General features: G+C 48.2%; 1 protein-coding gene across 1 annotated transcript; it reads left to right on the plus strand.

The window, feature by feature from the left end:
• The first annotated feature begins 3,998 nt into the window (after window positions 1–3,998).
• Window positions 3,999–55,745, plus strand: SMAD6 (SMAD family member 6). Its single transcript, XM_035130982.2, has 4 exons — window positions 3,999–5,854; window positions 16,985–17,041; window positions 20,842–20,919; window positions 54,866–55,745. Exons 1-4 carry the CDS (start codon window positions 5,032–5,034, stop codon window positions 55,405–55,407), a joined length of 1,500 nt encoding a protein of 499 aa, XP_034986873.1. The 5' UTR covers window positions 3,999–5,031; the 3' UTR covers window positions 55,408–55,745.
• The last annotated feature ends 15,447 nt before the right edge of the window (window positions 55,746–71,192 follow it).

The following is a 71,192-nucleotide window of genomic DNA, read 5'->3' on the forward strand; positions in this document are numbered from 1 at the left end:
GCCTTTCTCAAAACGCCTCTTCTTCTGCAGCGTAAACGTGTACGGAGGCTCGGGTCGCACCGCTGCTCGAGTCCCTTACTTGGGAGTAAGCCCCACGCAGGCAAAAGCTGAGCCGCGCAGGGCGGCGCTGCCTCGACTGCCTGCGCAGCCACTTCATTCAAAACAGCGGCCGACAGGGAGAGAAAGGAATGTTGCATAAATATTGCGGCGAGCAGCCAATGAGAGCAACGGAATTTATTTCATTCAGGGACAATCTGTGATCTGGAGGAGGTGGAGACCCCCCCGGCCAGCCGAGCCAATGGACGCGCTGCGGAGGCGGGGTGTCCCTCTGCCAAAGGCCAACCAGGGCTTTCGGAGCCTGAACTTTTGCCACCCTGAACAAGTTAATACATCCCGGAGGCGTGGTCCAGCCTCTCTGACTCCGGCGGAGGAGAGGCGCTTTAACCCTTGGCGCGCCGGAGGAGAGCATCTTTCCAAAGCCTACCCTTTTTAAGCAGGGGGTTGCCAACTTGCCTGCCTTGGCCCTGCTCCTCTGTCTTGAACAGTAGCCGAGCGGGGCGGCGGGATAAATAAAGCAGGCGAAGCGATTCTCAGCACGCTTATAGATAAGCCAGGAGATATCTTCACTTGCTTAGGGTAATTGCTGATGCGTTGCCAAATATGTTTTGCTGGGTCCTGTTCCTGTGCCTTAAAAGAGCAGTTTATCTGAATACTGTGCAAGGCTTCACTGCCTGATTTCTGTAGAGCCAGCTGACAGGAGCAGGTAATTGTGGTCATCATGGTCAGTTGGCTACCCTGGTATTAGAAGCTAGGGAGTAGGAGGGTGGCCGATAAGTCAGCCCACCCAGAGATTTCAAGACCTCATCCTTTCTCTCTCTCCCATACACGTGCAATTGTAGAACAACTTTACAAGATATGATGGAGGAAAGAATGAATAAGATAAAAAGTCCACATACCCAGCTACTAATTGAATATCTGCAAATTTCACAAGCAAGGCAGGATTCTCCTGTAAACCCATCTGGTCCTCACTACTGTACCTCTGAAAGTACAATGCTTGGGTCTCCTGCAAACCCACAATTTCTTTGGCATTTGAGAAATTTATACAATAACAATTTTATTATTTTATATAATAATCTAAGGAGGACACAACAAACAGAAAGAAAGGTATGTGTGTTTATACAGCAAATATCCCCAATGCATTTGATAAGACTATTCTATGCACATCAGATAACCTTGGAAATACCAAGCCCTGTTGCATATTATGAGCACTATCCAGCATTATTTAGCCCCAACAATGTGGCAGACACTTCTGTCCTATGTCCAGAGTCAAGCAGGGTTGGGCTCGGGAGAGTTTACAGTACATCCAAACAAGGTAACAGCCTCAAAAACAAAACACACCAGACAAAGCGAAAGCAACTCCTTTCTGGAGCCATCAAAAACCCCAAATTTGCAAGTTGAGATTGTTTCTGTACTTACACTTTGTGTTATGGGACATTGGTGATAGTGCCCTTTAGATTCTCGTTTTATGCAGTCCAGGGCTTCATTTGTTTATGAAGATGGGCTTCGTATAGCAGACTATTTTCAAAAAAACCAAAATGCAATCTTTGAAATGATACGTTGTGGATGCTGCTATTAAAAAACATACAGCAACCCTGCATTAATGAGATGAAGCACAGGGAGAACTGCAGCCACTGTACACTGCTGCAGGGCAGTTTGGGGTGTGCAGATGTGTCTTTGCAAAACAAGGGGTGTGGTGTTGTGATGTGTGTGTCCCAGGGAGATCTAGGGAGTTGAATTGAAGGTGTGATTATTGGAGGACAGAAATGCCCTTCCATAGTCATTATCAGCTAGCAAACACAGGAAGCGGCCTAATACTGAGTCAGGCCATTGGTCCATCTAGCTCAGTATTGTCTACACTGACTGGCAGCAGCTTGCCTCTTCAGGGTTTCAGGCAGGGGTTTCTCCCAGCCATACCTCAGGATGCTGGGGAATAAAACGGGAGACCTTCTGAATGCAAGGTATATGCTTCATCTCTGAGCTTCAACCCTTCTATTCTTTTAACGCAAATGGTGATTCCAAATGTGGCAGCCATGTTTAGCTTTATTCCCTGCTCTTCTTGGACTTTTGCTAAAGAATTAAAGGTGATCCTGTGGTTGCTTCCACTTCTGCAATGGGGATTCAGTTTCCTTCTGAACTGTTTGCACCCAAAAAATTTGCAAGAAGGCATTTTCTGTCCCAGCACTTTCCTTACGAATGAAACTTGCTTCTCGGCCTTTTTTGCTAAGATCAAGTGTAGTGTAGAAACTTGCCCTAAACTGCAGGTAACCAATGGGTAAAAAGTTGCCCTACTGTAGCCTCAATGTCCCAGCCAGTTTCCCCGTGTGTTAAAATGGGACGAACAGCCCCCTACATCACAAGGTGATGCTGCTTGGGGGCGCCAGTGGAGTTTGCAACCCAAGAGGAATGTGCCAGGGTCCCTGCCTTGCAGTGTGCAGTTGCTGGGATCCCATGCAGGAAAATGTGATTTGGAAGCTATACCCCGCATCCCTTGCAAATCTGCACACTTTCTTCCCGAGGTATATGTTTCCCAGAACCTGCCATGCAGCTTCGATGTTTTGGGCAGCCTTGAAGGCTGTGACCCAAGGATGTAGAACTTGCAGCTTTCCAGATCTTACTGAACTACAACTCCCACTTGTGCCGGAATTAGGGCAGTGTGAGCATTTCCTCCGCAAAAGGAGCTGAACCAAGGGGGCGCAAAATAACAACATTTATATTGGTACCTACTAAACCACAGAGTCTAGGGCTTGCCAATCAGAAGGTCGGCTGTTTGAATCCCCATGACTCCCATTGCTCGGTCCCAGCTCCTGCCCACCTAGCAATTCGAAAGCACGTCAAAGTGCAAGTAGATAAATAGGTACGGCACCGGCGTTTCTGTGCACTGCTCTGGTTCGCCAGAAGCAGCTTAGTCATGCTGGCCACATGACCCGGAAGCTGTCTGAGGACAAACGCTGGCTCACTTGGCCAGTAAAGCGAGATGAGCGCCGCAACCCGAGTTGTCTGCGACTGGACTTAACAGTCAGCGGTCCCTTTACCTTAAGGTTCAGTCAGACGGGATTGAGTTGCCACAACTGACATACTACCACTTGAGAGCATGAGCAGAACAAAAGTCCAGAAGGGACTGATGAGAGCAGGAAGTCCCTCAAAATCTGGAGGCCTACAGGTTCCCCACCCCGGTAGACAACCACTTAGTGCACTTGTAGCCTGATCTCATGCAGGTCTGCCCAGAAGTTAACTCCCACTGGGGTTATTAATTTTGCATGTTTACTTGGGACTAGGTCTCATTCATCACCATGGGATTTATTGAAAAAGGATGCACATTCCACGGAGCTTCAAATGCAGGAGCTCAATGAAGACTTGCTGTAGAATCAGCCAGTTCATTAATATTACTACAGTATTATAAATATTATTACTGAATGAAAGAGGACATTCTAGAATCACTGCCTCTTGGCCCACTAACCTACTTCACAGGGTTGTTGTTGTGGGATTAAATGAGGAGGGGGAGACCCGTGGACACCACCTGGAGCTCCTTGGAGGAGGTGGGATAAAAAATGCCTCCAATAAATAAACAAATAAACACTTTGGCCATTTGCACACAGCCGATAGGAAGCAAAAGGGCACGAGAACGTATTATAATTCGCTCCCATTTCCCAGCCTCTTTTTATTATTGTTGTTGTTGTTGTTCTTATTAGTTCTTTTGCGAATCGTCTTCCTCACAGAAGCTCCTTCCCTTCCCTTAATTATTATTTTAGGGGTGGGGGCCAAGAGGGTGCCCCAAAGCCAGAAGCGCGGAGGAAGAGAGAGGAGGGGGAGCGAGAAGCCAGGAGAGGCGAGCGAGAACCGGGAGGCGTTTTCCTTTAAGAGTTAAGAAACTTGAAACCTTGTTTGCGCAACCATCAGTGCAGCTCCGCGCCGCCAAAGTGTCTAGACTGGCACATGATGGGAGGGAGCCAATGACTCCAGCGCTCTCCTAGGGGGCCCTGCGTGTGTGTTTTAGAAGAACAAAAAAGAGAGAGAGGGAAGAAGTGGGGGGGACAGAGAGAGGGAGGGAGAGGCGACGAGGGTCTCCGCTGCTCGGGAGGCAGATCTCGGCGGCCCCCCAAGCCCGGGGGGCGGAAGAAGGAGGAGGAGTGAAGTCGGGGGGCTCTACCCTAGGTGGACGCCTCTGCCCCCAGGAGCCTCGCCGGCCCTTCTGCAAGCACCGAGGGCTTCGCTTGGTGTGGATTTGCTGAGGCTGCTCCGCCGGACCGCCGAGGAGGATTTGGGGCGCCTTTTCTTCCCGAACGGCGGCGGCGGCGACGGTGCTTCTTCTCATGCGCCTGCTGCAGTGCTGCTGCTGTTGCTGCTGCTCCCGCCGCCGCGTTTCTCTCGGGCTGGGATCTTGAGTACCGAGCCAAGCCATGCGCGGCGCCGCCAGCCTGCTCCTTGCCCCGGGGGCCGGCCAGCCTCTAACTTGGGAAGGCGTCGGGGCAACTTTTTAAAAGGCGCCTGAACCATACGCAAAGCAAGGACCGCGGCGTCGAGGGTTTGCAAGGGCGAAAAAGAAAAAGCTTGGGTTTTTTTTTGTTTTTTTGTTTGCTTGCGCGCTTCTTCGTGGAAGGGCTCCCTCCTCTTTCCTCGCGAGGAAGGTCCGACTTGCTCGCAGGGAGGGGGGCCAGCAAGCCTTCCCCGTCCCCTCCTGGCTCTCGGGGCTCCATGTAGGGCCGAGGGGGCGGGCTGCGGCGGATCCCCCGCTCGCCAGGACGCCGGCCTGCGGGGCTCCACTCTATGCCATTGCTGCCTCCTTCCCCCATGTGGCTGCCCGGCCGGCGCTTCTGGGCGAGTGGCTGGGCCGGGCGGGCGAGGAGCCCCCGCGGTTGCTCCGGGAGCCGGCGCCGCTGCCGTCGTGGCTGGGTCTCCTTCATGCGGCCCTCGTTTGGGAGGATCTGACCCGGAGCCAGGAAAGGCCAGCAGCTCCGCGGCCGGGCGAAGCGTATGTTCAGGTCCAAACGGGCAGGGCTTGTGCGGCGACTTTGGAGAAGCCGGGTCCTCCCCGACAGAGAAGGCGTCGGAGGAGGGGGAGGAGGAGGAGATGGTGGCGGCGGCTCCACCGGCAGTATCACCGGCAGCCTCAGGAAGAGCCATGAGCGAGGGGGCAGCGACGGCAGGAGCCCGGAGAAGCTCCCTGCGAGCGGCAGGCGAGCAGTGACTGGCGGAGGCGCCGTCGAGGAGCCGTGCGCTTTGGAGAGGTCCATGGCGCACGGCGAGGGCGACCCTCCGGCGCCCCCCGAGGTGGAAGAGGAGGCAGCGGCCGTAGCAGCAGCAGCAGCGCGGGAGGACGCCGAGGATGGCGGCCCGGACGGGGACAGCCCGTGGTGGGCGCAGGAGAGCGACGGCATGACCGTCACCTGCTGCCTCTTCAAGGAGAGGGACGCCGACGCTGACGCCGTCTCGCCCCGGCCCCGGGAGCTGCCAGCCCGGGAAGGGCGCTCCAGGCTCTCTCTGCTGGAGCAGGAGCTCAAGGCCGTCACGTACTCACTCCTGAAACGCCTCAAGGAGCGCTCCCTCGACAGCCTCCTCGAAGCCGTCGAGTCCCGCGGCGGGATGCCCAGTGACTGTGTCCTTGTCTCCCGCGCCGAGGTGCGCCTGGGCGGTCAGGCAGCTCCTCCGCACCTCCTGCTGGGGAAGCTCTTCCGCTGGCCGGACCTCCAGCACCCGGCCGAGCTGAAACCCCTGTGCGAGTGCGGCAGCTTCGGCCTCCCCGACGGCCCCACGGTGTGCTGCAACCCCTATCACTTCAGCAGGCTGTGCGGGCCAGGTTAGTAGCACCGTCGATTGCCTCGGGGCCACCTGGGGAGCGGGAGGGCTGGGCAGCTGGGATGTCCTGAGGCAGTTCAGGGAGGGAGACTGGAGTATTGGGGAAGAGCCAGGATGCATCTTCATAAAGGACCCACAGTTACACCCCCTCCCATTTGAAGTATTCAGTGTTGAAAATCAATATGCACAGGCATCTTGGTGAAAATTCTCTCACTTGGATCTCCTGACTGGTCCATCGAAGGCCCTTTGACCATGGTGGCTGAATAGGAGCGCCATAGGTAGAGTCACTGTATTTCTGAATTCAGTTGCTGGGGGCAAATGACATGGGGAGAATCTGATCACCTGTGTGGCTAAAATCAAGGGAATTGCTGGATTTTTTGATCCATAATGCTGTCCTAGATCAGGGATAGGGGACCTGTGGCCCTTAGACGCTGTTGGGTTCCCTGCTCCCATGGATCACAGGACCTGCAGTTGAACAGTGCCTGCAAGGCCAGCAGTTCCCCATCTTTAGGTCATATGAATCTCTGGTCTGAACCAAGAGGGAATGATGTTTTTGCAAGTGTAAAAGTTTGCCTGGAGTGGCACAAGCAACTTCCAGAATAGTTTGCCATAGGTGGCATCTTAAAGGTGAGCAGGTGTAGTTTGGCACGGATAACCAATTTGATGCCCTTCAGATGTACATAGGAAGCTCCCTTCTTCTGAGTTAGACCTGTGTCCATCTGCCTCAGTGTAGCCCATGTGGTCCCCTCCAGATGCTGGTGTACTACAACTCCCATCAGTTCCAGTGGCCGCTTCCTGGAGATGCCAGGGATTGGACCTAGAACCTTCTGCATGCAAAACAGGTGTTCTACCCCTGAGCTACAGCCCTTTTATAGGGCTATGGTTGTTGAACTACAACTCCCAGCCAGCATGGCAAGTGGTCAGGGTCAGGGATGATTGGAATTTGGGTCTGACATTACCGCCGCCGGCTCAAACTGCCAGATGTAACAACTGTCCTGTGGAAGTTGGTGCACAATAATCTTTGTTTTGGAAGGTGCTGCAGAATTCTGGTGCCATTATACAATTTTCTTTCTCACCCTGTTTATTTGAGAGGCGCTCAGCTTGCTTTGAAAACAAGTTTTCAGTGCCAGATCTCAGGCTTGGCACATGTGACATGACGGGAACCTCCTTGGGGCAAGGACCTGAATTTTTCTGTGTGAGAAACTCTGCAAAGTGCCATGTCTAGCGATAATCTTGTATATGTAGCTAATCGTAGCAGCATAGGAAGGAACATCGCAAACTGGTTCATCTAGCTCACTACTGTCTACACTGGCTGGCAGTGGTTCTCCATGATTTCATGCCGGAGTCTTTTCCCCTGCCCTACCTGGGGATTAAACATGGGACTTGCGTGCAAAGCAGATACTTTATCACTGAGCTACAGCCCTTCCCTGCATATCTGAGCATGTGCAGAATGGATTCTGGGATTGTGGTGCATCGTGTTGAAGTCATAGGGTGTGACCTCCAGGACGCCTAGAGCCACACAGTACCTCTCTGTACGGTTAACAACTTCTAGCCATTTCCTTCTTAAGCCAGGAATGTTGATCTGGACTTATTTTGTCCACTGCATGAGCGGTTCAAGTTGCAGGCCACTTTGGGGATGATAGGTTTGGAACGGTGATGGTTCACGCAAATGCATGGAACCAGAGACCTCTCTGCCTTGTCACCCTATGCTGATTCACACGTGCAGGTCCTGCATTTGAAAACTGCAGCACCCAAAGGTGACTTGCACCTGTGAAGGAAGCATCACAGGAGCTTCCTGCTCCCCTCAGACCCAGGGCTTCCCATACTAAGTTGGTGGACACATCCCACTGCCACTCATCAAGACATGGTTCACTTAAAAACAGCAGGCATCAGATAAAACAACCTGCATGTGTGCATGCACCATCACAGTTCCAGAGGCCACCAAGAGAACTGTAAAATGTCGCCAGAGGCTTGCAGAAGTCAGTGGGCATCTTCAGCTTCCAGTATTCCAGCTGAGGGTAATCCAGTGTTGAGGAATCAAATGATGTACATGCTTGTCTGAAGTGGTCCTTATTTATTGCACCGCCTGTGGCAAGTTGCTATTTACTACCAGAGCAGAGCAGCTTGCAGGTTCCGTGTGGCCCAGATCTGTTGATGTTTGGTGCTCGGCCCTTGGAAGTTGAACTGATTTGTTGTCAGTTGTGCAGTTTTGACAGGCGTAGTGTGGAAAGTGCCCTGGTTACAGTATTTTTGGTCCAACATAGTCCATGATGATTGGTCAAAGAATTTAAGCCAGAGACGTCATGCTGTGCCCAGGCCCGTATCCCAGCTCTTGAGAGTGAGAGATAAAAACATAAGTATAGCCCTGTTGGATCAGGCCAGAGGCCCATCTAACATAGCATCCTGCTCTCACAGTGGCCAACCAGATACCCATGGAAAGCCCACAAGCAGGACCTGAAAGCAACAGCACTCTCCCCATCTGGGATTCCAGCAACTGGCATACAGAGGCAAACTGCCTTTGACATTCGCTGATAGCCTCAAACTCCATGAATTTGTCTAATCCTCTTTTAAAGCCGTCCATGTTGGGGGCCAGCGTTATATTGTTGAGTGCTTGAGAATATAGGGGGACAACCCACTTCATTGATGCTAAGGGGGAAAGGCCAGCTGAAGATGTTGGCCAAGGTGACACATCATGTTTAGCTGGAAACCTTGGTTTACAGTGCCAAGAACATTGTGCCCACTCTGATCCTCCTCATTCATGTTGGAAGGAAACAAAAGCATGATTCCTGAAGCCCTTCTGAACTGTAAGAACATATGAAGAGCCTGCTGGATCAGGCCAATGGCCCATCTAGTCCAGCGTCCTCTTCTCACAGGGATCATAGTTTGTTTAGCTCAAGTAAACCATGACTGGTATGGTAAGAACAAACTTTGGTTTATCATTATGGTTTGCTTGGGGTACAACAAACCATGGTCCCTAGTTCTGCCATAACACTAAATAAAGCCAGGGATTGTGGTTGGTTGTGAGTACCAAGGAGGGAAGTGGGTTAGGCTCAATGTGCATGGTAAGCCATGGTTTGAGGCAGCCTTCCAGATGTTTTCAACTACAGCTCCCACCATCCCTGACCATTGGCCATGCTACCTGGGGCCTTTAAATATATATACACGGTATATAAATCCAGAGATGCTTTAAGGTCTACCAGCCAAAAAGCCCCAGAGCAAAGCAAAACTGGCAACAGAGCACCTTTGCTCATATTTCAATTCCTCCCTCTTTTGGAATAGATCGTAGCTTAAATTAGGGAAAGCACTCAGGGTCTATTTATATACACAGGGTTCTCTTATATAGTATTATACACACACGGACACACATTTGGCACATTCTTGTTTTCTTAAATTAAAATACTGCTTTGCTTTGCTTTACGTATGTCTAAAACCAGGTGTGTTGGACAGCAGGTGGTAATGCTGTACTAAAACACAGGTCTTTATTGAATAGCACCCTAGTTTAGTGTTTGTTCTGTGTTCTGCCTGCCTCAAGGGTTTGCTGAAGACTGATGTCAAGCATTGTCCGAGCGAGGGCTGTTTGACACATGCTTGTGCAACCCTTGACTTCTCTGATTCATGCATCTTTGCTGTGCATTTGCTGACTCTGGCAGATTCCATGTGAAGCCTTGTATCTGAGTAGATGAAAAAGTCCCTGGGTCGCTCATTCACATGCGCACACACAGAACACCTGATTCTTGGCCCACTTAGAAAGCTGCATCATCTCCCTGGATCAAAGGCTGCACTGGAAACCTGTTTGCTGAGTTTAAACTTTATATGTTACTTATAGTTATTTCATGTATGAAATGCATATCTTGCCACTCAGTGGCCGTATTCAAAGTGACGAATGAAATCAGCATTGGTTATCGGGTTGCAAGGGAGACTTAGTTCTCACAAGCAGCTGATGAACTTGGTAAGAGTTGTCCCTCCTCAGATTGCAGGGTGGGGCTTGCATGATTGAAAGAAAATTTCCTTGCCCACAAAAAACCCCTAGATTTCAGGGGAAAGAGTTCCCGTCTTGGCTTCTTTTATATCTCCAGGGAGTCTGGTTTTTTTGTTACGGAACAAATAAAATTGCTGCCTTATACTGGGTCAGGCCATTGGTCCATCTAGTTCAGTATTGTCTACACTGGCTGGCAGCAGCTTTTCATGGTTCAGGCTAGCGACATTTCCAGCCCTACCTAGAGAGATTGAACCTAAGACCTTCTGCATGTAAACCAAATGCAAGCATCATTTTGTATGGCAAACTTCCACTCTAACGTGGTGCAATCTAGGTCTACCTTCTCACCTTTTTGCAAAAACTGGGACAAAGTTTATTTCACAAGGGGTAAGAATAGCTCAATAAATGTATGGTGAAAATCGAAGTCTGCCTACTTCTTCATGGTTGTATTAGGGATGAGGACTCTCCTGGACCCTTCCCTGTGTGACAAGAGGTAATGTTGGTCACAGTAAAATGTTGGACGCAGTGATATTTGACCTGGGGGAAGCTGGGCGTTTCCCTCTCCTCTCCAGATCACCGCCACCCCAATCAACGCTCCACTCATTGCTTGGCTCTAAACAAGGAATTGTGACCTGACATAGGGAAGCTATCAGACACATTAGTCCACCAAGCTCTATATTGTCTGCACTGATTGGCAGCAGTGGCTCTCCAGGGTTTAAGAAAGGGTTCTCTGGCAGTCCTAATTGGAGATGCTGTTGGGGATTGAACCTGTGCAACCTTCCGCATGCAAAGCAGATGCTGTGCCAAACAGCTGATGGGAATCCTGTTCAGCCCCCCATCTGGCTACAGACATTTCCCTGGTATGGCCCTCTACAAATTTTCAGGCTGCTGTAACCAATGAGTCCAGTCTCCATTCAGATCCCTCCTGCTATGAATTCCGCACCTGGCCTAAGTTCTTCTCTTGTCAGCCTCAGATCTGTAAAATGCAACCTTCCAGGGTTGTCGTGAGGATTATAACATGGGAGTGGATGGAGCTCCATAGAATATTCGTGCTGAGTAGTTTATGATTATTATTTTCAGAGTGTTCAGGACCAGAAACACGGATGCTGAATTCTGCATCCAGACCCAAATTCCGCGCCTTTTCTGTGCTAGTGTGGAAACCATGAAGCCCCAGGTGTGGGAACCCTGTTGCCACTAATGCAGAATGAGTGCAAGTGGGGTGTTGGAATAGGACCTGGGAGACCAGGGTTCACATTCCCTTTCGCCTGTGAAGCTCACTGGGTGACCTTGGGCCAGGCACTATCTGCCAGTGTAACCTACCTCGCAGGGTTGTTGTGAGGACGACTGCGAGAACCATGTATATCACCGTGAGCTCCTTGGAGGAAGGATGGGATGTAAATGTAATAATAGTCATAGAAAATGTGGACAATCAGCTAGACAAAACATGGTATTCATTTCCTTCGAGGCAGGAGACAGTAACCCATTCTTCTGCTTTGGGGGCTGTGAGGTGTAATGGAATTTTCTGTAGGGGAAAACTTCTTTTGTGTCTGGATGCCCATTTCAGCCTTTCCCAACTGGTGCCCTCCAGATGTTTTGAACTATGGCTCCCATCATCCTCAGCAAGCTGTTCCGGCTCAAGGGGCTGCTGGGATATGTAGTCCCAAGAGATTGGGAGGGCAGCAAGTTGGGGGAGGCTGATTTAAGCTCAAAAGGCAGCATACAGGCAAAGCTTTTTGGCAGCTTTTGACCCCACTGTAATTTATAAGAGGAAATTCAAGGAAAAGGGCTGTCCGTACCTTAGTGGCTGAGCGCTAGCTTAGCAGGCTGGAAGTCCCAGGTTCAGTCCTCGCTATCTCCAGGTAGGACTGGGAAAGGCCCCGGTGATTCCCTGCCAGTCAGAGTAGACAGTATTGAGCTAGACAAATCAGTGGTCCGACTGGTTTGAGGCAGTTTCCTGTGCCTGTATTTTCACCTGCACCCCAGGTGTCCCAGATGAAGCAGGCTGTGGTCACCAGCTCTCCCAGCTTCCTTAGTGGAAGTCTTGAGGCATCAAGAGAGAGTGCAGATTCCCCCACCACTTAACACCAGCAACACCTGTTGATCCCAGCAGAGCACATCAATGGATGGTGTGCTCCAGGCAGCAAGGGGTTAACGCTTTGCGGGGGGGGGGGAGAGGCTGGCTTCCCTTGGCTGGCCCCCTTCACTCCCTGTGGCCATGGGGGTCTATAGGATGCCAGGAGGGTGAAGTAAGAGTAGGCAGCCCTTGTATACTCCCTGTAACTTAATACAGAGTAGTGCAAATGAGATTTCTCCCTTCATCCCTAAACACCATCTTCTGCGCACTCTTACTGTGTGCTTTTGAAAAGGGCCGTGTTAGACAAAGTTTGGCAGGGTGGTGCCTTCTACAACCTAGTGTCCCCCCCAGATGTTTTGAAGTACAGTTCCCATCAGTGTTGTTGTTTTTTAACATCCAGGATCCTTCCCCCCCCTTCTGTTGCCATTGGACCAAATTCACACACAAACACGCCTCCCCCCAAGGTTGAGCATCGCTTCCATTTCTGCTTCCATCAGAGGAATAGTTAGCGTTCACCAAAGCATGTGGGAAGAAGGAGATCCAAGATTCTACCTTATTTCATTCTTCTGCTCTTGACAGAAATCAAGACCAGCAAAAGCAAACAAAACAGCTTGGTGGCATTTTAAAAAAACATAGATTTTGATTTGAGTTTGATTCCCAAAGGGGCTTCCACGAACATGTGTTAAATTAAGTAAAACTCTGTGGGAAGAAAAGGCTGAGCAGGCTTTGGCTTGTTTTCCAAGACAGCCCTAAGTAAATTTGCACAGGAGTAAGAGTAAGGGACCCGGGTGGCGCTGTGGTTAAACCACTGAGCCTAGGGCTTGCTGATCAGAAGGTCGGCGGTTCGAATCCCTGTGACGGGGTGAGCTCCTGTTGCTTGGTCCCAGCTCCTGCCAACCTAGCAGTTCGAAAGCACGTTAAAATGCAAGTAGATAAATAGGAACCGCTACAGCGGGAAGGTAAACGGCGTTTCCATGTGCTGCTCTGGTTTGCCAGAAGCGGCTTTGTCATGCTGGCCACATGACCTGGAAGCTATACGCCGGCTCCCTCGGCCAATAATACGAGATGAGCGCGCAACCCCAGAGTCGGTCACGACTGGACCTAATGGTCAGGGGTCCCTTTACCTTAAGAGCCACCACACAAGGCAGTGTGCTTAACTCTCATCGTAGGCTCCTTTTCTTTAGAAAGGCAAATTTTGCCTTGCCTGTTTTTGCATTTTTTGTTTTCGGTGGTAACCGTACCCACAAAATTGCTGCCCTTTCGGCAATGCCGAAGGAGACTTACCCTTTTTGGAGGGGATGTATAGAAAATCACTGGTTTTCTTCAGGCAAAAGAAAATGAGAGTTAAAGAGAAATGCACAAACACACAAGTCTCTTTTTCTTTTGGCCTGGCATTATCCCCTTTCAACCGAGATCAGTTTCAAGTTGTTCTTAAAAAGCACCCCCTTCCTTCCCCCCCTCCCTTCCTTTCCTTAGCAGGTTCCCCCCTCTTGCTATTTAGGTGAAGAAGTGGTGATAATATGCAGTTTGCATTTTGCTGGCGCCAGCCTGACTGGCAATTTATCTGACTGCCTCTCTTAAAGCTGCAGTGCCCCTTTTCCTAACTTCTGGGTTTTTTTAATTATTATTGCAAGTTGGGTTTTTTCCATTTTTTAAAAAAGTAGCAAAACCTGCCTTCCTGTTGTAACTCCTTAAGAGAAGGAAAAACCAGCTCTACGAACCTGAATTTTCTGTTGTCCTAACTATAGAATTCATTTCACGTAGAAATTAAATTGTCTAAGAAACTTGACTTGGACACAGGATCCTGGATCTTGTTCTTTGGTTGACAGGAGTCTCTCTCTGTGTGTCTGTGCTTTTCTCTCTCTAAATCTGTTCTGTGTTGCTGCAAGGGGAGCGGGGAATCCTTGGGATATTAAAAGTGTTGCTAATGATTTCCCCCCTTTTTTTGGCAAGTCAGCTTTCCTTAATTCTCTTTCTTTTTGCAATCCCCATTCCTCCTCAATTCACTTTGGATCTTTCCTACAGCGAGTGATGGAATTTCTTCTCTCTCTCTCTCTCTCTCTCTCTCTCTCTCTCTCTCTCTCTCTCTCTCTCTCTCTCTCTCGAATATCACTGGAACACGGAATACCGTGTTCTTTGTAACAAATGCGCACTGACTTTGTGTTGAGGGTTTTGGATGGCAGCAGCCTTTGTTAAACACCTCCCAAGAAAGAGAACCCCCCAAAATGCAGCTTAAAAAATGTGACAGTGTTGTTCTGGATTCTTTCCGCAGCAGTGTCAAAACTCTACATGTGACTTTCTTGGCTCCTAGAGAAACCCCATAATTTGTCACCCTTTGGATCTTGGAACAGGGTATTTTCTGGCACCTCTGAAAACTATAGTTCCCAGGTTTCCTTTGGGCTGGTAGGATGAGTTGAAATTGAAATAAACTAGTTGAAAACTTTGAAAATTTGAAGTTTTGATGCCCTTCCATAGTCTGGTTCCCTCAGCTTGCAGTCTTGTTTGGAGCACCAATGTTTAGAGTTAGTTGCCCTGAAATTTCAAGTAAACACTCAGTTCTCATTGTACACTGATGAGGAATTAAAGGTAAAAGGACCCCTGACAGTTAAGTCCAGTCGCGAATGATTCTGGGGTTGCGGCGTTCATCTCGTTTTACTGGCCGAGGGAGCCGGCGTTTGTCCGCAGACAGTTTTCCCGGGTCATGTGACCAGCATGACTAAGCCGCTTCTGGCGAAACCAGAGCAGCGCACGGAAACGCCATTTACCTTCCTGCCGGAGTGGTACCTATTTATCTACTTGCACTTTGATGTGCTTTCGAACTGCTAGGTTGGCAGGAGCTGGGACCAAGCAACGGGCACTCACCCCATCGCAGGGATTCAAACCACCAACCTTCCGATCGGCAAGCCCTAGGCTCAGTGGTTTAGACCACAGTGCCACCCATGTCCCTTTTGATGAAGAATGGGGCTGGGGGGGGAATGGGTTTTCAATATTGTGATATATCACCAGCTAAACATCACAATATATCACGATTCCTGAAATAAGAAGGAACTACGCAGAGGCGAACAGGACAATATCCTGGCAACTGCTACCGGTACTACTGTTTGTGCCGCCGCCACGAGGCCTTGCAGACTACTACAGTGGTACCTCGGTTTATGAACACAATTGGTTCCGGAAGTCTGTTCATAAACTGAAGCGTTCATAAACTGAAGCGAACTTTCCCATTGAAAGTAATGGAAAGTGAATTAATCCGTTCCAGACGGTCCGCGGAGTAAGCGTTCATAAACTGAAGCGAACTTTCCCATTGAAAGTAATGGAAAGTGGATTAATCCGTTCCAGACGGGTCCGCGGAGTACTTAAACTGAAGCGTTCATAAACTGAAGCATGGGTGTAATTGGTTCCGGAAGTCTGTTCATAAACTGAAGCGTTCATAAACTGAAGCAAACTTTCCCATTGAAAGTAATGGAAAATGAATTAATCCGTTCCAGATGGGTCCGTGGAGTTCATAAACCGAAAATTCATAAACCGAGGTGTTCATAAACCGAGGTTCCACTGTACTGTTACTGACACCAGCTCCCGTTGCTGCCACGAGGACCTGCAGGCCACCACTTGTTGTGCCGCCACGGCTTGCAGGTTGTCGCTGCTGCTGCTGACACATACTGTGGTCATGGCAAGCTGTTTCTGCCACTGCCGCTTCTGCCGCCTATTAGGCCTGCTGGCAGCCTGGCAGTCTCAGATTATTTGTATTCACTATGACTCATCGCCATACTTTCGATTGTCCTGCATACCACCATTTGGTAGCCAAGCCCAAAACCAAAAGTCCTGTTGGGATGCATTTTGGCAAGCCTGCTGATGAAACCGAGTGTTTGATTATCGGTAATATTGTCATTTATCCGTTTTAGACCCCTAAGTAGTAGCAGTTGCCAGGACATTGTCCTGTTCGCCTCTGCATAGTTCTATCCTTATTTCAGGCATTGTGGTAGATGGCAACATTTAGCAGGTGATATTGTGAGGCTTAGCTCCTGATAACGTTGCAGTGTTTAGCTGGTGAGTTTTCACAATGTTGAAAACCAGCTATCACCTAGCCCAGGCACCCCCAACCTGCGGCCCTCCAGATGTTTTGGCCTACAACTCCCATGATCCCTAGCTAACAGGACCCAATGGTCAGGGATGATGGGAATTGTAGTCCAAAACATCTGGTGGGCTGAAAGCTGGGGATGCCTGACCTAGCCCTTACACACATTGTGATTCGTGATATATTGCCAGCTCAAATATTATGAAACAATTATCATGATGTGAACTTCAACCCGGGGTTTTGGACAAAATACAGTATCGATATATCGGGCAGCCCTAATGAGGAAGTTCTGGAACTTGAAAAAGCACTGATGCCTATTCTCAAGCAAACAGGCATTTTGTGCCTTTTCAGGAGCAGGAGTTTGCTAGCCACAAAGTGCATCATATTCCCAGTGAACCTGACCAGAGTACCCTCCTTGTCTTTGATGGGACTACAGCAGAGTAAATTGGATTAAGGACTGCAGCCAGGGGCCTCCTTAAGACCCATTTCTAGTTCATTGTGGTCCATGAAAGCACTTCCCCTCCCCATTTTATAGCATACACCCAGTAACTTGAGGGGTAATGTGTTGCTAAATAACTATACTTTGTGGTGTGCTTATGAATGCTTTGTCTTAGGCAAACTTTTTCAGCAGGGGGCCGGTCCACTGTCCCTGGGGGGCTTGGACTATATTTTTTTGGGGGGGAAATGAATGAATTCCTATGCCCCACAAATAACCCAGAGATGCATATTTAACAAAAGGACACATTCTACTCATGTAAAAATACTCTGATTCCCGGACCATCCGTGGGCTGGATTTAGGAGGCGATTGGGCCAGATCCGGCCCCTGGGGCTTAGTTTGCCTACCCATGGTTTTAGGAGTGAGTAATGGTGCCCAGTGTCTCCATTAAAACAAGGAGAACTTATTCCACCATAAGTTCAGCCAAATGGTTCCTTCCTTGGTGTTGGGGGCAAATGCTTCTGTAACCTAAACTTCCAGGGGTTGTTAATCATTGTCTTCCTTCCTTTTCAGAATCTCCACCCCCTCCTTATTCCCGGCTGTCTCCAAATGATGAGCAAAAGCCACTGGGTAAGTATCTCACTTTTTCCCCTGCACATTGCTGGAATCCTGGACTTGTGTGTGTCTTGATGCGATTTCATGTGAAATGTTCAGAAGCTGCTGCAGGCCAAGCCCATCTCATTCATTTCTTTTAAATCCTGCCTTCCACCATTTAGGCCTCACCAAGCGTGGCTCGCAACAACAACAAAAAACAGACGATTGACAAAATCCCAAACAAAAACAAAACTCCCCAAATTTATAATCTCAGAAACAAAAAAAGTGTCAGAATGTTTTGGAGCATCAGGGAAGCGTTTGTGGTGAAAAGGCCTCCTGAAATGAAATTGTTCTAACCAGGCTTGAAACTCAGCAGGGACTGTGCCTGTTTGACTTGTGGTGGGAGGAAGTTCCACAGGGTTGCACCCTGAAGGCACGATGACTTGTTGGTATGAGTTGTGCTTCTGGACCATGGAGGACCACTTATAGTGCTTTCCTAGAAGACCCCAGGAACGCTCTTAGGGATGTACAGGGACAGAGACTCTTTGGGGTTTCAGACAGAGAGCATTCTTAGCCCTGCTTTGAGATTCTGGAGATTGAAATTGGGTGGGACCTTCTGCATGCAAAGCAGATGTTCTGCCACTGAGCTAATGTCCTCTCCCCTGAAAGCTCTCTTTATAATCTTGGGTTACCACATTTTTCACTGATAGGCAGGCAGTGGTAGGCAGAAAGTCCAGCAGTTGCAGGCGGGGTTGCCTTTTGTCTGTCTGCCCCCCGCAGATCAGTGCAGCAGTAGGGGAATCATAGAATTGTAGAGTTGGAAGGGACCCCGAGGGTCATCTAGTCCAACCCCCTGCAATATGCAGGAATCTTTTGCCCAACATAGAGCTCAAACCCACGACTCTGAGATTAATAGAGTCTTGTGCTCTGCTGACTAATGGAAAACTGAATCGGTTAAAAGAATCTGGCCACAGCGAAGGTGACAAACCTCCCTTAAACACAGCAATGTGAGATGTTTTGGATTTAATTTCTCTCCTTGTTCCCCCTTCCCCCAAATCAAGGAAAGGAAAAATGGTCAAAGAAGCTGGGAACTGGGTGGTGGGGTGGTGGTGGAATGACCTACTTTAAAAGCTGGTGAAATCCAAAAGGAGTTGCTTTCCAAAGTATATATTGCCTCTGAAGAATTTAAGCACAGACCTCAGTGCATGGAGTGCCTGATTCTGCCTCTGGCTTTTTGGGGTTGGGAGGCTGGTCAGTTAGGTGGGAATGCAAAGTCAAGAATCATGAATTTGGATCGTGTGCAGCTCACCCCACACCCCTTGCAAATAAGCAGTCACCAAATGCAGTGGTATAGTGGTACAATTTAAAGTTCAGGGCTCTTCATGAGAACCCTCCTAAGAACATAACAAGGAAAATGTATATTCGACCAATATAATAAAGGTAAAGGGACCCCTGACCATTAGGTCCAGTCGTGACCGACTCTGGGGTTGCGCACTCATCTCGCATTATTGGCCGAGGGAGCCGGCGTACAGCTTCCAGGTCATGTAGCCAGCATGACAAAGCCGCTTCTGGCAAACCAGAGCAGCACACGGAAACACCGTTTACCTTCCTGCCGTAGCGGTCCCTATTTATCTACTTGCACTTTGACGTGCTTTCGAACTGCTAGGTTGGCAGGAGCTGGGACCGAGCAACGGGAGCTTACCCCGTTGCAGGGATTCGAACCACCGACCTGCTGATCAGCAAGCCCTAGGCTGTGTGGTTTAACCCACAGTGCCACCTGCGTCCCGTAACAAGGAAAATGTATATTCGACATAACAAGGAAAATGTATATTCGACCAATATAGACTCCTTTTAAAAAAAACACAAACACTGCTTCTTTTAAAGATTTGTTTCATAATTCGTATTATGGAATGCAATAAAAAAGGCAATAGAACTATAATAGTGCACATCAGTTTCTCAAAGGAAGTGCCAGAGCCAGTTGGTGTAGTGGTTAGAGTATTGGGCTAGGATCTGGCAGACCAGAGTTCAAATCCCCACTTGGCCATGAAGCTCATTGGGAGACCTTGGACCAGTCAGTGCCTCTCAGCCTAACCCACATCACAGGGTTGTTGTGGGGGTTAAATGAGATGGAGGAGAACTAGCTCAGTTGTTTAGAGCGTGGTGCTGATAATACCAAGGTTGTGGGTTCTATTCCCGTATGGGCCACCTGCATATTCCTGCACTGGAGGTGTCATAATTTCTTCATGCCTTCCCCAGCCTGGTGCCCTCCAGGTGCTGACTGCGGCTGATGGGAGTTGTAGTTCAGAGCACCTACGTAGTGCACCAAGTTGAGTTGCGTTCCCTAGGCACAACGCGAAGTGAAGCTTTGCTTTTCAAGTTGGTTTGACTGAAAAGAAAAGGGGTGGGGGAGGGAGACGCACACACAGAGTTGATCTTGGAGCAAACATTTAGAGCACCTTTTTAATTAAAGGGGTGCAAGCAAAGTGGGGGTGGGTGGAGGAGAGAGGGAGAAAGATCAACAAAGACTTTTAACTTGTTAAAACAAAGTTTCCTTGGTTTCAGCAGGGGAGGAAGGAAGGGAGGAAGGAAACAAGAATAAACAGCTTCAAGAATTTTAATAGTGATAATTAAGTATAGTAACGATGAATTGTTTGGAGGCTTAGTGTAACCTTATCCGTGGCGCTCCCAAGTTCCTACTTGTTTGATTTGATCCACTCAACCTTGGGTTATTTTTGAGGGCAGTTTCGGTGTTTCAGGAAAGGGAGCAATGAATGGCGCTCGGATCTGCAAGGACATGAAACAAAGGGAAATTGGGCTAGTGTGAAGTTTGGTGAGGGGCCACCTTATCTCAAGGCGCCTTGCAAGCAGAAAGATCCCATGTTCAATCTCTGGCATAGCCAGATTTCTTTTTTTAGTTGATGAAAAAGTTTACGGTAGTGAGGGTCACCAACTTGGATGCCTTTTAGACAAATTCATGGAGAATATAAGAACATAAGAAGAGGCCTGCTGGATCAGGCCACTGGCCCATCTAGTACAGCATCCTGTTCTCACTGGGGCCAAACACAGCACATAGTTAAGCTATGGAACTCTCTTCCACAGGAGGCTGTGATGGCAAACCAACTTGAATGGCTTGAAAAGGGGATTGGACATATTCATGGAAGGGAAGGCTCTCAGTAGCTCCTAGCTATGATGGCTATTTTCTGCCTTTATAGTTATGCTTCCAAATGCTGGCAGGGGTGGCAACTTGAATAAACTATTGGGGGGTGCCAGGTAAGCACTGCCCCACATAATTGATGACAAGAAGCGGCCACCCCCCCCCCCCAATTTGAATGGCAATGCCTTTCACCTGTGTTGTCGCTTGGGAGAATTGAGCCGGCTTCCTTGATCCAGCAAGCCATCCTATCGAGTGTTCCCAAGAACTCCCCCCTAACTCCATGCTTCCCAGTTGCTGTTGCCATTTTCCACTTGTCCCTTAACCCCTCTGTCACCCTTCCCGCTTGGGGACTTATTTCTCTGGAGCAAATAGGTCGTCCCTCTCCTCCGTCCAGCCCCGGCCTGGGTGAAGAACCTTATGCATTTTTGCTCCAAATCCCAAATAGTGGGATTTGCATGCTTGTGTGGCTTCACCAAGAGGGCAACATGTACATTGACCCCTAGAAAGGGCATGACAGGACTTTAAAGAGCGATAAGGATTTGGTTTTTAAATGAAAGCTTTTTCGTGTGCCAGCGTATTTTGTGTTTTGAGTGAGCAGCATCTTCGGTTTCAGAGTCTTTGCAAATAAGATGCCTGTCTTCTAGGTAATAACCCTTGTCTTTTCTCTGACTTTCGCTTCTAGATCTTTCAGATTCCACATTGTCGTACACTGAAACAGAGGCTACAAACTCGCCCAATGTCACCCCTGGAGAATTTTCAGGTGAGCAGATTTTTCAGTGTGTTGAAATCAAGGGTCTCTTTGGGGCAACTTTGTCAGACTCCGTGTTAGAAACTGACTCTCTCTTGGGAAATATAACCCAGGAAGATGAAATGCTCATTAGAATATGGGAAACAAAGGGGTGATGGTCGTGCATATCAAAGGGACCTTTGGCCAGGGCTTCGTAGCCACAGAATTTTACCCAAGATATTTGGTAATGGTTTTGCTTGCCATGGAATAGAAAGAGAAAATTAAGGCGTAGGTGTGGTACACACCTAAAAGTAGTGTAGGAGGCTCCATGAATTGCAGTTATGGGGGGGGGCTCAGGATCTCTTAATATGGGTTTGAACTCCATCACTAAACCTCTGGCCCCAGGGCTCCCTATGGGATGTTGTGGCACTTAAAATGGTTTAAAAGCAGTTTACTCTTGCAGTGTAGGCCAGTGTCCGTGAACCTGTGGCCCTCCAGATGTTGCTGGGCCATTTGCATTATTCCTGACCATTGGCCATCCTATAGAATCACAGAATTGTAGAGTTGGAAGGGATTCCAAGGTTCATCTAGTCTGACCGTCTGCAGTGCAGAAATCTCAGTTAGATCATACATGACAGATGGTCATCCAGCCTCTGCTTAAAAACCTCCAAGGAGGGCTTTCTCCTTCCAGTGCCTTCCAAGAGAGTCTGTTCCACTGTCAAACAGTTCTTAGTGTCAGAAAGTTTTTTTTCTGATGTTTAGAGAATCTCCTTTATTGTAACTTGAAGACATTGGTTTGGGTCCCAGCCTCCGGAGCAGGAGAAAACAAGCTTGCTCCATCCTCCATGTGACAGCCCTTTAGATATCTGAAGACTGCTATCGTTATCTCCCTCAGTCTACTCATTTGCAGGCTAAACATGCCCAGCTCCCTCAACGGTTCCTTAGGCTTAGTTTCCAGATCCTTGATCATTTTGGCCACCCACTTCTGCACACGTTCCAGATTGTCCATATCCTTCTTAAATTGTAGTGCCCAGAACTGGACTCAGTACTCCAGGTGAGGTCTGACCAAGGCAGACCAGAGCCAGGACTACGACTTTCCTTGATCTGGATACTATGCTTCTGTTGATGCAGCCCAGAATAGCATTAGCTTTTTCCACTGCTGCATCACACTGCTGACTCGTGTTAAACTTGTGGTTCCCTAGATCCTTTTCACATGTACTACTGGCAATCCAGGTGTCCCCCTTCTTTTATCTGTGCAGCTGGTTCTAATAATATCTGGAAGGCCACAGAGTTGCTAGTATTATGGGTATTTACTGGGGGTGGGGCAGTTAATCTAGAGTTGAGAATCCTTTACCCAGTTTTGTTTCTTCATCAGTGCATGTCCTCTAAGTATCTCTGCAAATGGAGCTTTGTGTGTATGTTTCCATTTATCTGATAATCTGTTTCTTCAAAAAAAAAATTGTCATAAATATTGGGAAATGATCTAGTTTTCCATGGAGCACGATGGAGTTCTGTGTTGCTATAAGAAAAAAAATGTCCCTGCCATGTGAATTGCTGTTATATTTTCCTAATTTGGTATCTGTTGGAAGTTTCTCTTGCACCATATTGCTGGCTTGGGGGGAAAAGAAGGAAGAAAATGTGCGGTCGCTGGGACAGCCTGCCTGCTCCATCTGGCAACTGGTTGTTCCCTTTGCAAATGATCTCTTCTGTTTTGCAGGACTTGGTTTGCCCAAGGGAAACTTTGATAATCAAGTTTTCATACTCCTCTTGTTATTTGTTGTGGAACTCCAAGTTTCATGTTTTAATTAGTCCTGGCTACTGCTTTTGAAAATGTGCTTCATACAATGTGCCCACTCTTTCAATTTCCCATAGGTTTTTTGAGCCAACAGCAAGCCATAAACAAGTTTGCTAAGACCAGGAAGTACAGTATTTCTTTGTTGCCTTCCTAATGTGGTAGGTGGGAGTTTGCCTTCTTCCAGCCCGATGCCCTGCAGATGTTTTAGGCTACAACTCCTTGTATCCCTGACAATTGTCTGTGCTGCAGGCCAAAGTATATGGAGGGCACCAAGCCGAGGGAGCTTGATTTAGAGACCTGTTTGGAAAGAAGCAAAGGGAAATAGGATGGTCATGGTGGCATGGTTGTAATCAGACCAGATTTGTTTATTCCGAAATGATCACATCCTGCTTTCTCTCAAGGCAGGCAGAAAAAAAGATGATAACCACATCCGAGTGGTTGACAAATGGCAGTCCTTGTGGCCAGGTTTTACTCACTGGCCACGGATCTTCTCCTGGCTGCTGTGTCTTGTTGTTGTCAAATACCCAACTGGTTTAATTTTGATTTGGTTTAATTTTGGCTTGGTTTGATTTAATGTCTGTGTTCTGCTTTTCCAACAAGAAGTGTTGAGCTTGCAACAACCATGGTGGCATTAAAACAGCAACAGGCAGGGCAATCACTATGACACAGTAGCATGGAAGTAAAGCAAACGACAGTGTCAAATTGGTCAAACCAATTAATACAATTCAATGAACCCCATAGTTGGGCTTGAAAATTTCGACTTCTTCTCCATCTTCCTTTTGAAACATGCAAGGAACCCTGACCCGGGACAGTAGTGACTTGAAGGTGGGGGCAGTGATGGTGGCAAATGTCCTCTCCTCAAATGCTGCTGGTGTTGTGGCTGTTTCAGCTGTGTCCCCTCAAAGCTGTGGTTGAGTAGCTGACAGCTTGCTGCTATTGAAGCAGATTTGGCTGGCCTTGAGACTTCCAACTGCTGCTTTGTAACCTGTTAGATCAGCAGCTCCCAAACTTTTTAGGGCCACCCCCGCCTTGGTTCCCTGCACTACCCTATAAAAAAGCTTTCAGAATAGTAGTTTGCACAAGGCAGATATCAACACAATGAAATGCAAAGCAGTAACAATTAATTGCACATTTATTCGAAGTCCAAGTAACTATTTGGTTTGCTTAACCAGGCCAGCAAAATTCAAAAAACTTGATCCAGTGCTATCAGCTTTTCAAAGTGGTGGTCATTTGCACCTCCAGAGCCCCCCTGCCCACTGGCGGAGGAACGAGGGGGGGCGGGCAGTGGGAGCGCTCTGCCCCTGGCACCATCAGGGAGGGGGGGGTACCATCGCGGCCACCCCCCTGGACACACACCATGTACCCCCCCCCCCCGCTCCTGGCACCACACCCCCGCAGGCGACACACCACGCCTGCGTGGGTGGCATGCCACGCCCCCCTGGAATGTGCACCAAGCCCTCTGTGCGTGCGCCAGCCATGCCCCCACCTGCTCTCCGCCCCCGGTACCAGAGCATGCAGCTTTCCCACTGCCCTGTTGCCTCCTTGACTCTTAGTGCCCTGCTAGGTAATCCCTCCCTGCGGGGTGTGTGTGTGTGTGTGCCACCCGCTTTGGGAACCACTATGTTAGAGCAAAAGGTCTCAGCCACCCATGCTGTGGGGTGGAGCTGTCTTCCTGACACCAGTGTCACTATTACTTACCAGGGCTAGGCAGGGTGGCAGTGAGTTAGGGGCTGTGTGGGTGCACCCGTCGGAGCACTGGATGAGTCCCGCCACAGCAGTACTGACCTCCTTGGCCCCATCTAGGTCAGGAGCCGCATTGCCGGTGTCAGGAAAGTACCTCTGCCCCACCACACCTACCTTGCTGCTGGCAGAGTTTGTGGCCTATTCTGGACAAGGAGGAAACCTGAAGATGGAGCCGAATAAGGTTTCACTTGCGCGGTTCCCTCATGATTCAACAGTATAGGATACGACAGCCATCTTCCCTAAAGCAGTGATCCTCAACCTTGGGCCTCCAGATGTTTATGGCCTACAACTCCCATGATCCCTAGCTAGCAGGACCAGTGGTCAGGGATGATGGGAATTGTAGTCTCAAAACATCTGGAGGCCCAAGGTTGAGGACCACTGCCCTAAAGGACTGTCATGTGGAAGATGGAGCCAGCTTCTTTTCCGCTGCTACAGAGGGATTCAAATGACCAAAAAGGAGATTCTGAATAAAGTTTGGAAGAACTTTCTGAGGGTAAGATCTGTTCAACAGGGAAATGGACTCCGTGAGAAAATGGTGGGCACTTCTTCATTGGAAGTTTTTAAGTAGAGGTTGAATAGTAATCTGTTAGGGATTCTTTAGCTGTGATTCCTGCACTGCAGGGGGCTGGACTAGATGACCCTGACTATGATTCTGTCAGGAAACAGCCCGGGAAATTCAGGGTTTTCCTCTGCCCTCTTTGTCCTCTTGGTGCTAAATCCCAGAGCGGGGAGGAAGTGTTGGGAGAGCATCGGCAAATTTGATTCTGACATGCAGGAATTTGAGATATTTCTCCAGCCCCACAACCCAGGAAGGAGAGCTGGCGTTTGGATCGGGGCTTGGCCTATATTGGCTTGTGACTCAGATGTGGAACTTCAGTAAATATAGCTCCTGACCACCGGGCCAAAGGCTCGCATATGAAAACTTTCAGCATGAAAACTTCGGTGCCTTCAGTTCTAAAATAATGTCTCAGAATGATCCGTTTCCACATACAGCCCCCTCTTTAAATAAACCGCAGATGAAAACACACAATAGCTGTGAGCTTCCAGGGGGAAGGTGGCGGATTAGATTCTGTGGTATCTGAGCCCTGCGTTGTTGACGGGAGAAGAAAGCGGGTTTAAACTTTTCTTTGGGAACAAAATAACGATCACTTTGTGACCAAGATTGTAGTGTAACTGGATATTCCCATCTCCTACCGTGGAATTTCAAGTGGCGCAACTCTTCATAAGAGTGTAATGTGGGCTAGTTATCCTTTCCCCAGTGGGGAGGATTATATATATATATATATATATATATATATATATATATATATAGGATAAGAGACAAGCTGAAGTTAACCCTGAGCATGCCATACTTGAGCAACAGCAAGTTCTGACCAGAAGCCTGAAAAGGAAGCCCACAGGCAGGATCTGAGCCCAAGATCCCTCTCCCCTCCTGTGGTTTCCAGCAACCAGTATTCATAAACATTGCTGCCTCTAACTGTGGAGGCAGAGCAATAGCCATCGTGGCTAGTAGCCCCAATGATAGCCACTCTTGCATTCATGAAGGAAGGAAAGTGGCATCGTGAAATCCAATGAATTTATTTGTTTAGTTGGTTGCATTTATAATTCCACCTTTTCTCCCAGGAGCTCACAGCGGCACACATGATTTCTCCCCTCCCTCATTTAATCCCCACAACCATCCTACAGGGTAGGTTAGGTTGAGAGGCAGTAACCCTGGGGGTCACACCCAGTGAGCTTCCTGGCCGGGTGGGGATTTGAACCCCGATCTCCTGTGTCCTAGTCTTGACACTCCCAACTACTGGCTTTCAGGCTAGCAGGTCTTCTATCCAAGGACTGGTTGAAGTTCAGCAAAGTCATGTGCCTCCAGACCAGATCGAAGAAGAGGGGAACCCTTTTCAGCCTGAGAGGTGCATTCTCTTCTGGGCATGCTTCAGGTGTGCCAGTGGGTGGGGGGAGTGGCAAAGTGGGTGGGGCTAGGGATGCAAATTTTCTCCTGTAGGACACATTCCAGCCCGGGGAAAGCAGTCAAGGATGGTGTGATACAAGGCTGGGGATGGTGTGTGGCCCCCAAGGAGTTCTGAGGGCCAGATGGAATGGCGTGGAGGGCCACATTCAGACCCCAGGCCCGAGGTTCCATTCCGAAGAACATGCCCTATTATTTTGATTTCTAGCCTGTCCTCTGTTGGTTCAGGCAGCTGACAGCAATAGCATGAATATGAAAATGATTGAAACAGGAATGGTACGAAACCAGAGCACAGCGCTACAGCAGAATGACCACCAACCCAATTGCTGGAATCCACAGGAGGGGATAGGGCTCTTACTCTTAGATCCTGCCTGGAGGTTCCCTGTGGTTGGCTACTGTGAGTTCAGGATGCTGGACTAGATGGGCTGTTGGTGTGATCCGGCAGGGCTGTTCTTACATTAATCCATTACTGACGACCCCTTCCGAAAGCCTGGCCAGATAAATAAATACAGTCGTAATTCTGCTTATGTATCCCTCTGGATATGTAAACTTCGGGTTGCGAACGCGGCAAACCTGGAAGTGTATACTTCTGGGTTTCGCCGTGCGTGCATGCGCAGAAGGGCGCCTCCGGTCACGGACTTTTTGGGGTACGGCCGGGCCTCTGGAACGGATCCCATCCATAACCAGAGGTACCACTGTATGTCTTTAACTGGCGTTGAAGGTTGAATAACAGCTGTGCCAGCCACATATTGAAAGAGGGAGAGAGCTCGTTTCATAGATGTTCCAGTGGATGGGATGCTTTTAAAGTACAGTACTTCTCTTTCCTCTTGGTTTTAATTGTATCTCTGTGGGGTTTATTGTCTGTTGATGTTTGGCCGTAAGTCGCTTTGGGTGGCAAAGCAGAACTGACAAATTTAATAAATAAGTTAAATAAATAAATCACGTAGAAGCCCCTGTCTCAAAATGAGAAGTTCCCCTAATGATGACACAATATGAAAGGGCCTATATGAGAGGAGGAGGGAGACCTCTTTGTGCAAGCAGTTGCATCTCTGCCCGGTGCTTAAAGGATGTATATTTCCCTCCTTGGGCTTCCCCTTCATTTCATGTTATTTGGCCTTTCTTTCTCTGTGTACCCTGTTACAATCGGGCTAACGTGTCCTTTGCCAAAAAGTAGTACTTAGAAGCAAAAAAAAAAAAAAGGCATGGTGGGGGAAGAAGTAAGCAAAGAAAGTAGCTGGGGATACTTCGTTCAGATGTTTTTATATTAAACATTTTTTCCTCTATGGACCTATTTTGCCGATGGGAAATAAAAGGGCATTTCTTTTCCAGTATGCTTCCAAAAAAAAAGTAAAAATTATTTGCCCCTTGTGGGCGCTTTCCCCATATGGGCCGAACGATTCCATAAACCTTTTTGGATGAAAAATCGCAGAGCTACAGCATGACTGAGCAATTTTGTTGCTTTAAAAAAATAATAATAAAGGAGGGGGAGAATCTCCTTCCCCCTCCCCTCCAAGAATACATTCCTTCCCTTTGTTTTCACAAAACTTTTAACCCTCTTTGGAACTCCTGGCAAAAGTGACTTCTCAGGCCTCCAAAGTCTTTTCTCCCTGATGAGAAAAAAAATCCAACCAAGGCAGTGGGGGAAAGTGTTAATTTCCAAGAGGGTTGCTGTTTTTATTCTTGCGGTTCAAAACAAAAACAAAAACCTGTTATTGTGGCGTGAGCTTTCCCAGCAGCCTGAAAAGTGTGGAGCCAGAAGAATATAAGATCTTCCTGCTGGACCAGGCCAGTGGCCCCTCTAGTCCGGCATCCTGTTCTCACAGTGGCCAACCAGATACCTGTCAGAAACCTGCAAGCAGGACCTGAGCACTAGAGCCCTCTCCCCTCCTGCTTTTTCCAGCAACTGGTATTCGGAAGCATTGTTGCCTCTGATTGTAGAGGCAGAGCATAGCCATCGTGGCAAGTAGTCAATAGTCCTCCTCTCCTCCATGATCAGACGCTGTTTGCACACTTCCTTCTCAAGCAAGAACAACAAAAAATTGGGCCACAGGTGGGCTTACCTGCGGCCTTCAAGATGTTGGTGGACGGGCAGCTCCCATCAACCCTGAGCATTGGCCATGCTGTCTGGGATTGATGGGAGCTGCCGTCCCATCAACAGTGGTCTAGAGCAGGAAGCTAGATGTGACTTGCTCTAGAATAGCCTTCTCTTGGCTGTGTGTCCTCCAGTCACCAGGTTGGGGAAGGCAGACCTAGGAGGTAGAGCCGCTACTGAACCCTCCCTTAGATGTTGTTCTTGTGCTCCAAGCTCCACTGATGAAGCAGGGGGCTTTGGAACACACCCTAAGAACATTACAAGAGCCCTGCTGGATCAGGCCCATCCGGAGGGCACCAGGTTTCGAGTCTGGTGAATTGTACCAGCAGGGAAGAGGCTGCCACCACCCACAATAGTGGAACATGCTTTTGCTCATGAAATGGATCAATCTCCTATCAGAAAGGTAGTTTATAAAAGTGGTCAGCTGGGAGGATGAATTTGCCTGGAACCACATTGGTTTGCTTTTTGGGGTGGTGGAGAATGATGAAGATGATGGCAATAGTCCGTTTCTACACTGCTTTGTTGTCTGAAGGCGCTCCAAGCAGGAAGGGCTGCAGCTCATGGCTAGGGCATCTGTTTTGCATGCAGAAGGACCTCTGCCACCTCCAGGTAGATCTGGGAATTACCCCTTGTCTGAAACTCTGCAGAGCTGATAACCAGTGGGCCTGATTCAGGATAACGCAGCTTCCGCTGACCCCGTAATCCCAAAGCCAGTGAACTACATCTTAAAACCTCAGCATAAGCCAGTCAGCAGTCAAATCCACGCTAGTCGGCAAAATCACCGCATAGGAGGGCTAGGAGAGGCCCTTTGCCAAGATAGTGTGTTAAAAGGTGCTTTCATTAATCATGGATCCCACATCCTTGAGGACTAGAAGCCTGAGCAGACTATGAGAAATACTAAAAAAACACAACCAAAACCTTAGGAGAATAAAAGGTGCCCTCCCAGGCCAACTCCCTACCCCATGCTTTTAGGCAAGTAAAGGCATAGAACAGAGCTGGGGAACATTTCTTTCTGGCCAGCCTTCCAAGGGCCACATGCAAGCTAGTAGTGAGTGGAGGCTAAAGTGCTTGGAGCAGACAATAGAACAAGAGACTTTCAATCTCAGGGTCGTGGCTTCGAGCCACATGTCGGGTGAAAGATTCCCGCATCACAAGGGGTTGAACTTGATGACCTTTGAGATTCCTTCCAATTCTACAATTCTATGTTTCTGTTATTCTACTTCTATGATTCCACACACGGTCACACCTCTCTTCTCCATCCGGACAACCAAGAGGCAATATGGGAGCTGAAGGACGTATATCCTGCTAGGACAAAACACTCAGGGTGAAAAGTGGAGTCACAGTGAGGGGGTGGCATGACGAAAGTTCCGAGGGCCAGATAGAAATGCCTGGGGGCCGCATTCAGTTCTTGCATCTGAGGTCCCTCCACCCTTGTCCTAAGGGTATATACGCGTTTGCTGGTCAAAATTTGTTTTCTTTTATCGTGCTTAAGAACCAGGTCAGTAATATATAGGAGAAACTCTTGAGTTCTTCTGGAAACCTGTGGAGAGAAGATTTTTAGAGTTACATTAACTCCCCCCCATCCGCCCCATTCCTCCTCTGCTGCTTTGATGAGGGGGAGGCGTTTATAAGCCTTCCCTCCAAACTCTGTGACCAAGGTTTTTCCACGGAAATAACTTATTAAACGCACGGCTCTCATTGAAGCGATTGAAGTCTGCCCGCTTGGTATTCATCAAAGGTGCCTCCTTTTCCTGGAGGTGCCAAATCCAAACTCAGCAATTTGCTTTTTTGGAGAAAGCTCGGGTCTCAGGAGGGGGAGGGGGGCCCTGGTTGGAGAGTCAGAGATGGCGGAAGAATACCTTTAAAAAAAGGAAAAAGGCAGAAAATCAAAACCCTCCCAAAACAAACTGAAGGGAGAGAACTTCAGAGAAACACCCATAATTTCAAAGAATTTCGGGCGGTTGAATCCTGCTGCCCTGGAACACTGGGCATTTGTGTCGATTCAGCTCTTGAGAATACAGTGTTGGCCGTTCCTGGTTCGGCTGCCGACAGCTTTGAACTTCTCAGGAACCTGGCCTGAGACTGTTCCGATTCTTTTCTCATCCCCGCTCCTCTCTAATCAGATATAAAATCATAGAATTGGAAATCACAAGAGTTGGAAAAGGGCCCGAGGGTCATCTAGTCCAACCCCAGCAATGCAGGAATGGCAGCTAAGGAATCCCAAGAGAGTCCATTCCACTGTTGGAACAGCTCTTCCTATCAGAAAGCTCTTCCTAAGGTTGAGTTGGAATCTCCTCTCTTTCCATTTGAATTCGTTGTTTTGGGTCCTGCCCTCCAGAGTAGCAGAAAAACAAGCTTGTTCCACACTCCACGTGACAGTCCTTCAGAGAGAGAGGAAACACAAAGAAGCTGAAATGTTTACAATGAGAAAATTTGCATTACCAAGCTAGACATGTGTTATGAAAATCTATATAAAATGTACAGAGCAACCTACTATTTGCATTTTGTGGATTTATGGGGGTGTCAGATTTGTTGTGGTAAAAGGAAGGGAAGAATATATAGATTGAGGAACATAACCTTCTACCAGTCCCCAGGACACCAGCCCACCATCAACCTGCATTTCCATTGGCTGTATTCACACACACACACTTTGTTGTTTCAGTTTTCCCCCAATAAAGAATCAGAGAATGGCTAATCTGAAAAAAGGTATATACCTAAAGAGAGCATGAGAGGGAGGGATGCCTGCTTTATTTAACCTTTTCCAGCTGAGGAAAAATTCCAGTTCTGAGGGGTGGTGGTTTGAAGGATAGAAATGTGTCAAACTGATGTTTAGCTTCTGTGTCAGGACAAAAGTACTTCACATAGAAAGCCTTTCTAAGACGACCTCCCCCCACCCCCTTACAAATGTCTGGATCTCAACGGCCGTAGCAGTCTCTTGTTTGGGGAAACAAGCATTTCCGCCTGCCCATTGGTGATGCAAAGAAGATTTAAACAGGACATACAGTACCACAACGTCTTAGGCTTATTCCACTTGAGCAGCTGAAGGCTGCTTGAAATCCCACAGCCAGCCAGTGCATGGAGATGGCTTTGCTCTCTCTCCTCTTGCTGGGTGTGCGATGCTCCTGCAAATTGTTGCGTGGATGTGGACAGCCCTGTGTGATTTCGCAAGAGCATCCTAGGGTTTCTGGAGCCGGTGTGCCAGTTCCGAAAGCCCCCAGATGTTTGCATGGGGGTTGGGTTAGTAGGCTTTTGAGTATGCACGTTTTTGTGTGTATATATAGTACCCTTGGAACTGAACACCATCACCCCCATGTAATATCTGATCGTACTGTGCTAAGATGCTGTACTGTGCATTGCTTTCCTGGATTTGATTCAGAGGAACCAATGCAGCCATTGTGGAGGTTAGGAAGGAAGCTGCCTTAAACCAAGTCAGATGATTGGTCCATCTAGGTCAGCCTTCCCCACAACTATGAGACCAGGGACCAGCAAACTTTTTCAGCAGGGGGCCAGTCCACTGTCTCTCAGACCTTGTGGGGGGCCAGACTATATTTTGGAAAAAAATATGAACGAATTCCTATGCCCCACAAATAACCCAGAGATGCATTTTAAATAAAAGGACACATTCTACTCATGTAAAAGCACCAGGCAGGCCCCACAAATAACCCAGAGATGCATTTTAAATAAAAGGACACATTCTACTCATGTAAAAACATGCTGATTCCTGGACCATCCGCGGGCCGGATTTAGAAGGCGATTGGACCGCATCCGGCCCCCGGGCCTTAGTTTGGGGACCCCTGTATGAGACTCTTAATCTCAGGCTTGTGGGTTTGAACCCAATGTTGGGCAAAAAGGTTCCTGCGTTACACGGTGGCTGGACTAGATGACCCTTGTGGTGCCTTCCAGCTCTAACATTCTACGATCCTTGTGCCCTCTAGATGTCTAGACTGCCCCTCTCAGCATCCCTGCCCATTGGCCATGCTGGCTGGTGCTGATGGGATTTGGAGGAATGCCATGCATTGGCTACCTCAATTGAGCTCAAGGTGGCTGTTTGCCTTGCGCGACGTTCTCCATGCCTCCTGATGGGGCATAAACCTGTCGGGACTCCCTCTTGCTGTTGTCTTGGCTGGATTTGGCACTTGGGTGCTGTTATAAGCAAGCACTTTGAAGTCCGTGTTACTGGGGTCAGTTTTGATTCCACTGATGAAAGGGATGTGCAAGGGAGTGACTCCCTCCATTGGCAAATGCAGGAGCTTACCTTGGTGCACACCTGGGGCTCTTAAGTTAGGAGTAGAAATCTACATATTTAAGTAGGAAATGGTGGAAACTGCAGATGAGCAAAAGGGAGGGTTGTGCCCATAAAAGCATGGGTGGAAACTCCTGGTGTTAGGAACATAAGAAGCTGCCCTCTGCTTGGGTCCCACCTGCACTTTACATCATACCACTTGAAACAGTCATGGCTTCCCCCAAGGAATCCTGGGAACTGTAATTGGTTAGGGGTGCTGAGAGCTGTTAGGAGAGCCCCTCACCAAGCTACGATTCCCAGAGTGGTTTAATGATCAATCCTCCACCTGGGAATTTTAGCTCTGGGAGAGGACTAAGTCTCCTAACAAACCCTTAGCAAACTACAGCTCCTGGGATTCTTTGGTGGAAGCCACCACGGTTTAATGTGGTATAATACTGCTTTAATCTAGTGCGGACAGAGGTGCCAGTCAGGCCATGGAACCCTGTAGCTGCTGTTGTCAGTTTTGATCAGCAGCAACTCTCCAGGGTTTTCAGTTCTTAGTCTTTCCCAGCCCTACCTGGAGATGCTGTGTGGGGTGGAATCTGGGACCTTTTGCATGCAAGGCTGATGCCCCCCCCCCCCCAGAGCTATGGACCTTCGCCCTCTTGGTTAGAGTTTCATGCCCAGGAGAAGTCTGAAGATGCTTTCCAGTGAGATTCTATGATAGCTGGTGGAAGAAGTTCAACACACACACACACACACACACACACACACACACACACACACACACCAACTCTCCATAGCAAAAAAAAAAAAAGATTAAGACCAAACACTTCCTACAGGCTTCGTTTCCAAACTTGGACAGGCTGAGGAAGTGCATTCTGAAATCTGAAAAGTGTTTTATGAATCCACCGGGAATGCAAAGCCGGGGGGCGGGGAGAGGATAGCAGTCACTATCCCCCTTTTCAATAGAAGAGGGCTCTGTATTCTGCTGACTGCCAAACATTTATGGGATTGGCCCAGCGCCGGCCAACTGGCCAGCTCCGGCAGGCTGTGTCCTTCCGCTTTCTTGCTTTTGGAAGTAATTTGTGTTTTCAAAATAATAAATAAAGTGGACCTTGTTTTACAGTTGGGAAATGGTGTTGGCTGTAGCTTGCCTTTCCGCCTCAGAACAGGGTGTGTTTTCCCCTTTTGGTTTGCTCCCCCCCCCCAAGCAAACGCCATTGTTGTGGAAAATGTTAGGGCAATGGGCTGACTGTTTTCCAGGAATGGTTTCCAAGACTTGGTTCTTCCTTATCCGGGTGACAGCACATGCAGTTTCTGGATCCCCATGTCACCATGCCCATGACATGGTTGGGGCAAGAGCTGCCCTTAGAGCTAGGAACCTAGAGAGCTGCCTTATATCGAGGCAGGCCATTGGTCCATCTAGCTGAATATAGTCCATGCTGACTGGCAACAGACTTTCAGATGAAATGGATCTTAGCATACCAGAAGATGCTTGGTACTGACCTGAGGACTTCTTCATACAAAGCATCTAGCACAATATTGTCTACAGCAGAGGTAGCCAACATTGTGCCCTCCAGATATTGCTGGACTACAACTCCCATCAGCCTTAGCCATCATGCTCAGGGATGATGGGAGTTGTAGTCATTCTCAACAAAGGTCTCTTAGATAAGGCATGAGGAATGTTTGCCTACCTTATACTTCTCTCCAGACTTTGATGTCTCGGTTTCTTCCCTTCTTGCTCTTCTCCACTGGTGCCCCCCCCCGCGCCCCTTGTTTCCTGTTTGTGGACCACTGGTAGCCCATGGACAACAGTGAAAGCACTGTTAAGCTCCACTGTTATTATGGGTATCGCGGCACAAACGGCACTTGTCTGTAAACAGTCATGGCATTTTCCTTGGAAACGCTGATTAAACATTCCCTGTTAAGCCACCCCCTATAGGCTGTATGGAATTGCAAAAATGAAAGGGAGAAATCGAAAAACTCAGCTTTCTCCTGATTACAGTACTTGGGGTCTCGTCATCATATTTCTACCCCACCTATCTGACTGGGTTGCCCGAGCCACTTAGGGTCGTCATGTGTCCTTTGCCAGTGAGCGCAAGGACTTAAGTGAAAGGAAACTGTGGATCAGGCTGGGAAGTGGCCATCCAGCGAAGTTGGAAGTTTCAGAAAGGACTTCTTCCTGCAGCACATAGTTATAAACTATGGCATTCACTCCCAAAGGAGGCAGTGAGATGTCCAGCAATTGGATGTCCAGCAAGAGGATTAGACAAATTCATTGAGGAGAAGGTTATTGATGGCTACTAGCCATGAGGACTATGTTCTACTGCCAGTGCTTAAAGTCAGGAATGCTTCTGAATACCAGCTGCTGGGAAGAGCAGGAGGGGAGAATTGTTCTTGTGCTCAGGTGCTGCTTGTAGGTGTCCCATAATGGCCACCTGGAAGGCCACTATGAGAACAGGATGATGGACTAGATGGGCCATTGGCTTGATCCAGCAGGCTCACCTTCTGTTCTTAAGTGTTGTGGGGGTGCTGAGTAGTGGGAGTTATGGGTAGAGCGGCACTTGACAGTCCTACTTCCTGAGGGGAGCCTCCAACTAGAGCTGCGAAGAAATCGTCAAACTTTTGCCTGTGAAGTTTTACTGCAGGGGTCGGCAACCTGTGGCCCACGGGGGTCGTTTAAACGGCCCATGAGCTGCCCCCGAACCGAACCGCCCATTCGGTGAGTCCCTGTGCTCTGCGCTAAACCGGTGGAGCAGGGACTCACTTCCGCGACTCCGGAAATTGCGTCTGCGCAGACACATTGTGGCCAATGGAGCGATCTCTGCAGGAGTGAACCGGCCCAGGCGAGGTAAACCTTGCCGACCCCTGTTTTAATGTGAACTTTGCACATGTAGGAACAAGAAGCATGTTCTTTTCAGTAATTAGAAAACTCAGAAAAGGACAGCGGAGGTGCTTTCTGGAATTCTGCAAAAAGTGCATTTGCGTGGGTCTTGGAAGTGCAGAATCCATTGCATCGATGCCTTCCAGCTGTTCAGATTCATTTTCCAAGACCCCCATTCTAAGTGTGTCCCCCCCCTCCCATGTCTTTCTCGGCCTTCTCCCCGTCACCAAAGGCCAACCTCAGCAGAGGTATGCGAAAGTACTTGGCTTGTTTATCAGTAGAAACATTTCATGCAATTCCTCTGGATACGTTCCCCCCCTCCCTTTTATATATATAAAAAGTTTTCAGATTGTTGCAGCCACACATACTTGAGAATGCCCTTAGTGTTTTCCATTTCAGCGCCACCGATATGAATCTGGTGATCTGAAATTGGATTCAGCTGTGCTTGGAACAGCCAAGGCTCCTTCTTGAATGCAAAGCAATCTGGGCAGAGGTGCTTAGCGCTCGACTTGCTAGATTTGTGCAAGGGCCTCCGTGGCTTGAGAGAGCTGTTCCTTCTTGCTTCCAAGATGTAGGGCTTCTATGTTCTTAGGAGTCGTTCCTTGTGAAGGCTATCTTGGGTTGTGGGTTCACAAACTGGCCTTTCGCAAATCACTGTTATGCAGGCGACAAATCTGGTGCTCGCCAGGCAGTTTTGGACTACAACTCCCATCACCCCTGGCCATTGGCTGTGCTGGCTGGGGCTGATGGGAATTGTAGTTCAGCAACATCAGGAAAGGCGCCAGGTTGGTGAAATCTGGGTTAGCCACTCCCATCTCTTCTCAGGGAAGTTGAGATTATCCCAAAGGAGGTGGCTTTGGTGGCAGATACCGAAAGATTTAGGAGTGTCTAAGAAAACATAGCAATCCATTTTGAAATTATCCAGCATTATTTTTGTTAGCTTGCCAGTCTATGGACTGAAACCCTTTCCAAACTCCTTGCTTCCTTGCTCCCCCACTCCATGATAGAGGCCCAGGATGCGGTCTGAAGGCTCATGAAGCCACCACCTTGGTGAAGCTAAGCAGGTCTGAGCCTGGTCAGTGGCTGGATGGGGAACCCCATCGGCTCACACACACACACCGGGGGGGTTTCTTGACATTAGATAGGTGGGAGATAAATGTACAAAATAAAATAATGTTATTGTCCAGAATGTTCTGACTTCCTGGTGACTCCTGTCATCAAGTTGTTTGTTATTTCTCCCCTACCCCAACCAGATACCACAACTGGGAGCCATTAGCTCTAAAAAATGTGGCTCAGACTGTTACGTGGTGGGAGAGAGTTCCCTAGTTCAGTGTTTCTCAACCAGTGTGCCTCCAGATGTTTTGGGACTACAACTCCCATCATCCCTAGCTAGCAAGACCAGTGGTCAGGAATGATGGGAGTTGTAGTCCCAAAACATCTGGAGGCACACTGGTTGAGAAACACTGCCCTAGTTTAACTATCTTTTTCCTGCCCTGGATCGTCCAATGTTTAGCTTCATTGGATTCTCATGAACTGCAATGTTGTGCAATGTAATGAAACGTTAGGCGAGAGGGACAAAACTTTTCTCAGTCCGCTTTCGCCACACCAGGTATAATTTTGTAAACTTCTCTTGTGTCGCTTCTTCCTCACCCTTTCCTCTAAAGTAAAAAAGTCCCGAATGCCGCAAACCTTCCTCATAGGACAGTCTCTCTATCCCTTTGATCAATTCGGTTGTCCTTTCCTCTCAGGTATAGGAGGCAGCCGGTATCGGCAATACCTCCAGTGGCAGCCATTTTGTGTTCTGGGGCTTGGGAGGGAGGGAGTTGAGTCCTATAGCTGTGTTGCCGCTCGTGTTCTTAAAGATGCTGACGCTGAGCCCTCTCTTAAGTGAGGATAAATGTGCCAAGCCTGCCAGAAAAGAGCTTTCTTTTCTTTTCACAGGGCCGGAGTGGCAAATTCTGCATCTTTCTAGCCCACTTTTGTCGAAGTCGGCCCAGAATTATTTAAAGCCCTGATATTTCTTCTCCCCCACCCTCCCACCAACCCTGCAAACCCCCGTCAGCCCTGCGTTCTTTCCATCCCCCCCTACTTATTTAGGCATGCTGCGAAGAATGCGCAATTAAAAACAGCTGGTTATGAAAATGAGTTTTCCCCTCGAAGGCAGGAGCAAAACTCTGCGCGCAGAAAGGGGGCCTGGCGGAGTTGGAATTGGCATTTGTTTCTGCTGCTGCATGTTCCTCGCTTGTTCCTTAATGCTGCCCGGCGGCCTTTCTCGGCACTCCTAGCCTCCCCAGCTCTTTGCTCCCGGGTCTGTTGCTTTTGAAATGCTCACTGTTTTCATGCGCTCTCCACCCCTCCCTCCCCTCCGCGAGCGCCTTTCCCCCATTCACATTAATGTAAACACATATTGCCTGGGGCGTAACGTGAATTCCCAAAGCGGTGTTTTGTGCGCGCTGGAATCTTTTGTGGATTTCGGCACCACATTTGCATATACGAGCAGCCACCCTAGCTTCATAAAAGAAAAGCAAAAGTAGAAAACGAGGAGGCAGCGTTTCAGCAACCTTGCAGCAGTTGTAAATTGATTGGTAGGGAGGAGTTGGCTCTGAATCCATCAGCGGGAGATTCCAGCTATCTAGCAATCGATGGTGATGTAATACTTGGAGGTTGTGTGTTTCTATATTTCATTATCTCTAATCGAGCTTCGTTCATTCAGAAGAGGATTGCCTGTCTCATGTTTTTGGCTGTGCATTTGATAACGTGAACTCTCTGTGGGTCTTTCCGTTTCCCTGTTGCACACCACATACTTTGGGCATATATTGGTGGGGCTGGAGTATAGCCAGCCCCACAACATCTCATATCTCCAAAGATTTGGTTCATATTTTTAACGGGAAATCTCGAAGGTCCAAGGTGCGTTATTTGTATGTTGGCATGCTGAGTTGGTGTTCATACACTCTCCCCCCCTTCTGTTCATACACCCCCCACCCCAAGTCTGGCACCTCCATCAACAACCTTAATTTCCATGGCTGGAAGAATACCTGAAATATTTAGAAGTGGCACCAGATTTCGAGGAGCAAGCCCCTGTGGAGCGATGAGATGCTAAAATTTCCCAGCGTCATTTTGGGAGACGGCGCTCCTGGATGACAAGTCACTTTATGCAGAAATGTTTGTTTCCTTGGTTGATTTGTGTCCTATCTTCCGGTAGTGGAAACTCGGAATCATAAGAGATGAAGGGGCACCCTCAAAGGTCATCTAGTCCAACCCCCTGCAATATAGGAATCACAGCAGAAGAATCCCTGACAAATGGCTCTCCAGCCTCTGTTTAAAAACCTCCAATGAAGGAGAGCCCAGCTACCTTGCGAGGTAGTTCATTTCTCTGTCATCACTCTTGCTCCTATTTTAAAGACTAAAAACTTGCTTTGGGGGGACCCCCCCCCCCATTTCACCAGTTTTGATACTGAAAACTGCTTTGTTCAGAATCCGGCTTGATGAAGGATTCTGGCAATCTCAAAAGCCTGCTCACTTATTTTGTGACATTTTGGTTGGTCCTGCATTTGGAGGGCACCCCATTAAGGAACACTGTCCTGAAGCACTGCCTGATGGGGGAAGTAGAACAGCTGCCTAAAAGTTCGGGTTCAGATTATGGTTTTGAGAGTTGTTTAGTTTCCCCCCTGGCGGAAATCAGATTTATTCCTTTTGCGATGATGTCGTCAGCTGGAGTGCAAGCATAGCTAATGGGCCCTCCTTGCAAGTGATGTGGAGGCTTCCAAGTTTTGCTCTCTCTTTTTTTGATAGAGTACTGCAGGTGGAAGTCAAGAGAGTTACGCAAATGATCAAGCAAGAGGCTGGGCACGTATTTCCTTTTCTTTGATGGGGTTCTTACTTCAGGGCTAGCCATTTCCTTGGCGGCCCCACTTAGCGAGATGCTCCATATTCCCTGTTAAAAGCTGAAAGTTGCATTACGGCCAGCTGAAGCTCTCTGGTTAAGGCTTAATGGGGTTTCCCGGTGGAATTCATCCTATAAACATCTACTCAATGACTGTCAGTAGATCCTAGTAAATTGGTTGTTATGCTACGTACGGAATTCACTCCTGGATGTTGTAGTGATGGTAACAAATGGGAATAGCTTTAAAGGAGGATTAAACAAAATTTTATCATCGGTGGCTCTACCTCCACTGGCAGGACAGATGGGCCTAGCAGATAGGAAACTGTGACCACAAAGAGGAGAGCCCATTCCTTGCCCAGTCAGACTCTTCTAGGCCCAGTAACCGGCAGGCATGGAGGTTCTGGAAAGTGCAGTGGGGGGAAATGCTCAGGTTCAGTTTGCAGGCTTCCCATTGGGGTACCTGGATGGCCACTCTGAGAACAGGATGCTGGACTATGAAGGGGTTCTTGGCCTGATCCAGCTCGCAGGCTTTTTTCACATTCTCTTGCCCCACATTGGGCCCTGCTATAAGCTTGGAACCTTCAGCCACATACGTTTCTTAGTTTCTAAGGCATGGGTAGGCAAACTAGGGGCCGGATCTGGCCCAATCGCCTTCTAAATCCGGCTCGCAGACGGCCCGGGAATCAGCGTGTTTTTACATGAGTAGAATGTGTGCTTTTATTTAAAATGCATCTCTGGGTTATTTGTGGGGCATAGGAATTCGTTCATTTTCCCCTCAAAAAATATAGTCCACCCCCCCCACAAGGTCTGAGGGACAGTGGACTGGCCCCCTGCTGAAAAAGTTAGTAAGGAAATCGTGAAACGGGGCTATTTTTTGCCTTTACCCAGCATCCAAACCGTTGGCCCTCCTCTCTGCCCATCTTCTTTTCTTTGCAGAATTCTGGTCGAATTGCAGCATCCCAAGCTGCTCCCTTCCTGTGGAAAGAAGAGGGAGATTCTATAAAGCGTGTAAGAATGGATGAATGCCCTTCTCTGATATAGTCTCCAGGGCCAGAGAAACAGGAACCCACAAGCAGGTTTAGATGGTCTTGATTCCAAGGAGCAGCTGTTCTTAGCACTCTGGTGCCTTCCAGATGTTCTGGACCACAGCTTCCAGAAGACCCAGCTGTTGTTGTGATGGGAGTCGTCATCCAAAAGACATAGAGGGCAACAGGTTGGCGAAGCCTGGCTTGGAGGCTCCTATAGGGCTCATTGTGAATATAGATTGTTAGGTTTCAAGCCCAGATAGGAAGATTCCTTAGCAATTCTTTCTTTTCTGTCCTTGAAAATGAGATATTCCGGGGGAAGGAAGCCTGAAATGACCGATGGTAACTCCAGAATGATTAGCGGTTGCATTTTTGAGACATAACAGGTTTCTCTTTAAATGACTTGTTGTGTAAATGTTTAAAGTACTTCCTGAAATTTATACAAACGCACTTGGTAGGCCTTCAGTCATGGTCGGAGCTGTTAGCTCAGCTATCTTTTCAGGACAGGCTGAGTAGTTTTGGGAACGACCCAAACACAGATCTTTCCAAAGGCTAATTTTGGACCCAATAGACTACACATTCTCTGAGAACCTTTCTTGCCCGTATTGGGACAAAGCAACCTTGGAGAGGCCTCAAGGCCATAAGGACTCCAGGGGTCTGGTGCTCTTGATTAGCTTGTGCTTACGTTTGGCAGGGAACTCTTGTGCTCTCATATTCACTGTGCATTTGGGAGGCAGGTCCACTGGGGCAAATGGGGGCCCTGCCCTGCTGGCCTCAGCCAGCCACTTACTTACAGACCAGGTTTCTGCCAGTTTCCTCCCTAGGCTTGGGCAATGTATTGGTACATCGTCCAGGACAGGTTTGAGGGCCAGATCGCAATGGCGTTTTGACCCAGCAGTACATTGCGGGTGGGACTTGCCAGCTGTTGCCTTAGCTTCTCCGACCGAGTGGGCGAGCTGCCTCCTTCATTCCTGCGCCAGGCATTAGGCAGCAGCGACTTCACCCTGATGCCTTTCAGGGCCAGCGGACGTGTTATTTCTTTTTCAACATGGTGATGTATCACTATATCACAATGGTTAGCTGGTGATGCATCACAACGTTGAAAACCTGATATTGCTCAGCCCTATTCCTCCCTCTTCATCCCAGGTGTCACACTTGTAGATTTTAACCGTGAGGACAAAACTGGACTTGGTTGGTCTGGTGCTACCTACTGTCAGGCTCCCTGTCTTTTGCCCCACCAGCCCAGCCCAGTGCCTCTGCCATTGCTTACTGGAGTTTACAGGGAATAAACTCCATTCATTCTCCTTCATCCTTCCATAGCTGTGCTGCCTTTTGACCTGGCAGTGGTGGGGTTTGGGGTGTCCGTACGTTTTAAGTTACCTTCTGTGTAAGCATTGCAGTTGCTGAACTGGACTCTGGGCACCATGAAAGTATCTCCTGGGGGGCGGGAAGGGCCACATCCCTTCATAGGGAGCTTTCTGGGGGCCGCATGCCAGTGGCAAAAGTGGGTTTATCCATGGATGTGTGACCCTACCCTTTGCATAATAGGCTGGATTGCAGGCACATAAAGGCCAGTGGTTTCTGCACAAGCCACAAACACACCTCTCCAACCTCCATCCAGGAAAATGAGAGGCATTTTCACTTTCCAAGGACGCATTTCAGCCAGGCCAAAGTGCTCAAGGAATGTGCGCTTGCAAGCCTCTTCATTATATTTGACACTAACACACCTCTCGCCCCCTCTGGAAGTTTCCTTGTGCAGGAATTGGTGTCAGGCAATTTCCAGTGCCCCTCTCCTTCCCCACCAGCCCTAGGTGGCCACAACCCCCCTGCACTTCGCCACAGGACCGTGAAGAGACGAAGTGACAGACTGGACTCCTTTTTTCCATTACCGGGAGCCCTCGCTTGCGTCAAAGGGGGGAAAGGACTCTGCACCTCCGAACACATCGGCAATGAGTGCAGTTTCCATCTGGAAAGCCCTGGGGACTTTGCAACAATTTGCTCGGTCACTTCATTCCCCTGAAATGTCAGCAGTTCTGAGCAGGGGCACCAAGGGCCGTTTCTTTCTTGCAATAGGAGCAGTCATAAAGCTTAAAAAATGAGACTTTTTTATTTATTTTAAAAGCTGAGATTGAGGAAAGGGGTTGAGGGGGAGAGAGAAAACGTGTTTATTTGCCCTGCAGAATATGACTTTGTATCGCTGTGAGATGATGGTCCATGAGAAATGCCAGTGGTGACTTGGAAGGCGTTTCAAACGCATGGGCTCTGCAGAGGCAAGGCTGCATTTTAAATCCTGCACTCCCATAATGTTTTCTCCTCCTGCTAAATCATTCCAATGTTCCCGCATTCCTTGCATTTCTCAGGGCACTGCTAGTTGTTGTTATTTTTTAATATATTGTGGTAACCTCATGCCCCTGCCGCCAATGGTTTTTCATTGGAAGCTACCTGGGGATGCAAGTCTTACACCCGCAATAGTCTCGCTATGTGGCTTTACACAGATCAGTGTATATTTTAGCATCAGTTCCTCATCGAGGGATGGGGAACCCAAGTAGCCATGACCTACCTCACAGGGCTAGTTGTGAGGGCAAAAGTAGGAAGAGGCAACACTTCTAGGACCCAGAGCAAAAGATCCAGGACTCAGGCTCCTTGGGCCACCCCACCTAACAAGCTCATCTAGGGCCAGGTGCTTGTTCATTTGAGGAGTGATGCTGAGATCCTCAGGCATCCAGTGGGTGCATTAGATAATATTCTGGAAGCCGAATAAAATGCCTTGTGTTGCAATCACAACCCCTGTTGAACGGATCACAGAAAGGCTCTGCTCTAGAAATCTGCTTTTGCTTTTTTGCTTTCTTGGTGATGCCTGTTTGTTTCCCCCCCACACGGAATTACTGAGGGTTCTTGTGCTGTTTCCTGAAGTGCACAGTTTTATCCAGCTAGGGACGGCATGCGGATGTTTAGACCACGGAGGAAGTCAGCTTGCTGGTTTCTGAGCTCTGTATACAGTGGAGAGCCTTCCAAAATAACAGACTGTAGTCTTAAGTGCCAGGAAAATTGCAAGAAGCCAAGCCCAGTCTAAGCAAATAATTGGTGATGTGGGCTGCTCCTACTCCTGCTCCTTCTTTTCCCCCTACCAATTTTGCATTTAACTCAGAAAGTTGGAAGGTTGTTTTTGTTACTTTGGGAGAGCTGAAATCTTCTGCCAGGGTTGAAGCCTTAAAGCATGCCACTAGTAGCAGGCAACGAGCTGATAGCAAGTTGGTTTATGTTGTGGCATTGTTTTGTGTGTGTGTGTGTGTGTGTGATTTTCCTTTGGTGAGGTTCCTCCTGGTCTTTTGGTGGGGAGCATTTGCACACTGCTGAGTCATTGGAAGGGATTGCATCCAGTTTTCGCACAACTGCCTTGAAAGAAGCAACCAGACTGATGGAAAGCATTATCAAACTGCCTTCTCGGCTTGCAGCAAACTAATTCTATTTCCAGTGTGGTTTGGGCTTGAGGAGAGTAATTGAACCTGGGCCTGAACGTCCTGTTGGACTGACTTTGCACACCTGCTTCTGGCTCCTGGACTACTGTTTCAGCCCTTGCTGACTCTCTTTTGCACGCTCAGTTTTTGTGTGCTTTTGGGTAAGCTGCTGAGCTGAGCAACTCTGGAACTCACCCCTGTGGTCAAAACCTTCTCCCCAGAGAGTTAGACTCCTGATCACTCGGTAAATTTGTTTCAGATGACAATGGCGGCTTTGGAGAGAGGGGACCTCCATCCTCTCTCTGCTTTCCGGTCTCTTTTTTTATCTCCCCAGCAGGAAGGTTCTTCCTAATGTTATAATTACCCGCAAACATTGTGGTTCGTTGAGGTGGAGCTTGCAGGAGCCGGGGGGGGGGGGAGGGCGGTTATTTTATTTCAAGTCAGCTTGGAAGCTGGAGTCTGTTGCAGTCATGCCATCACCCTGAAAGCGGGGCTTAAATTACAGGCTTGACTGTGGCTCCCCCCACCCCCCCACCCCCTTTTTTTCTTTCAGAATCTGTGCCAAGTTGCAATTTACTTAATGAAATCCTGCTCTTTGGTTCGGCGGGGATATCTTTTGCAGATGTTGACTCGACTCAGCCCTTCCCCAAGCTGGTGCCCTCCTGATGTTTCAGACCATGACTCCCATCAGCCAGCACTGCCGTGATGTTGAGGGGGTTGATGGGAATCACAGCCCAAAACATCTGGAGGGTGCCAGGTTGGAGAAGGGCTGGTTTAATACCATGCTTGCCGCCCCGCCTCCCCCCTTTTGCACTGTTTTTTTTTTTTTTAAAGTGAACCGTGCAGTTTTGTTTCCGGCTTTGCTTTGTTCCTAACAATGTTGCGATTGCCGCCACCAACTCTGTCTGTGGGGGGCGGGGAGAGAAAGTGGCTGTCAGGTCCTGCCTAGCTTCTCTTCTCTTGCTTCCCCCCCCCAATATTTTTTTTATAGGACCCCTTAAGGAAATAAACCTTAGAGAATAAGAACTTTGACGTATGCCACCACAGATCTTTATGTACCATGCCGATTTGTAATGGCCAAACAGATCAGATGTCTCTCCCCCCCCCCCCTTTCTGATTTTCCTCTGCCTCTGGTGTTGGTTTTGATGCGGGAGGGGGTTGTTTTATGTAGGCCTTCAGCTCACCCCTCTTCCTCTGCCAAAGGCTGCACTGAGGTCACAGGATCACAGCCCTGTAAAAGCCCTCATCCAAAATAGCACTGCATTGTTGTTGTTGTTGTTGTTGTTGTCGTCGTCCCCTTAATCGCCATTACATACAACCCCAAAGTGTGGTAGCGTTGTACCGTATGCAAAGCAAGCAAGCAATGAAAACAATAAGAGAAAGAAATGACGACACACCGATACAAATCAAGACACCCCTCTTTCCCAAGATGACTTTGGATGTCCAATGTTGAGCATCCAAGTCCCAAGCAGTTTTTGAAATTAGCCGGGCGCCAAGCGCATTTTGCTACTAACACGAGTCCAGCTGCGACTTTGTGGAGCTTTCTGGGCACCAGGTTGGCAACCACAGCTTAAAAACTTCTGCCTTTGTCTATACCATTTCCAATTTAACTGTCTGTGTGTGCTTCTCTTTCTTGCATACCAGGACAAGTGAGTTGTTGTAAGAGCAAGTTACAGTCAAACAATGTGGCTGAGATCACAGAATCATAGAATTGTAGCGTTGTAAAGGGATCCCAGGGGTCATTTAGTCCAACCACCTGGCGAACAGGCATTCCGTTGTGTGGCGATTGCAACCGTGATTTGAGCTGCCATTTGGCACCTAGCTTATATACCCGAGTTTCTAACATTGCCCACCAGCTGACATAAAAGCAGCCTGGATCCTTCATCCCTATGGAGATGTGCAGTTTATGTATTACTTTTTCCGCAGTAGCCAAAGTCTTGTACCACAAATGTAGATCTTTCAAGGCTGCGGGGCTATTGAAATCCTAGCCGCTGCTCACATCCATGTCACAAGCTCTTTAGAGCAGCAGGCTTTCATGTTGTCTACATTTTCAGTAATGATGGTTGTGCCAGTTTTTTTGATAATCTCCGCTACCCCAGGTTGCCTGTTGAGGTGTCTCGTCTGTTACAGGGGCAGGGAACTTCTGTCAGCCTGAGGGCCGCACTCCCTTTCAGGCAAGCTTCTGGGGGCCGCATGTGAGTAGCAGTGGGCAGGACCAGAGGCAAAAAGTCAGCCAAGCAGAAGATGGAATTTTTGTAATAGTGGGCTATTTTCCAGGGTGAGCCGGTGTGGTATAAATGCCTAAAAGTGTTGCTTGCATCCTCCGGAGACATCCACAGCCAAAAGGGGATTTGATCCCAGGCTCTGTCTTACCTCATCCTGTTCTAACCTCTCAAGGCCAGCCTTAGTCCACATGATGCCTCCCAGATGTTTTGGGCTATAGCTCCCAAACAGGCTAGGACTTATGGGAGTTGTAGTTTAAACCATCTGGAGGGCCCCAGGTGGCCACAGGCCATTTTGGCATTCCTGGTAAAACCTCACACCTCTCTTGTCCCCCTTCCCCTATTTTTAACTGTGTGCTTTCCATCAGAAAATGCAAAAGGGGAAAAAAATTCTGTAGAGTTTGGGGTTTCTTTGTTGTGGGTAACAAGCTGCAAATGTTCTCCGCTAGGTCTTGCGGTTGCATTATTAGAAGCGCAGGGCAAACTATGCCCACTGCCTCAGCCAGTGCAGGAAGTGGTGAGACTTGCCAGGAATGTAACTTGCACCCTCAAGATTAATTAATAACCAGCACTGGCTTTGGGCCACGCTCCAAGGATCAGGGAGATAAAGCAAGCAAAAGGGGGCAGGCGGGGGAATGATTTTCTAAGAAGGGCATTTAAAAAGGAGCTGGTGAGTTCTGTCTATTAAAAATGAAATAGCACGGCAGTGCGGTAGTTTTTGCAGAACCGCTGCATGTTGTTTTGCACTTGGGATCTGAGGCCGGAGGATAAAACATTTTCACAGATCCATTGTGTCGGGGACACCCACCCACCCTCCTGTGGCTAAGGGGTCCTCCACAATCAGCCGAGACTCACAGTTTAATCCAACCTTCGCCAACATGATACCACCTGGATGTCTCAGACTACAACTCCCATCCACTCCCAGGGGCCAGTGCGGCTCTGTCTCCATCAGTTCCCGTGCCATATAGCTGGCTGGGGATGATGGAAGTTGTAGTCTGGAGGGGCACCAGGTTGGTGAAGGCTGCTCTAGTCACATGTTGCTTGTCTATATACTGTCGGAGCGCTGGTCTGTCGGCGGAAGCACCAATGATCTTAACTGGAACAGTGATGCGAAGCCTTGAAACCCTCGGCGTTGCCAAACCATCCTGTAACCACACTTCTGAAACTAGGGGTGTGTGGACAGCCCTACCCCCCCGGGATATTTGCTTTCTGGCTTCCCTATAATCCCTGAGTCCCCCCCCCCCCCGCCCCACAAGAGGTACCTCTAAAGTCCTTTTGACTTTTTTCCTTTTGGAAAAATTTGGGGGGCAGCTCTTACGGAAACCATGATTGCCGTGGGCCCTCTCCGTGTGTGTCCCCCGACTCCCCCGCCCATGCACTCAACCTCAAGGAGCAACATAAAGAGGCGGGGAGGGGTCTTTTGAGGGAGGGGTGTGGGGAGTAAAGCGAGCTGACTTAACTCCGAAGGTATGTCTCTGAAGAGTTGGCTTGTACAAACAAGCAGTTTGGGGCTGTGAAAGCGCTGCTCCAACAATGCCCCCCCTCACCCTGTCACGGATCGCCTGCCTTGGGACCCGCCAATCTCGCTCGTGCATAATAAGGAGGGAGGGAAAGCTTTCGAGGAGGGAGGGAGGGAGCTGGCAGAGTTGGTTGCAGGCAAGTTTTCCACCACCAGATAAGTCCCTTGCTCTCCATTGGAGCTCTTAATGTAATGGGATAGTTCTGGAGGCAGGGTTTAGCTCTGTTTTATAGTGATGCATTCCAGCTGAAACTTGTAAGGCTGAGGTATTTTAAGTATACTGGCTTGATGAAAATGATTCGAAGCAGTGTTGGGGCAGGATGCGGGAGGGGGGCAGCGGAGGTTGACGACTACATTTTCTGGCTTTAAAGTACCATTTTCTGCAGGGGGAATTTTACTTCTTCCTTACTCAGCTACTTTTTACTGAGGATATTCATCGTGGGCTGATCCTTATGAATGAGAAAAATATGCAGGATGGTCTCTAGAGCAAAAGAAGGGTCACGGAATAAATTTCGGAGTGGTTGGATGCAGGGATGTGATGCCTTGCAGAGCCCCTTGTTTCGCCCTATGGCGAGCAAGATCAGAATACATTGTGCAAAAGATTTGTAGTTTAAAGAAACGCAGAATAGATCAGGGAAAGGCAAAGCATTCAGATTTGCTCCATCTGAGTAATATGTGTGTGTGGGTCTCTGTCGTTCCCAGAATCCCACTTACCTTTGCTGAGAATTAGAGTTGTCTAAATGCAGGGTAAAATTAAATAAAGAAGCAAGGATTGTGCGTGGTGTCAATTAAAAGGGGATTCGGACAGTAAGAAGTCCAATCTGGAGGTTTCCTCTGAGAGCTGCTCTACTATTTTAAAAAAAACAGTAAGAACATAAGCATAGCTGCCAAGTTATCCCATTTTTAAGGGAAATTCCCTTATGCTGAATAGGCTTCCTCGCGAGAAAAGGGAAAACTTGGCAGCTATGCATAAGAAGAGCCTTGCTGGATTTAGACCAAGGCTGAGCTAGTCCAGCATCCTGTTCTCACAGTGGCCAGCCAGATAGCTGTGGGAAACCCGCCAGCAGAAGCTGAACACAGGAACACCCCCTGCCCCTGTGGTTTCCAGCAACAGGTACTCATAAACATTACTATCCCTGGTGCAGAGCATAGAGCCATCGTGGCTGGTAGCCATTGACAGCCTCCTCCTCCTCAATGAATTTGTCCAAACTCCCTTCAAAGCTATCCATATTGGTAAGTTTGGTTGAGAGCGGGTGTCCGGCCCGAGGCCAGCCAGTGAGCTTCATGGCAGAGTGGAGATTTGAACTCTGGTCCTAGTATAGCACTGGGAAGTCATGTCCTTCACCCCAGATCTTCATATCAGTTGACCGAGGGAGATGTCTTATTCCAGGCAGGTTGCAAGCAACCCTTATCCTGCACAGTTTTCAGGGACGAGAAAAGGCTGCTGTTTGTCAAAGTGGAGAGAAGCCCTTTTTTGCCAAGGGGCTCAGCATTTATTATCATCATCAGGTGACTCTGAATGACATCCTCCCCCCCCCTCCACAAGGAAGTTGCCTGTGGAATTTTTTTGCAAGGACCATAAAGCCACTTGTTGCTTTCTGAGCCCAAAGCAAACCGGTTGGAGGCAGGTGGCCGTGTTCCAGGGGTCTGGCTGGAAGCCCCTAAGTTACGTGACATTCATGTCTCTTCCGCTGCCCCCACCCCATCCCTCCAGTCAATGTTATTTCCCTTGAATGGGTTTCAGAGTTCAACAGGAACTGCATCTTCCTCCACAAGGTTGGGCAATTAAGCTGCCTTCAGGTTTTCGAATCCTTCCCCTCAGAGTGGAGGCTAAGTGCTGGGTCTCAAAGGGACACCTCCTTTGGAAAACTGGAAAATCTGAGGTGCTTTTGTTTTCCTTCCTCCAGAAAGACTGCATTTTTAATTACCTCTAGATTCCACAATTATGTCTGTCAACACATGCACACAGAGAGACATATATACATACACATAACAGCAATTGAATATATCATTTTTAGCATGTCACAAATAGTTCTCCAAAATCCCATCAAGTATTAAATCTTATTATTACCAAAAAGCAGAAAGCTTGTATTCCAAATTCATGGAGGAGAGGACTATCAATGGCTACCAGCCATGATGATGGCTGTGCTCTGCCTCCAGGGTCAAAGGCAGCCATGCTTCTGAAAACTAGCTGCTGGAAGCCAAAGGAAGGGAGAGTGCTCTCGTGCTCAGATCCTGCTTGCAGTTTCTCAATGGATGCTTCTGGCTAATGAGGATAGTGGACTAGATGGGTGGCTGGCCTGATCCAGCAACAGGAATAGAAATGGAAGGCACGAGTGTATTGCACCTAACCAGCCAATGATCAGGTAAGACTAGGCCTGTGCCAAATATTTCACTTCCTGTCCCTTCTGGGAACCCAGCCCCCGCACCCTGCTACTTCCCACCCACCCAGGTGTGTGTCAGGAGGGCAGTCTTGACCCCACCACATGGGTGACTGTAGCAGGTGAGGCTGAAGCTACCCTGAACCAGCACTTGGACTATATGAAGGCAAAGAATATGAGGCGTAGCCCTGGCAGGAAAGAAGTATTGGTGGCCGTTTTTGTCTTGCCACTGTTCCTAGCGGGCTCGGAAGCATTTCTCATCCAAACCTTATGAACCTGTTCATCCTCCCAGGTGAGCAGCCTGTTCTAGATGGGGGTTTGCACTCCCCCCCCCCAAAGCATTGGCTTCGCCATCTTGAGGTGTTTATTGATGCAGCATCAGAATTAGTAGCTCAGGTGACCTCTGTGGCTCAACGCGGCTTTTATCAGCCGATCTGCAAGCTGTCATCTTACCTGGGTGGTGATACCTTGGCTCCTATTCCCCATGTTCTGATAACGTCCCATTTAGACTGTTGCATTATACATGGGGCAGCCTTTAAGGAAGGTCCGGAGACTGCAAGGGGTCCAGAGCAGGGATGTGAGATAAAAGTGGGTCGACCTTATAGCACCTGGGCTTCGCCAGCTCTGCTCTCTTCCTATCACCACCTCAGTCTTGTTTCCAGCTCATCAATTTAAAGTGCTGGCTTTATCTCATTTAAAGCTGTAGGCCAGTGGTTCTCAAATGCTTGGTTCCGTAAACCTATCCCCTACCTGCCGCCCTACCCTATAAAGAGCATTATTCACAATAGTGCTTTGCGCGACTCACTAAGGAAAATAACAACACAAGAACATTCCAAACAGCAGCAATACATTGCACATTTATTCAAAATCCAGTTAAAACTATTGAATTGAATTAATCCAACAGCATTGATGGACTTGGTCCAGTGATGCCAGCTTTTAGAAGCCTTGATAGTCATTTACACCCCCAGTGCCCCCCCTGCCAGCCCCATGCATCTTAGTGCCCCCCCTCAGTACCCCACCCCCCCACCCCTCAGGGAGCAGTACCACTGCTGTTGGTAACTTGTTGGTAACTTGGGAACAGGCCAAAGTCGCTTTGTGCCATAAGTAAGGTAAAGGTAAAGGGACCCCTGACCATTAGGTCCAGTCGTGACCGACTCTGGGGTTGCGCGCTCATCTCGCATTATTGGCCGAGGGAGCCGGCGTATAGCTTCCAGGTCATGTGGCCAGCATGACAAAGCCACTAGGCTCAGTGGTTTAACCCACAGCGCCACCTGGGTCCCTCTGCCATAGGTAGCGCTACCCAAACCTTTGGGTGCCCCAACCAAATGAAGCCAGCTGGTCCCCCAGCATTGGTCCCCCAGTTGGAATAGCCTGTGCTGGGAGGTTCTCCTGGGGCCACCTTTGCATCTTTTCGTTCACCCTTTCTGGTCACCCAGGTCTTTTAAATCAATTAGGTCACCCAAGCCTCTGTTTTTTTTAAAATGCATTTATTTTGGGGAGTTGCTGCCAGGCCTGCTTTGTTGTGTTCCTGCAGTTCCCCACAGTAATCATTTTCCATTTTATTTGTGTTCCATTTGTTTGTTGTCGTTTCACTTATTTATCATAAACTGTCCAAATAAATCCCACGTCAAAGGGCTGTGGATCACAGCTCAGGGCAAACTGATCTACCAAACGATTGGGAAATTATTAACACAAGCAAATGAGCCAAAGAAGAAAAGCTGTTTTCATGTATGCACTTATAAAAAAAAACACCACCACCACCCCCACCCCCCGACTGCTACTCTTGAGAATCCCCAAGGGCTTGGTTGATTGACAAAACATGAAACCATTTTCTTGCACCAGCCAGATTATTAAGCCTGTTGCATTGTCTGGCTGAGAGGTGGGGGAAGCACTATTATCTCCACCCCCCCTCCCTTCCCTCTCCCCTTTTAAAATTGTAGAGTTACAACTCTCAAGTTAAAACTCTCTTTTAACAAAGCTGCACAGTTCCAGAGATTGTTCTCCAGGCAAGCAGGGTCTATATTTCCCCTGCCAGTGAAATTTGAGAATGAAAGGGGAAGGTGGGGGCAGTGTGGAGTGGGGCGGGGCAGGGGCACTAGGCCCTTGTTTTTGAAATCCGGTGAGTCAATGGACTCTCTCAAGCAAAATGATGGCATCAGCCTGTGTGCGAGTTAATCGGACTTGAAGGTATGAAGGCAGAGGGGTCAAGAGGCCGCCGTCTCGTGATAGATTGTCAGGGAGCTGAATACCAGCTCCTTGCCAGGTCCGTAGCTCCGCCCTGAGCTGAGAATCCTGGCCTGGTGCTGCGCAGCCACAGTGGTGAAGCCAAGTCCGGCCAGAGCTGGAGAGACCAGTCCCCACACGCAGGAGCAGGCAGAGAGTCATTGTTTGCCTTCTGATTCTCTGTTTGCTTACCAATTGAAGCCTGGCATTTCTAAGTGGCTGAGCCCCATTTGGCCAGGGAAATGGCCTACGGGCAGGGGAGACGCTTTCAGAAAGGAAGGGGCTCCCATCTCTTTGACAGAGTTCCTTGGAGGAGGAGGAGGAGGAGGAGGAGGAGGAGGAGGAGGAGGAGGAGGAGGAGGAGGAGGGAAAGCATTTTGGAGAGTTCCGGGAAAATGTTTCCATAGGAATCCTCCAAAACGTTTGGGTTGGAATATTTATCAGGCTCCAGGGTTATCTCTGGCCTTCTTTCTGAACTGCAGTTTGAAGCAGAATAGAAGGCGACATCCAGCTGTTTTGGTCGGGGAAGAAAGTTGACAGGATTGTGGATTTTCACTGAACTTTGGCGGCAGTGGATGAGAATCTTTGAGACTCAAGAGGAATCATGATGGCTTGAATTTCCCTTGGCCCTTCCGCTGCCCTCTGGCAGACTCTCCTTCCAGCCTAGTGCCATCCAGATGTTTTGGAATCCGCTTCACACCAGCCTTGGTCAGCGCCTGACAGCTATCCTGGCTGGAGCTGGTGGGAGGCAGAGTCCAAAACATCTGGAAGGTACCAAGGACCAGTAGCCTTGCATCAATCTTTGCCAGCCTTGTGCCCCCCAGGTTGGGTCCCTGAAGACTCTTGGGATTAGTTCTGATTCCTGCATTGCAGGGGGTTGGACTGGATGATCCTTTGGAACCCTTCCAACACTACCATTCTTTGAAGAAGAACAAAATAAAAAATCCCATTTATGAACTGGGTTACCAGGGGCTGTGGGGCACAGAGCCTGGGAGTCTGTGTACGTACAGTAACTGCCCTGGAACAGCATACCGGTAGGTACTCTCCCACCAGGGGCGTAGGAAGGTAGGGGCGGTGGGGGCAGGCCGCCCCGAACGGCAGGCTCCAAGGGGTCCCATCGCGGGCGCCCGCCCCGCCCCCAAAACGTGTGTCACGCCCCTCCAGGAGGCGCGTCACGCCCCCCGGAACATGCAGCATGCCCCTCCGGGAGGCACATCGTGCCCCCAGCAGGTGCGCCACGCCCCTGGAATGTGCACCCCGCCCCTCCGGGAGGCACGCCCCACCCCCAGAACGGGTGCCAGCCCCGGTGCCGGAGCATGAAGCTCCGCCACTATCTCCCACACTCCAGAGCAAGCATGGGGAGCTAAGAATGAATCATAGAAGAGTCATAGAGTTGGAAGGGACCACAAGGGCCATCTAGTCCAACCCTCTGCAATGCAGGGACCTTTTTGCCCAACGTGGAGCTCAAATCCCTGACCCTGAGATTAAGAGTGCCATGCTCTTCTGACTGAGCTATCTTGGGGCTATGAAGATGTGTGCGATATTGACCACCGCAGTGGCTGGCCGTGTAAGACCTCTGGATTGTGCTGGACTTCCACCCACACCTGGTTAATGAAGCCCGGTCTCCTGTCCTCCAAGCTTTGGCTGCTGAATGGAGTGAGCTTCTAGTGGCATCTGAAAGCTGGCAGGCCCTTGGACACAGAGGAACATGGGAAGCTGCCTTTTACTGAGTCCATCTAGTTCAGCACTGTCTACACTGGCAGAAGCTCTCTGTGAGATTTCCAGGCAAGGGATATTTCTCAGTCCTAGCTGGAGATGCTGTGACTTATCTGCATGGCAGGCAGATGCCCTGGCTCTTCCTGAGCTAGGAACAGCGATGTTTGGCACAGGGTGGGGGGTGGGCAGCCTGAAGCCTCCTTAACAGAGTCGGGGAAATAAATCCTCTGAGCCCTTGAGAGGCAGGAGATGCTGGGCGTGTGCAGAACTTGAGTGTGGTTTAGCTGTGGCAGCAGAAAAGAGCCGAGCGAAAGGCGGGGCGGCCAGGGAATTGACGCAGATAGGGTGCTTGCAAGAGGACTTTCTGTTTATTTTACGGTCATCCTTGGAATCCCCCGAATGGTTTTTTTTGGAAAAGAGCCTGCTGAGCTCTCCAGATTACATGTTTTGAAAGCAGCTTCACCTTTCCAGGGCCCCTTTCAAGGATGTCGATTCCTGGGCTGCGCAGTTTTGCAAGTGGGGCAATGTGAGGCAACCCTTGGGTTATTGCTCTACCTATGTTTCCTGGGGCCGTGGAACAAGGGAAGGGAAAGGAACGGGGGTGGGGGAAGGAGGGGGCATTTTCCCGACTCTCCTTTCTGAGCCCTAAATCTTTGATTGCCACTAATGCAGCCCTGCTGAAAGTCCAGTTGAACTGGTTTGCAAATCGCATGCACAAAATCCCGAGCACATTTGGGATCAGCTGCATTTGGGTGGCGGAGGTCCACTTCTAACGCCAGTTGGACACGCAGCATGAGGTTTGCTGCTTTGGAAACTAACCTGCCCTTGCTGTGTCTCCTCTTCTCCTTAGATGCCACCATGTCCCCTGACGCAATTAAGCAAAGCCATTGGTGCAACGTCGCCTACTGGGAGCACCGGACGCGGGTCGGGCGCCTCTACACCGTGTACGAACAGTCCGTCAGTATCTTCTATGACCTACCTCAAGGAAACGGCTTCTGCCTGGGACAGCTGCAGCTGGAGAACAGGAACGAGACTGTCCGCCGGACTCGAAGTAAGATTGGATATGGGATTTTGCTCAGCAAGGAGCAGGACGGCGTGTGGGCCTACAACCGTAGCGAGCACCCCATCTTCGTCAACTCCCCAACACTGGACATTCCCAACTGTCGGACTCTCATTGTGCGCAAAGTGATGCCTGGCTACTCGATCAAGGTCTTCGACTACGAGAAGTCTTGCCTCTTGCAGCACGCCACGGACTTGGGGTACCCCGACGGACCTTTCGACCCCAACAGCGTCCGGATCAGCTTTGCAAAAGGCTGGGGACCTTCTTACTCCAGACAGTTCATCACCTCCTGTCCCTGCTGGCTGGAGATTTTGCTCAACAACCACAGATAGCCGCTCCAGCCTTGGAGGAGGAGGAGGAGGAGGAGAGCCGAGCGGGACACGAGACTTATCCCCAAATATCATCTACCTAGATTTAATATAAAGTTTTATATATTATATGAAAATATATATTATACTTGTAATTATGGAGTCATTTTTACAATGTAATTATTTATGTATGGTGCAATGTGTATATGGACAAAAAATGGAAAATGCACTTTGGCTTAGAGGTCTTTCAATACAGTTGTGTTTGTTTTTAAGGAGGAAAAGAATTATACAGCAAAAATTGGAAGTAGCGCCATGTTTGGGCTGTATAGTTTTTTATATTAAAAAAAATAGTAATACCCAGGGGGGGGAAAAGCTAATACTGGACACTCGTTGATAATAAAGTATTTGCATTATAGGTTTTGCCCCCCCTGCCCCAAAGTGTCTAATTTTTAAAACAAAGGAAGAATATGTAAGGAGACGTACTTCTAGGATATGAACAAAATGGGATTTTCACGTCCAAAGTGGAGCTGAGAAGTTTGCGTCTGCAAGTGTTCTCTCTCCACTCCCCAAACCTAACACTTGTTTTACCTGGGTGGCCTTAGTTACTCTTAAACAATGATAATCAAGAACACAGACAATTCTGCTGTATACAATCATTTAGGACCCAGCCTCTTGACGTGTTGCAGTCTGCAGATCATGGATTTTCCTAGTAGGTAAAAGGTGCCGTAGACCAGTGTTTCCCAACCTTGTGCCTCCAGATGTTTTGGGACTACAACTCCCATCATCCCTAGCTAGCAAGACCAGTGGTCAGGAATGATGGGAGTTGTAGTCCCAAAACATCTGGAGGCACAAGGTTGGGAAACACTGCCGTAGACCATTGCTCTGTGTAGCTCAGTATTGTCTACACTGGCTGGCAGCAGCTCCCCAGGATTTCAGGCAGGGTCTCTCCCACACATGGGACCTTTTGCATGTTAAATCATGTGGTCCACCACAGAGCTTTGATTTTTCCTTCTAAATAAAGTAAGGCTGTAGTCCACGTGGTTTGAAATTAAGGGGCTGATTTAAATAGGTAGTTGTATCATATCATGTCAGATCATTGGCCCAGCTAGTTCAGCGCTGTTGATACTAAGCTGCTCTCACAGGCTTCAGGCAAGAGTTTCTCCCAGCTCTGCCTGGCGATTAAACCTGAGGCCGTTTGCATGGAGAACAGGTGCTTACCACTGAGCCACACAGCCCTTCCGTAAAATTTTCCTTAAAAGTTTTTAAATGTGCCAAAATGAGCCTTTCCCAAGTGTTTGTTCTCAAGTGACCAGGAAAGAGAACTTATGGCACTTTTTAAAAAAAAAAAATTAATCAATTTTTCAATGCAAACAACCACAAAAGACACATACAACAAAAAACCATAGTAACAGTAATAACACAATTTGACAATTCAGATTTGAATACACTGATATACCTATGACACCACCTTTTTTAAACAATATTTTCCCACCTCTCTCTCCTCCCTCTACTTCCCACCACTTATGGCACAAATTTTCATTTTTGTCACCGCAGCTAAATAACCAGCCTTTGCTAGACAGGAGCAGTGGCGGAAAACCATAATATGAAGCCAATCAGCATATCTTTCAGCATTGTGCATAGTTAATTCTGCCTTTGATGGCTTGTGGGGAAAGGCAGCAAGAACTGTTAGGCACTCTGAGCTTCCTGCCATCTGCAGCTTTTTACATACATACAGACACACACAGTCAAGCTTAGTCTTACAGCCTTAAGGACTACAGATTTCTTTTCTCTCTTTTTTTAAATGCAAGACTCCCAAGGAGCTCAGCAGACCACTCAGGGCAAAATTGCACAACTGCAGGAAAGAGACAACAGTCCTGGATAAGAGACTCTGCAGGGTAGTTTTATTTTGAGTGTGATGAACTTCTGAATGACTTCCCCCAATACAGAGTTTTGCCAAGATAAAGAAAACCACAAGGATTCTGGGATGTGGGGAATCCAGCCCTTTGCTCTATAAGTGCTTTTGCATAGATTTGCATGTGGAGTGGGGGTTCAGGAAGGCATATTCCTTTGGGCAGGGACTGGTCTAGACGTTTCTGGGAGGACTTGCCTCTATGATTTCAGGATCCTTGCAGGGCCTTACATTTTCTGCTGCTCCAGAGAAGTGGACACGGAGCAATGGATTCAAACTACAAGAAAGAAGATTCCACCTAAACATTAGGAAGAACTTCCTGACAGTAAGAGCTGTTCGGCAGTGGTATTTGCTACCAAGGAGTGTGGTGGAGTCTTCTCCTTTGGAGGTCTTTAAGCAGAGGCTTGACAGGAATATGTCAAGAATGCTTTGATGGAGTTTCCTGCTTGGCAGGGGGTTGGACTGGATGGCCCTTGTGGTCTCTTCCAACTCTATGATTCTATCTCCATTCAAAGAAACTGCAAATATTTCTATTGAGCCAGCTTCGTAGGTAAGCAGATTTCTACTTGAGAAAAGCCTATACAGACAACACAACTGTTTGCTTTTTTTTGTCGTATGGTGCTTATTTGGGTAGCAATGAGACAACTGAAAATGAAAACAAGATCCAAGGAAGGAAGGGCTTGGAGCCAAGCTTTCTCCCTGGTCGTTGGATTTTTGTGTATGTTTCTTGCTTTGGAGCGGGCGAGTTCACAGATCCAGCACTGCTGGCAATTGCATTTTGACATTGTAGCCAAGGAAGCAGCCTATGCAAGACAGGAGCTGTGTGGAAAGTGCTACAAAATGGGTAGGTGAGCCCAGAAAACCCACCACTGCCAGCACCTGTATTTTCTTGCGATAGCTAATGAAGCAGGCTATGCTGGACAGCAGCTGTGCTGGATAAACGCTGCTGAACTGGTAGGTGAACTTGGGTCTAGCATTACCAGCATTTTTTATTTGCCCGCGCTCTCCTTTTAAACAATTAGTGCGCTCTCTCTTCCCCTCCCACACCCCCATGCTTCCTGTTCTGGGTCATCAACTATCAAGAATGTCACCCTCTTTTGCCTGACTGGTTCTGCAGGCTCCCTTCCTCCTCCTCCCCCCCCCCCATCCCCCAACCTTGGTCCAGCCTTAGAAAAAAATTTAATTACAAAAGGCAGCATTTCTCTCTCTCCCTGCAAACCCCCCCACCCTTCCCACTTCCATGAGCGAGTCCACCAAATCCCCTTTTAATGAAGGCTTTAACGCAGCATCTGAAACACATTACCAAATCCTGAACTTCCAAGGCGCTCCGTGGAGATGCTAATCCCCGCTGCTTGTTTATAGCAACCTATTTCACGGGGAGGGCGCACGGCACTCCTCTTTGGAATGCTGCAATTCAAGAAGCGACTTGAGGAGGAGAGAGGGCTGCTAGCCACCACGGCTACGGATCTGCCTCCAGGGTTGGAAGGCAGAAATGCTTCTGAATACCAGTTGCCGAAAACCACAGGAAGGGAGAATGCTTGGGCTCGGGACCTGCTTGCGGGTTTCCCAGAATGGGCATCTGGCTGGCCACACTTGAGTACAGGATACCCGGCCTGATGGGCTGTTGGCCTGATCCACCAGGCTCTCCTTACATTCTTTTGTGTTCTACTCGCTCCATCATTTTCAAGTGTAGCGAGATGGGCCGCAGAAAGCAAGGCCCCCTTACACTACTCTGGTAAGATGGATCTCCCATCCAGGTACCACTTTCTGCTCAGATATTTGTTCCTCTTGGAAGGGCTGTAGCTCAGGATGAAACCCTTAAGAGCTGCTGCCAGTTAGTGCCGACAGTACTGAGCTAGAGAGACCAGTAGTCTGACTCGGTGTAAGGCAATATCCTGTATTTCTCTGCAGCTGAAGCAAACAGTGTTACACAAAGCAAGTAGCATCCCTTCTGTTGCATCATCACACTGGTCCCTCTTGCCATATTCTCCTGTAACAAGCAGCAGCTCTCCACATAAGGCTGCCCAAAGACCCTGGTGCGAAATCATGGAGAGCCACAGCCACATAGCATCTGTCATGGTCCGGTTGGCGGGCGGTTGAAGCCCTGGCTGAGGACGTCAGGACCAGAGGCAAGATGGTGGTGTAGAAGCAGGAATAGGTGCAGGGCTGAGGGTCCAGCAGCAGGCAGTCGCAGGGTCAAGGAGCAAGGCAGAGGCGAAGGTCTGGGAGTCAAGGAGCAAGGCGTCGGCAAGGCGAAGGTCCAAGGGTCGAGGATCAAGGCGTTGGCAAGGCAAGGGTCCAAGGAGCAAGGATCAAGGCATCGGCAAGGCAAGGGTCCAAGGAGCAAGGATCAAGAGGCCAGATGCAACCAGGCAGGGATAGCGTTGCTGTGGCAAAGAGCTGCAGGGAAATGATGAGCTTTTATCCCTCCCAGCTCCTGCCACCAGGTGCAGTGAGGTATCAAGTGGTCTCACCTGAGTGGCCACTCCTTGCTTCTCCAGCACAAGCTGAGGCCTCACCTGAGTGGCCACTCCTTGCTTCTCCAGCACAAGCTGAGGCAGGCCCCAGTCCTGCAAAGCACTACAGGCCCCAGAGCCTGACTCCTGCCCATACTCCTGACAGCATCATCCCAATGTTTTGGACTCCCATCAGCCCCAGCCAACACTGCCAAAGGTCAGGTGCAATGGGAGTTGTAGTTTAATGAAACCCAGAGGATGCCACATTGGCCATCGCTGCCTCCGAGTGTGGCTGAGAGGTTTGTGCCAGCCCCTGATCCCTTTGACTGGAGGTGCTGGAGATTGAACTGGGATATTTTGAAGGCTGGGTGCGGGTGCTGCCACAGAGCCAAGGCTCTCCCGTGGCAGAGACCCCAGGGGAGACTGCAAGGTAAAAACCCATCAAAGCCAAGTTGGGAGTGCAAGGCCTGGACCAGCCATGTGCCCTCCCAAGTGTTGCTGGACTACAACTCCCATCATCCCTATCCATTGGTCATGCTGGCTGGGGCTGATGGGAGTTGGAGTCTAACACCATTTACATGAATTTACATGCATGCCCAAATGGACATGTGTGTCTGCCCTGTGCAACACATGGCAGGATCTGATGTCCTATGATTTTGATCTACATTAGTAGGATGTCTCCTAGTTTAGCTGGCGATAAGTAATAGGAAAAGAAAATAAGAATGGGGAAAGAGTGTAGAGCAGGCATCTCCAAACTTGGCCCTCCAGATGTTTTGGGACTACAATTCCCATCATCCCTGACCACTGGTCCTGTTGGCTAGGGATGATGGGAGTTGTAGTCCCAAAACATCTGGAGGGCCAAGTTTGGGGGTGCCTGGTGTAGAGTGTAAGTTCTGATTTATCCCATGCAGACTACTTTGATCATAGAATTGTAGAGCTGTAGGGTCATCTAGCCCAACCCCTTGCTATGCAGGAATCACAGCTGAAGAATCCCTACAAAGCCATCCATTCTATGTTTAAAAACCTCGACGCAACAGAGTCCACCACCTTTCATGGGAGTCAATTCCCCTGTCAAACAGCTCTTACCCTCAGAAAGTGATTCCTAATGTTTAGTTGGAATCTCTTTTCTTGTAATTTGAATCCATTGGGTCGGGTCCTACCCAAATGCCTCAATCCTTTCCCCCTTTAAAAAAAAATCAAATTCTTTAACCAAAAAACCTATTTTCTTTTGTGCCCTTTGCTTTGCTGGTGCCTTAAGCACTTGCTTAGTCTGCCAATTGGATAATTCAGTGCTGCTCAGCACCTTTTTGGGGTCCCAGGCTGAGAATCTCTGCAGCCCTTTAGGGACGGTTTCAGACTCCTGTTGACCTGTGTGAGAGTCATGGAATTGTGGAATTGTATAGTTGGAAGGGACCCCCAAGGGCTGTCTAGTCCAACCCCCTGCAATGCAGGAATCTCTGCTAAGTCATTTCACACACCGCTTGCCAACTGCGAGTTCTGCGACTTGATTTACGCTTCACTCTGAGCTGTCCGCAGTGCAAACACAATGCCTTCTGCTGTGGGAACAGCTTCGGGGTTGCTCTGCAGAAGAAGAATAAATTAAAATAATAATGAAAAAAAAACCACTGGCTTCCAATTATATTGGGTTCGATTAAATTAAAATACATAGCACATATATTACACAATAAACCACAGCTATTTCATGGCTCAAATTAAGTTTTATTTGGGCAAATTACAAGCTTTCTTACAGTTGTGCCTTTGTGAAGCCAAGTCCCTTTTTTAATAAAATGAAAGGGGGGGGGAGGCAAGCATATTTGGCAGACTCATTTAAAGTGTGTATTCCCCCACAACTGCATGGGCTCTGATATGTTGCGAAATAAATACACACAACTCTCTTCTTTCCCAGTCTGGTCCTTTCCAGCTCTTCCCTCAAGATGATAGTAAACACAGGGGATCCTCTACCTCTCTTCATCGACCGTTTGGATGCTTTTTACTTCGTTTTATTTTTTAAACTCTCCTTCCCATTTTTATTAGTTTGGCTGGGGACGGCCCTAGCAAAACCCTCCTGCTCATTAAGGAGCAGCCTGGCATTTCCCAGAATCCTCGAGGAAGTATGACTCACCAACCTACTTTCTAACGTCTATTTTGCTCGGCTACTTAAATAATAAAACGAGACCCAGGCTACATAACTTTGGGATTAGAAGGAAGAAGCTAAACCGAAGGCAAGAGTCTTGGCATCATGCGGGTCGGAGGCAGGAAATGCTTCCGAATACGAGTTGCTGGAAACCGCAGAATCATAGAGCTGGAAGGGGCCCCCAAAGGGTCATCTAGTCCCCAAAGGGTCATCATCTAGCCCTTGCAATGCGGGAATCACAGCTAAATAAGATTTGCTTAATCTGCATATTATTATTTTTCTGCTCCTCTTGCAATGTGATTTGGGTTGACAGGTGGCCATCTAACCTCTTTAAAATCCTCCAGTGAAGGAGAGTCCACCACCTTTCAAATTATTTTTTTAATTAAGATTTTCAAACATATAAACAAGAAAAAAGAGAAAAAGAAACAATATTCTCCTAAAACATATATCCTCTTCAAACATCCAACTTTAAGAGAAAAAAGAAGAAGAAGAAAAAAGAATAATGAACAATAAAAGTAAGAATAAAAATCAGCATTCCAATATCCTAATTTCATAATTCAATAATAGACCTCCACGAGAATCCTTTCTAACGGTTCATTACGTCTCCAACTTCGCAGGTTCTAATCAAATTTTCATCTCCTTTTTTAAAATAATAATTACATTTTTTCCTTATATTCAACTGTCCGACTTACATATCTAACCTATATAATTTTACACCCTTATTTCCTAACCTACAACCTGCACAATTGCTTACAATCCTCTTCAAATATCAATTCTACAATATTTTTTAGAATAAATTCTAAATTTCTTCCACTCCTCTTCCGTCTTCTCCTCTCCCCGGTCGCGTAGCCTTCCGGTCAGGTCAGCAAGTTCCATATAGTCCAACATCTTCACCTGCCATTCCTCCACTGCAGGTATCTTCGGTGTCTTCCAGTACTTTGCTAGTAATACTCTCGCCGCAGTTGTGGCATACAAAAACAAATTCACATCTGTACTAGGCAATTCTTTTCCTACTATGCCCAATAGGAAGGATTCTGGTTTCTTAACAAAGGTGTTCTTCAACACTCTTTTCAATTCATTATAAATCTTTTCCCAGAAATCCTTGACTAATGGACACGTCCAGAGAGTCCACCACCTTTCAAGGGAACGCAGTTCAGTTCATGCCATAACTTACAGATGAATAGTCCTGAGATAGGGTTGAAAATCGAAACTGGTGGGGGGAATCATAGGGATGGGGGGGTGTCTTTCCATCCCTACGATTCATAGAGCTGCGTGTGCCAAATGAATAATCAGGAAAGCTACAAAATGTAGCATTCGGGGCAGAATTCCGCCTCCCAATAATAACAGCTTTCTTTTTAAATTGAAAGACAAGTTTCTAGTCCTTAATAGGCATGGTTCTGCCTGGTGACCTTGCTAAATCCAGAGGAGTTGCAGAATAATATGTTTAGTCCTCGCAAGGTGCTTGTGTAGGCCTCTCCCTTCTCTACAATTAGGAAGAGGAGCAGAATATATTATGCAAAATTATTAACACTGCATAGCTATGGGAGGGAAATCCAGGGCCAGCCCTACCCTAAGGCAGATTGAAGCGATGACCTCAGGAGGCGATGCTGGAGGTGGTGTGGTGGCAGGGGAATTAAGATTCCACTGGATGGAGAGAAGGGTGGAAGTGCCATATTTGCCTCCAGGAGCAATATGTCTTGACCCAGCTCTGGGGAAACGCTATACGTTTGCTTAATCTGCATAATTTTCCCTGCTCCTCTTGCAATGTAGTTTGGGTTGTCTTGGCCCAGACTGGAGATTTATTTGCTTATTCAGCATGCTTGTCTTATTTCCATTGGGTGGTAATATATCTTTAATGATTGTGGGGGGGGAGGTCATTGAGAGGGGGCCTGGTGTTCAGTTTTAAGAGAAATCCCCTTGGACTTTCACCACACACGAAAAAAATCATTTTGTTTGGTTGCCACATTTAGTTTGTGAGCTTGACTCTGTCAAAATCACATTTTTAGGAGGATGGCTGATAAATTTTTGTCTCGCTGCCCAATCAGAAGAAGAACTGAGCTTCTGTGGCTGGTTAATGTGCAACATCTGAATGCTTTTGGGCTTCATGCCTCTCCCCCTCCTCTCCCACCCCGGAGCAAACATGCAAACTCCATTGCTTCGTGGGGTTTGAGGGCTATTTGATACTGTAGTAAAAGTTTGCTTTCGCGTAGAAACCGCAACCCAGTTGTGAAGGTTGCACACCAGATCATTTGTAAGGGAATGAGAACTCCTTTCTGGATTTGCCAAAAGGGTATGGGCAGAGGGCAGAGGCAGATAGATCAGCTTTCTAAAAATGGGCTTCCTTCCTAGAATCATAGCATTGCAGAGATGGATGGGACACCAAGGGTCATCTAGTCCAACCCCCTGCAAGGCAGGAATCACAGCTAAAGAAGCCCTAACAGACAGCTGTCCAACCTCTGCTTAGAAACCTCTGGTGTCCTAGCTGTCTGCAAAAGTGAACAGAGACCCCCCAAGTCCATATGTTTAGCTTGCTCATACCCCTCCACTGGTTTGCTCAGTGTCAAGTTCATAAGATAAGAAGTGCCTCTCAGCATGGCTGCCCCTGGAAATGGACTTAGAGGCAAAACTGGTAATCGGGGGTGACAGTTGGGAGCCGAATGCTGGAGAATATTAAGAAAGCAGGAATTCTGAAAAAACTGCACACAGCCACAGTGGCAAAAGCAGTTTTTCCCCCTCATCTTGAAGTTCTGTGCCTGTTGGATTTCTGCCTGTCACGAAAGGTACTCTTGTTTTGTTTTGTTTTTAAACCCACCATTGCTGAGGTTGAGCTAGATGACCCGTTGGGTCCCTTCCAACTCTACAATTCTATAATTCTATGACTAATTTACTCCTCTCACAATTCTTTAAACTAGGGATAATTAATGTGGTGCCCTCCCAATGTTGCTGGCCTCCAGTTCCCATCAGCCCCAGCCAGCATGGCCAATGATCAGGGCAACGTCAAACCTACATTTGGGGGCCCCTGAAGCTCGAACTATCATGGGAACCCCTTTCCAACCAGCAACATGGTCTGGGTAACCAAGGTTATCTTCTTCAACAGGGTTGCTCCACGACAGATCGCCACACCTTTGCAACATCTGTGCTACTGACTCTCAAAACTTTGGGACGGTTGAAATATATACCGCCAGTTTGAATTGTGCAACTCAAATAGCATCTACTGAACCCATGTTTTTAAAACTTTGGGACTGTTGGAAAATATACCGCCAGTTTGAATCGTGCAACTCAAACAGCATCTACTGGACCCATTTTTAAAATAAAAAAAGCAATGTAGACAAAAGTTGTTTCTGTGTCGCCTCTAGGATTAGGGGCTTCGTTAGCTTCATAGTAGATGCACCCTAGGTCAGGGATAATGGCAACTGCTGTCCAACAACATCTGAAAGGTTTCATATTGGCTGCCGTGATGGTTGGTGCAGATGGGCATTAGAGTCCAAAACATGTGGGGCATAACTTGTTGCTGAAGTCTGGCCTAAGCAGCTGATTTGCAATAGTCAGATCCCTCCCCAGCTTGACTCGTCTCTACTGCTTGGCCTCCCTCTTCTCCTGCTTCCATCTCTGCTTCTGATTCTGAACTGCTCTCTACCACAGACTCTCCTTGCTCACCAAACCCTGTTACTTCTTTAGCTTCTGTCACATCCCCCTCCCAGGCTTCTTCCTCCTCTCTCTCTGACCAATCTCATCATCCCACCACCAGTTCCCAGGCTCTGAGCCTTTGTCCCATGGAGGTTCCCCATGTGTCCAGCCAGTCCATTACAGTGGTTGAGGGGGTCTGACTTGGCCAAACCCTCCTCTTATTCAATCTTTGCCAACCGGGTGCCCTCCAGATGTTTTGGAATACAGCTCCAGCCAGAACAGGAGTGTTGACTGGGGCTGATTGTAGTTCAAACCACCTGGAAGATACCAGGTTGTCAAAGGCTGACTCAGTGGAGGGAAACATTGAGTCAGTTCTGGGACAAACCATTTCAGTAAACATAAGGTGAAGATGAAGCAAAGTGATAACTGTGATCCTTCCAAGATAAGCTGGAAAACTTTTGTCTGCGTGTCTCTTACTCATGTTTGCAGTTTCATACATCATAGAACCAGGCTAATTGCAAGGATGCTTTGCTAAATCAAGAACTTAAAAGCTTGCTTTCCTTTTCAATGTCTTTTCCAGCAAGGAGAAGGGCTTCAAAGACTTCCATCTGTCCTTGACAATGCTGACAATTCTTTGCAAAGGCAAATCCCGTATTTCACCCAAGGTTTGCAAGCCTTTTTTTGGTTTTTTTCATGTTGGGAGTTGAAAGAAGCATCAGGGATCGTTCCTCAGCCCCACCCTGCCTGGGAAGGCAAGTTCATTTGTCTGCCACTACCTTATTTTGGCTCTAGTCTTCCATCAGACCCCGAAAAAGAGAGGCAGGGAAGGGTAAGTACCTCCCTCTCTAGGCATGAAACTGCCCCACTTTTGAGACCGGGCGTCAGCTAACAGATAGATCCATGGTTCCAAGCTCACCACAACCATGTGCAGAGGTTGTCAGTGTGATGCTCTGGGGCTCAACGGTGCCACCAAGGTCTTTCCCTGGTGCCAGAGAAGCCTCTGAATTCACCAGCACCACTCAGTTGCTCCCTTAGTCATGAGAAATATATAGAGCAGCAGCAGGAAGTTGAAAGAGTGGCCACTCTCCCTCACTTCCTTTTCAGCTCTATGGGCTTTCCAAGGCTCAGATTGATTCTATCTTACTGTACAGTACTGGGTTTGACTTTTACCCAGTTCCCTTGGAAAAGCAAAGCGTATTTCCCCCCCCCTTGTTTTGGGGAGAGAAGTCACTAGGATGGCTTACTCTCCACTATTTCTCTGATGAATTTCAGGGTCATCGGGGGATAGGGAGTAGCTATGGCACTTGCTCAAAAATGCAAAGATATCCACAGGTCTAAAAACATTGGTGACCCCTGGAGTAGTGGCTGAAGGTAAGCCGCTATCTCTGCCTCAGATCCCGTCAGCAACAGGGGGATAATAATAAAGGCTGAAATAAAATGGCCAGGAAACAAACCCAGGGCATTAAAATTATTTGGGAGGCATCCAATAGAGTAGCCAAAGGTTTGTTTGTTTTTTTAATTAAACATTTTGAGAACTCATAAGCTTCTGTTAATTTTAGTTCCGACACTGAGACCAAGGTTATTAAAATACCTACTGTGCCTGAATTGCTATTCTCTGGAGATCTTTTTGCCATGATATCTTTATACCGGGTGGCCTGAGTGTTGCGTCCCATTAAACCCGAGCTGCTTAGTTTTTATTTTTGCACATGAAACAGGAGTTTCATTCTTGGTCCTGGAGGCGGGGTGTTTGGCTTTAAGATTAATCCAGGCGCTCTGAGGCCAGAAATGTACTTACTTCTCTCTAAAACCATTGAGATGAATCCTGGTTTAATGTTGTTGTTTTTAAGTCTGTTTCAATGAGATTATTTCTGCCAAGAGAGTGAGTGACCCCTTGTGGATTATGCAAGAGTCTAATTTATTTATATATATATTTAACGATTTGTAATCTTCATCATCATCATCAAACTCTCACCATGGCCTTCTTCTTCCCTCGATTCTGAATTACCGGTATTTTAGATTTATTGTGAAATGGAGGACGTGTCAGTCTGATTTATGGAGTTATTATTCTCAGAGCAGTCTGTCCATCAGTTACAAGCAAAAAAGAAAGACTGTGAGCCAGGAGCTTAGCTGAACAGTAGATCACACACGGAAAAAAGAGAGAGCTAAAAACCAGCTGGCCCACTGTAACAATTGCAGAGATCCTTCTTTTTGATGACAGGATAATCCACACTTGGGCTTAATATGAAACATGATGGGATGATGACCAGGGGTCTCAGGATATCAGGTGCAGCCTGGGAAATTCTGGAATCGTTTGCCACAAGCGTTGTGGCTGTTCTTTGGCTTTACCCTGAAGTTACTACTCTTATTGGAGGCAACCCCCTAGGAATCCCTCTGGCATGAGGCCTGCTGAAATGGATGGACCCTACACAACTGCATTGAGCTGTGTTGGCACGCTGCTCCCATTCATTTCAGTGGAACTCGCATGCATCCATGCATTTTCAAGGGTACTGAACCTCCCTCTCAGTCAGGGGTGGCCAGTGCCCATTGGGACTGGAAGGGGCAGAAGGCAGGGAGTCCAAGAGGAGGTGGAGCCAGAGCCAACAAAAGACGGAGCTAACTAAAGCCCCACCTGCACTTTACATTTAACGTTCTATCGTACCATGGCCTTCCCCCAAAGAATCCTGGGAAGTGTAGTTCGTTCAGGGTGCTAAGAGTTGTTAGGAGACCCCTATGCCCTTCCCAGAGCTGCAGTTGCCAGGGTGGTTTACCAATCAAGCCCTCTTTCCAGGAAACTGCTTACAAAGTGGTATGGCTTTTCGTCCTCATCCTGCCTGAGATGAAGGAGGAGGAAGCAGGGAGAAGGGTAGCACTGTCTATCAGCTTCTTAGTTCGGGTGTTGCCTTAGTGTTAGTACTCCACAGGGAGGAGGATGGGGACAAAAGGAAAATTAGCCTGCTCCATCTCTCATTGGTTCTTGTCAGGATGCTTTCAGTGGCTCCCAGCTGTTTGCCCAGGAAAGTATAAAGACAAGGGAAAGTTTCTTACCGTCCTTTTTTATTTCAGTCTTTACAGAGAGAGGCTATAGAACCCAGGCTTTTGAATAATGGCGTTGTCCCGAGTACTCAAGAACAACAAAACTGTTTATCGTGAGGACCATGCCTGTACACAAATATCAACACAACAATAATTAAAAATGTTAAAATTCATTACATACTATCCCAACAAAACCTTCATCCCACAAAACAGAAAGAGAAGGAAACTCTCTACTCCCAGCATCTCCAACTTCCTCATTCGACACTTCTACCGGAGCTGCTACGTGCTCTCTGCCTTTGAGCTCTTTGCTCTCCTACTTTTAAGGCTTGCAGGGTTCTGGGAGATGGGGTGGTCTGGAATGCTGGGAGTTGTCCTGACTCTCCCATGATTTCCCAGCTTTCCCCCTCATCTGCCTCTGAGCTGCTACCTCCCTCAAACCCCTGTTGTAAATCGATACTGTCTTCCTCTTCCTCCTCCCTGGAAGGGTCAGGATGGGGAGGTGGTCTCCGCCATTTCTCCTCTGCCCAATCCCTGACAGTTCTGAGTTAACCTGTCACTTGCCCTGGCTCTGCCTACTGTGGGTCTCCTTTCCTTCCACTCTACCAGACCAGTAAGAGCCCAAGAGCCTAAGAAGAGCCTGTTGGATGAAGGTTTGGCCCATTCCGTCCAGCATTTTGTTCTCACAGTAGCCAGCCAGATGCCTGTGGGAATCCCACAAACAGAACTCGAGTGCAAGAGCACTCTCCCATGCCTGTGGTTTAATAATAATAATAATAATAATAATAATAATAATAATAATAATAATACCCTGCCCGTCTGGCTGGGTTTCCCCAGCCACTGGGCAGCTCCCAACAGAACACTAAAAACAGAATAAAACTTCTAAAACTTCCCTACCGTAAACAGGGCTGCCTTCAGATGTCTTCTAAAAGTCAGGTAGTTGTTTATTTCCTTGACATCTGACGGGAAGGCGTTCCACAGGGCGGGTGCCACTACCGAGAAGGCCCTCTGCCTGGTTCCCTGTAACCTCACTTCTCACAGTGAGGGAACCGCCAGAAGGCCCTCGGCATTGGACCTCAGTGTCTGGGTTGAATGATGGCGGTCGAAGCCTCCTTCAGGTAAACTGGGCCAAGATCGTTTAGGGCTCTAGGGTCAGCACCAACACTTTGAATTGTGCTCGGAAACATACTGGAAGCCAATGAAGTCTTTAAGAACTTGTGTAATATCGTATCGGCGGCGACTCGCAATCACCAGTTTGGCTGCCGCATACAGTAGATACCATATAATCATAGAGTAGGAAGGGGACCCTGAGGCTCACCCCCTGCAATGCAGGACTATGCACCTGACCCATAGAGGGGGCTGAACCTGCAACCTCGGTGTTACCAGCACTATGCTCTAACTAACTGAGCTACCGGCAACTGGTATTCAGAAGCATGAATCCAACCTCCAGCCATGGAGGCAGAGCACAATCATTGTAGCTAGCAGCCAGTGACAGCCTTTTCCTCCCTGAATTTGCTCTTTTCAAGCCATCCAGGTTGGTGGCCATCTCTGTTGTGGGAGTGAGTTCCATAGTTTTAACATGCACTGTGTGAATAAGTCCCTTTTTTTTATATCTGTCCTGAACTTTCCAGCATTTGGCTTCACTGAATGTCCCCAAGTTCTTCTGTTTTGAGAGAGAGAGAGACCTTAATCCACTTTCTGTGTGCTATGATGGAGTCTCAAGAGGGCAGCAGGCACCATTGCTTATAGCCAGTTTAGGCTACATCGTCACCCCCTCACCCCACCCGAAAACACCAACACCTTCAGGCGCTTTCCTCTGTGTCTTCATAGGCCAGCTTTTAAAGTGGGTTATGTCTGCATAACTCTGGAGAATGGAGTTTGGCCCCTTCTTCTCGGAACACCCAGGCAGCTTGGCTCAGAAGGCAATTGTGTTACGGACAGGATGGGAGAGTAAACGATAAAATTTCTGGAACACCAAGAACTTCTGGCTAAGCTCTCCCTGTTCTAATAAGGTTACAAAATACTGACATGGATACCTCTGAGATACTAATTAGGGATGGGCAACGCAGAAGGCAGGACAAGGAAGGAAGGAAGAGCGGAATCCCCCTTTGCTCTCCTTTTGGGGGCGGGTTAGCAAAAGTTCAGCAAATGGCGTCGCCTTTTCCTTGGTACATATTCTCCACATCCGACTTCTAGCCAAGGTTTGTGGCTGGAAACACAAAGACAGACTAACACAGTAGAGGAGGCCTGTGGCTCTCCTTTCGGCAATTTCAGCCCAGCTCAAAGCAAGCAGGATAGTTTTTTTAAAACAATAATAGTAATAGTAGGAGTAGTAGCAATAATAATAATAACTTTTTTCATTTGGAAATCATTTCCCGTGTGGCACATCTTAAAGCAAACAGTTAAAACAATTACATATATAAAAACAGTTTTAAGGGACCAAGTATAAATATAAAAACAGTTTAAAACAACACCAGCTGGTGCATAAAATCAATTCAAATCCAAGAAAGATACTAAATGGGATAAATATTTTAGAAGGGTTGAGAGAGACTTATGATGGAGCACCAGAGATACTAAAACTGGATGAAATGAACCTGCTCAGCCGATGCCTACTTTCAACCAAGCTGACATCCACTTGCAATAGGATCTCGTA

This window comes from Zootoca vivipara, chromosome 14 (assembly GCF_963506605.1).
Source record: "Zootoca vivipara chromosome 14, rZooViv1.1, whole genome shotgun sequence".
Classification (NCBI taxonomy): domain Eukaryota; kingdom Metazoa; phylum Chordata; class Lepidosauria; order Squamata; family Lacertidae; genus Zootoca; species Zootoca vivipara.

Excerpts from the sequence above, each read along its gene's own strand:
- SMAD6 (XM_035130982.2), top strand. The coding sequence starts at position 5,032 with ATGTTCAGGTCCAAACGGGCAGGGCTTGTGCGGCGACTTTGGAGAAGC. Across the intron at positions 17,042-20,841 it reads TGATGAGCAAAAGCCACTGG|ATCTTTCAGATTCCACATTG; the intron begins GTAAGTATCTCA and ends TTTCGCTTCTAG. Across the intron at positions 20,920-54,865 it reads CACCCCTGGAGAATTTTCAG|ATGCCACCATGTCCCCTGAC; the intron begins GTGAGCAGATTT and ends TCTTCTCCTTAG.